The sequence below is a fragment of the Ranitomeya imitator genome, chromosome 1 (genome assembly GCF_032444005.1).
Source record: "Ranitomeya imitator isolate aRanImi1 chromosome 1, aRanImi1.pri, whole genome shotgun sequence".
NCBI classification, from domain to species: Eukaryota; Metazoa; Chordata; class Amphibia; order Anura; family Dendrobatidae; genus Ranitomeya; species Ranitomeya imitator.
The window spans coordinates 874899877-874971965 of record NC_091282.1 but is presented as its reverse complement, the minus strand read 5'-3'; positions in this window follow the sequence as shown (position 1 = coordinate 874971965).

The window sequence follows — 72089 nt, the reverse complement described above, 5'->3', positions numbered from 1 at the left end:
TGTGGGGGGTTTCTACTGTTTAGGTACATTAGGGGCTCTGCAAACGCAATGTGACACCTGCAGACCAATCCATCTAAGTCAGCATTCCAAATGATGCTCCTTCCCTTCCGAGCCCTCCCATGCGCCCAAACGGTGGTTCCCCCCCACATATCGGGTATCAGCGTACTCAGGACAAATTGGACAACAACATTTAGGGTCCAATTTCTCCTGCTACCCTTGGAAAAATACAAAACTGGGGGCTAAAATATAATTTTTGTGGAAAAAAAATATTTTTTATTTGCACGGCTCTGCGTTATAAACTGTAGTGAAATACTTGGAGGTTCAAAGCTCTCACAACACATCTAGATGAGTTCCTTAGGGGGTCTACTTTCCAAAATGGTGTCACTTGTGGGGGGTTTCTACTGTTTAGGTACATTAGGGGCTCTGCAAACGCAATGTGACGCCTGCAGACCATTCCATCTAAGTCTGCATTCCAAATGGCGCTCCTTCCCTTCCGAGCCCTCCCATGCGCCCCAACAGTGGTCCCCCCCCACATATGGGGTATCATCGTACTCAGGACAAATTGGACAACAACTTTTGGGGTCCAATTTCTCCTGTTACCCTAGGGAAAATACAAAACTGGGGGCTAAAAAATAATTTTTGTGGGAAAAAAATTTTGTTTTATTTTTATGGCTCTGCATTATAAACTTCTGTGAAGCCCTTGCATTGAAAAAGTAAAACAGTGCTCCTTCCCTTCCGAGCTCTCCCGTGTGCCCAAACAGGGGTTTACCCCAACATATCAGGTCTCAGCGTACTCAGGACAACAACTTTTGGGGTCCAATTTCTCCTGTTACCCTTGGGAACATACAAAACTGGGGGCTAAAAAATAATTTTTGTGGGAAAACAAAAAGATTTTTTATTTTCACGGCTCTGCGTTATAAACTGTAGTGAAACACTTGGGGTTCAAAGTGCTCACTACACATCCAGATAAGTTCCTTAGGGGGTCTACTTTCCAAAATGGTGTCACTTGTGGGGGGTTTCAATGTTTAGGCACATCAGTGGCTCTCCAAATGCAACATGGAGTCTCATCTCAATTCCTGTCAATTTTGCATTGAAAAGTCAAACGGCGCTCCTTCACTTCCGAGCTCTCCCATGCGCCCAAACAGTGGTTTACCCCCACATATGGGGTATCGGCGTACTCAGGACAAATTGTACAACAACTTTTGATGTCCAATTTCTTCTCTTACCCTTGGAAAAATAAAAAATTGGGGGCAAAAATATAATGTTTGTGAAAAAATATGATTTTTTATTTTTACGGTTCTGCATTATAAACTTCTGTGAAGCACTTGGTGGGTCAAAGTGCTCACCACACCTCTAGATAAGTTCCTTAGGGGGTATACTTTCCAAAATGGTGTCACTTGTGGGGGGTTTCAGTGTTTAGGCACATCAGTGGCTCTCCAAATGCAACATGGAGTCTCATCTCAATTCCTGTCAATTTTGCATTGAAAAGTCAAACGGCGCTCCTTCACTTCCGAGCTCTCCCATGCGCCCAAACAGTGGTTTACCCCCACATATGGGGTATCGGCGTACTCAGAACAAATTGTACAACAACTTTTGGGGTCCATTTTCTCCTGTTACCCTTGGAAAAATAAAACAAATTGGAGCTGAAGTAAATTTTTTGTGAAAAAAAGTTAAATGTTCATTTTTATTTAAACATTCCAAAAATTCCTATGAAACACCTGAAGGGTTAATAAACTTCTTGAATGTGGTTTTGAGCACCTTGAGGGGTGCAGTTTTTAGAATGGTGTCACACTTGGGTATTTTCTATCACATAGACCCCTCAAAATGACTTCAATTGAGATGTGGTCCCTAAAAAAAAAAATGGTGTTGTAAAAATGAGAAATTGCTGGTCAACTTTTAACCCTTATAACTCCCTAACAAAAAGAAATTTTGGTTCCAAAATTGTGCTGATGTAACTAGACATGTGGGAAATGTTACTTATTAAGTATTTTGTGTGACATATATCTGTGATTTAATTGCATAAAAATTCAAAGTTTGAAAATTGCGAAATTTTCAAAATTTTCGCCAAATTTCCATTTTTTTCACAAATAAACGCAGGTATTATCAAAGAAATTTTACCAATATCATGAAGTACAATATGTCACGAGAAAACCAGAATCACCAGGATCCGTTGAAGCGTTCCAGAGTTATAACCTCATAAAGGGACAGTGGTCAGAATTGTAAAAAGTGGCCCAGTCATTGACGTGCAAACCACCCTTGGGGTTAAAGGGGTTAAAGTGCCTACAGCCTAATTTTGTTATATTAGGCCTACTACGCCTGTCTGCGGTCCCTCCTTCCAATACTCCTCCACTGACCACACCACTGCTGCCCGTGGACCCCTGGAACCTATTTTTAATTGCCTGGAGCATCCTTTTTTTAATAGTAGGCGTACAAAGTCTGTCTGCGGTCCATAATTGAAATTGTCCTCCACTGACCAGACCAATGCTGCCTGTGTACCCCTGTAACCTTTTTTAAACTGCATTGAGCCACATTTTTGGTTTAAGGCCTACTACCTGTGTCTGTCTGCGCGACTCAATACAGCTGTCCTCCTTTGAAAAAAGCTGAGCGTCAATAGTCTTGTTTTCAGCCTCTAGGAATTTGAAAACTGCATTGGGGCTACTACTTCGGTAGGGCCTACTAACGGTGTCTGCCGCTCCAAGGTGTTCCCCAGGTTTCCTCGCCATTGCTTCGATCTTCTGACTCTCGTTTAGTAGTTGTTGAAAACTACACTGCATTAGGCCTACAAATTGGGTATGGGGTGTAGAGACGGTGTGTTCCACTCCAAGGTGTTCCCCAGGTTTCCTCTCCATTGCTTCAATCTTCCGACTCTCGTTTAGTAGTTGTTGAAAACTACACTGCATTAGGCCTGCAAATTGGGTATGGGGTGTAGAGACGGTGTGTTCCACTCCAAGGTGTTCCCCTGGTTTCCTCTCCATTGCTTTGATCTTCTGACTCTCGTTTAGTAGTTGTTGAAAACTACTCTGCATTAGGCCTACAAATTGGGTATGGGGTGTAGAGACAGTGTGTTCCACTCCAAGGTGTTCCCCAGGTTTCCTCTCCATTGCTTCGATCTTCTGACTCTCGTTTAGTAGTTGTTGAAAACTACACTGCATTAGGCCTACAAATTGGGTATGGGGTGTAGAGACGGTGTGTTCCACTCCAAGGTGTTCCCCAGGTTTCCTCTCCATTGCTTCGATCTTCCGACTCTCGTTTAGTAGTTGTTGAAAACTACACTGCATTAGGCCTACAAATTGGGTATGGGGTGTAGAGACGGTGTGTTCCACTCCAAGGTGTTCCCCAGGTTTCCTCTCCATTGCTTCGATCTTCTGACTCTCGTTTAGTAGTTGTTGAAAACTACACTGCATTAGGCCTACAAATTGGGTATGGGGTGTAGAGACGGTGTGTTCCACTCCAAGGTGTTCCCCAGGTTTCCTCGCCATTGCTTCGATCTTCTGACTCTCGTTTAGTAGTTGTTGAAAACTACACTGCATTAGGCCTACAAATTGGGTATGGGGTGTAGAGACGGTGTGTTCCACTCCAAGGTGTTCCCCAGGTTTCCTCTCCATTGCTTTGATCTTCTGACTCTCGTTTAGGATCGAGCAGCTTAGTATACATTTTTTGCAAAAAACGTATCAACCAAATACCCTGTTTTTTACATCTTTTACTAGCACTTGCGGATTACTGCAACATTTTTTCAAACTGAGTGTTTTTGGTTTTACTATTCTCTTTTGTGTCTTCAGGTTTCTTGGTGGTGTGTGAACATGATCATACAGACTTGTTCACTGTGCAAGTAGCCCATGTGTTCCTGTTTCCATAATTGTTCTCTTGTGTCTACAAGACTGGGGAGTTCCACCACTCCTCTTGGGCTATCTGCACAATAGCTGTTCTACCCTGTATGCACACATGGATTTTTCCTCTCTGAACCCTGTTCACACAGGTTATATACAGATGATCAGGTTTTTAAATACATCAGATAGGGATTGCATACATTAGTTAGGACTGCTCTGATAAGGGTATACCGTGAAGATTGGTAGAGCAGCTTAGTATACATTTTTTGCAAAAAACGTATCAACCAAATACCCTGTTTTTTACATCTTTTACTAGCACTTGCGGATTACTGCAACATTTTTTCAAACTGAGTGTTTTTGGTTTTACTATTCTCTTTTGTGTCTTCAGGTTTCTTGGTGGTGTGTGAACATGATCATACAGACTTGTTCACTGTGCAAGTAGCCCATGTGTTCCTGTTTCCATAATTGTTCTCTTGTGTCTACAAGACTGGGGAGTTCCACCACTCCTCTTGGGCTATCTGCACAATAGCTGTTCTACCCTGTATGCACACATGGATTTTTCCTCTCTGAACCCTGTTCACACAGGTTATATACAGATGATCAGGTTTTTAAATACATCAGATAGGGATTGCATACATTAGTTAGGACTGCTCTGATAAGGGTATACCGTGAAGATTGGTAGAGCAGCTTAGTATACATTTTTTGCAAAAAACGTATCAACCAAATACCCTGTTTTTTACATCTTTTACTAGCACTTGCGGATTACTGCAACATTTTTTCAAACTGAGTGTTTTTGGTTTTACTATTCTCTTTTGTGTCTTCAGGTTTCTTGGTGGTGTGTGAACATGATCATACAGACTTGTTCACTGTGCAAGTAGCCCATGTGTTCCTGTTTCCATAATTGTTCTCTTGTGTCTACAAGACTGGGGAGTTCCACCACTCCTCTTGGGCTATCTGCACAATAGCTGTTCTACCCTGTATGCACACATGGATTTTTCCTCTCTGAACCCTGTTCACACAGGTTATATACAGATGATCAGGTTTTTAAATACATCAGATAGGGATTGCATACATTAGTTAGGACTGCTCTGATAAGGGTATACCGTGAAGATTGGTAGAGCAGCTTAGTATACATTTTTTGCAAAAAACGTATCAACCAAATACCCTGTTTTTTACATCTTTTACTAGCACTTGCGGATTACTGCAACATTTTTTCAAACTGAGTGTTTTTGGTTTTACTATTCTCTTTTGTGTCTTCTTGACTCTCGTTTAGTAGTTGTTGAAAACTACACTGCATTAGGCCTACAAATTGGATATGGGGTGTAGAGACGGTGTGTTCCACTCCAAGGTGTTCCCCAGGTTTCCTCTCCATTGCTTCGATCTTCCGACTCTCGTTTAGTAGTTGTTGAAAACTACACTGCATTAGGCCTACTAGTTGGGTTGGGGCCTTCTATCTGTGTCTGCCGCTCCTTGCTGTTCTCGTACAGTGAACAAAGCTGTGCCGCCGGTTTACTACTGTTGCCAATTTTGAACTGCATTTAGAATACTTACTGATTTGGGCCTACTCTCTGTGTCAGCCTCATTCCAGTTGTCCTCCACTGAACAAAGCAATGCCCCCTGGTTAGTCCTGTTACCAATTTTGAACTGCATTTAGCCCACTTTATTGTTTGGGCCCATATCTGTTTCCCCCTCATCCTGCCCATTGCCCAGCCAGTGATAGATGAGTCTGCTGGTACATTGACCCATAACGCAACATTCCCCGTGCACGCTACACTGCAAGATTGTGACCCTGCTGAAAGTCAGGTCCCCCTTCCCGCATACCATACCACATTACACGGGGACAAAGAGGAAGGTGCAGATGAAGGTTCAGGTTCCTTCATCAGGTGGGGGGAGGAATACTCGTTGGCGACGTCACTGGCACAGGGCCTCTCATAGTACGCAAAAGTGTTGTTGCTGGTGGGAGGCGCCCCCGCCGTGCAAACACACCGCTGTACTTTGAGGGGCCCTGTGCCAGTGCCAATGCCAACGAGTGGGCCCCCCCTGCTTGCTCAGGATCACAGCACTTGCAAAGTTGAAATACTTACCTCTCCCTGCTCCACGTGGTCCAGATGCCCTTGGCCCACTAATTGCTTGAACCAGCCCTACCCCCCACAACTTTAGCCAAATGACCCCCAATTTCAAATGCCTTACAATTATTATAAGCTAAATTACGATTGACAAGCTTCAGTAGGAAGAACGGATGTTTTTCCCAATACAATGGGCTCTGTACATGATTTCCTGGCCTCTACTCACTGCCTAGTATGCTCCCCCATTGACTTGCATTGGGGTTCGTGTTTCGGTCGATCCCCGACTTTTCGCGATAATTGGCCGATTCCACTCGACTCGACTTTTGAGATACTCGGGTTTCGCGAAACCCGGCTCGACTCTAAAAAGGTCAAGGTCGCTCAACTCTACACGTAACTGCACCATTATCTGGGTGATCACCGACCATTTTTCCAAAATTGTGCACTTGGTGCCTCTTCCACAGCTACTTTCTGCACGGGCGCTGGCTGTGTTGTTCATCAAACATTTCTTTCGCCTACACGGTATGCCAGACAAAATTGTTAGTGACCGGGGTCCCCAGTTTGCGTCTCGATTCTGGAGAGAGCTTTGTCGTCTACTCAGTATTGAGTTGAATCTCTCTTCGGCATATCATCCCGAGACGAATGGGTTGGTAGAGAGGGCCAACCTGACTCTGGTCACATATTTACGACATTTTGTTTCTGCCAGGCAGGATGACTGGGCATCCTTGCAACCGTGGGCAGAGTTTGCGCTTAACAACGCCGTAGCCAACTCCATCGGTCAGACTCCATTCCTCCTAAATTACGGCCAGCATCCACGTGTCCCTGTGCCCATGCCCGTGTCTTCCGCCGACTCCAGGGTGGCAGACTTGGCTGTGGAGGCACGGGACATTTGGGACCGCACTCAGGATGCCATTTGGGCCTCCAAGGAGAGAATGAGGTCCTCCGCCGATGCTCATCGGCGCCCCGCTCTGACCTTTGCTCCTGGCAAATTAATGTGGCTCTCCGCCCATAACATCAGGCTGCGAGTTGAGTCCACTAAGTTTGCATCTCGCTACTTGGGTCCCTTCAAGGTCCTCGAACAGGTTAACCCTGTGGTCTACCGTCTGGCCTTTCCTCCACGCTTGGGTATCACCGACACCTTTCATGTGTCCCTCTTGAAACCCGTATACATGTCCCGGTTTTCCAAGTCATCTGCAGGGACATGGGGTTCGTCTACGGATGATTGCGAGGTGAACGCTATTTTGGGGTGCAAGGTGGTACGTGGCAAAAAATTCTATTTGGTGGATTGGAAGGGTTGTGGCCCAGAGGACATGTCCTGGGAGCCTGCTGAACACATTCAAGCTCCACAGCTCATTGCTGTCTTCGAGCGTAGCGAGGTCCAAGGGGGGGGAATCTCGAACCATCTCTGCTGTGGTCTCCCATTCTTCTCCAGCCACAGTGGAGTCTGCTCAGCGGAGACGTCGGTCCCAGCATCTTGCTCAGTCTCACTCTGTGCATAGGGTTACTGCTGCTTTTCCAGCTTCTGCCAGTGAAGCCAGTGCTGAGCAGCGGTGAGCGGACACTTTTGGGACTAAGTCCTGCTTTTCCCCTTCTGAGCATGCCCAGGGCAAGACCTCCCATTAGAGATCGAGGGTCACATGCTCAGATACTGCAGCAGATTCCATTGGTCCTCCAGGAAGGTCCTGAAGGTGCTCAACTTCTGTGGCAGCCTCCCATTGGTCCTTCTGGGAAGGTCATGTACATGCTGCAGCTATATAAGGTTCGCATGACCGCACGGCCATGCGCTAGTGTACATTTGTAAACGTGTGTGTGTTGTGAGTGAAAGTCGTTCTTTAAAATCCCCTCCCTATTGGATGACTGCTCACAGAAGTTGGATGATTGCTATCTAGCGCCCGACTTGCCATCAGCACGTAACACACCATGCAGCGTCTAATTGCTGTGATCGCCAGTGTGGCGCCTTTCACAGCGCTTTCCTGACCCAAGTCTTGGTGGTTAGTGGCGTCCGCCAGTGCGGCTCTTGTGTGCGGTACCGCGGCCCTGTACCCTGAACAGGGTTCGCTTCCTTCACACAGGGTGAAGTTAACCCGTGTGTGTATTCACATTGTACCGCCATATAGTCCGTCATTACTTGGCAGCAGGTTCCGTCTCTGCACGGTGGACCCCGGGCTGCAAATGCACCATTGTTATGGCTGGCAATCAGGCAACACAGCGTGCAGTAATCAGCGCACATACAGAGATCTGGCAATAACCAAAAACAATAGGACGAGCTCTGAGACGTGGAATCTCTGTAGACTGCAGTACCTGATCTATCCTCACACAACTATAAGCAGCAGTGGATTGCGCCTATCACTACCTATGCAACTCGGCACTGCCTGAGGAGCTGACTAGCCTGAAGATAGAAATACAAGCCTGACTTACCTCAGAGAAATACCCCAAAGGAATAGGCAGCCCCCCACATATAATGACTGTTAGCAAGATGAAAAGACAAACGTAGGAATGAAACAGATTCAGCAAAGTGAGGCCCGATATTCTAGACAGAGCGAGGATAGCAAAGAGAACTATGCAGTCTACAAAAAACCCTAAAACGAAAACCACGCAAAGGGGCAAAAAGACCCACCGTGCCGAACTAACAGCACGGCGGTGCACCCCTTTGCTTCTCAGAGCTTCCAGCAAAAGTTAATAGCAAGCTGGACAGAAAAAACAGAAAACAAACTAGAAGCACTTATCTAGCAGAGCAGCAGGCCCAAGGAAAGATGCAGTAGCTCAGATCCAACACTGGAACATTGACAAGGAGCAAGGAAGACAGACTCAGGTGGAGCTAAATAGCAAGGCAGCCAACGAGCTCACCAAAACACCTGAGGGAGGAAGCCCAGAGACTGCAATACCACTTGTGACCACAGAAGTGAACTCAGCCACAGAATTCACAACAGTACCCCCCCCTTGAGGAGGGGTCACCGAACCCTCACCAGAACCCCCAGGCCGACCAGGATGAGCCACATGAAAGGCACGAACAAGATCTGGGGCATGGACATCAGAGGCAAAAACCCAGGAATTATCTTCCTGAGCATAACCCTTCCATTTGACCAGATACTGGAGTTTCCGTCTAGAGACACGAGAATCCAAAATCTTCTCCACAATATACTCCAATTCCCCCTCCACCAAAACAGGGGCAGGAGGCTCCACAGATGGAACCATAGGTGCCACGTATCTCCTCAACAACGACCTATGGAATACATTATGTATGGAAAAGGAGTCTGGAAGGGTCAGACGAAAAGACACCGGATTGAGAATCTCAGAAATCCTATACGGACCAATAAAACGAGGTTTAAATTTAGGAGAGGAAACCTTCATAGGAATATGACGAGAAGATAACCAAACCAGATCCCCAACACGAAGTCGGGGTCCCACACGGCGTCTGCGATTAGCGAAAAGCTGAGCCTTCTCCTGGGACAAGGTCAAATTGTCCACTACCTGAGTCCAGATCTGCTGCAACCTGTCCACCACAGAATCCACACCAGGACAGTCCGAAGACTCAACCTGTCCTGAAGAGAAACGAGGATGGAACCCAGAATTGCAGAAAAATGGAGAGACCAAGGTAGCCGAGCTGGCCCGATTATTAAGGGCGAACTCAGCCAACGGCAAAAATGACACCCAATCATCCTGGTCAGCGGAAACAAAACATCTCAGATATGTTTCCAAGGTCTGATTGGTTCGTTCGGTCTGGCCATTAGTCTGAGGATGGAAGGCCGAGAAGAAAGATAGGTCAATGCCCATCCTACCACAAAAGGCTCGCCAGAACCTCGAGACAAGCTGGGAACCTCTGTCAGAAACAATATTCTCAGGAATGCCATGTAAACGAACCACATGCTGGAAGAACAAAGGCACCAAATCAGAGGAGGAAGGCAATTTAACCAAGGGCACCAGATGGACCATTTTAGAAAAGCGATCACAGACCACCTAAATGACCGACATTTTTTGAGAAACGGGAAGGTCAGAAATGAAATCCATCGAAATATGTGTCCAAGGCCTCTTCGGGACCGGCAAGGGCAAAAGCAACCCACTGGCACGTGAACAGCAGGGCTTAGCCCTAGCACAAATTCCACAGGACTGCACAAAAGCACGCACATCCCGTGACAGAGATGGCCACCAGAAGGATCTAGCAACCAACTCCCTGGTACCAAAGATTCCTGGATGACCGGCCAGCACCGAACAATGAAGTTCAGAGATAACTTTACTAGTCCACCTATCAGGGACGAACAGTTTCTCGGCCGGACAACGATCAGGTTTATTAGCCTGAAATTTCTGCAACACTCTCCGCAAATCAGGGGAGATGGCAGACACAATGACTCCTTCCTTGAGGATACTCGCCGGCTCAGATAACCCCGGAGAGTCGGCCACAAAACTCCTAGACAGAGCATCCGCCTTCACATTTTTAGAGCCCGGAAGGTATGAAATCACAAAATCAAAACGAGCAAAAAATAACGACCAACGGGCCTGTCTAGGATTCAAGCGCTTGGCAGACTCAAGATAAGTAAGGTTCTTATGATCAGTCAATACCACCACGCGATGCTTAGCACCCTCAAGCCAATGACGCCACTCCTCGAATGCCCACTTCATGGCCAGCAACTCTCGGTTGCCCACATCATAATTACGCTCAGCAGCAGAAAATTTCCTGGAAAAGAAAGCACATGGTTTGAACACTGAGCAACCAGAACCTCTCTGTGACAAAACCGCCCCTGCACCAATCTCAGAAGCATCAACCTCGACCTGGAACGGAAGAGAAACATCAGGTTGACACAACACAGGGGCACAGCAAAAACGACGCTTCAACTCCTGAAAAGCTTCCACGGCAGCAGAAGACCAATTAACCAAATCAGCACCCTTCTTGGTCAAATCGGTCAATGGTCTGGCAATGCTAGAAAAATTACAGATGAAGCGACGATAAAAATTAGCAAAGCCCAGGAATTTCTGCAGACTTTTTAGAGATGTCGGCTGAGTCCAATCCTGGATGGCCTGAACCTTAACCGGATCCATCTCGATAGTAGAAGGGGAAAAGATGAACCCCAAAAATGAAACTTTCTGCACACCGAAGAGACACTTTGATCCCTTCACGAACAAGGAATTAGCACGCAGTACCTGGAAAACCATTCTGACTTGCTTCACATGAGACTCCCAATCATCTGAGAAGATCAAAATGTCATCCAAGTAAACAATCAAGAATTTATCCAGATACTCACGAAAAATGTCATGCATAAAAGACTGAAAAACAGATGGAGCATTGGCAAGTCCGAACGGCATCACCAGATACTCAAAATGACCCTCGGGCGTATTAAATGCCGTTTTCCATTCATCTCCCTGCCTGATTCTCACCAGATTATACGCACCACGAAGATCAATCTTAGTAAACCAACTAGCCCCCTTAATCTGAGCAAACAAGTCAGAAATCAATGGCAAGGGATACTGAAACTTAACAGTGATCTTATTAAGAAGGCGGTAATCAATACACGGTCTTAGCGAACCATCCTTCTTGGCTACAAAAAAGAACCCTGCTCCCAATGGTGACGACGATGGGCGAATATGTCCCTTCTCCAGGGACTCCTTCACATAACTGCGCATAGCGGTGTGTTCAGGTACGGACAAATTAAATAAACGACCCTTAGGGAATTTACTACCAGGAATCAAATCGATAGCACAATCACAATTCCTATGCGGAGGTAGGGCATCAGACTTGGACTCTTCAAATACATCCTGAAAGTCAGACAAGAACTCTGGGATGTCAGAAGGAATGGATGACGAAATAGACAAAAATGGAACATCACCATGTACTCCCTGACAACCCCAGCTGGTTACCGACATAGAGTTCCAATCCAATACTGGATTATGGGTTTGTAGCCATGGCAACCCCAACACGACCACATCATGCAAATTATGCAGTACCAGAAAGCGAATAACTTCCTGATGTGCAGGAGCCATGCACATGGTCAGCTGGGCCCAGTACTGAGGCTTATTCTTGGCCAAAGGTGTAGCATCAATTCCTCTCAACGGAATAGGACACCGCAAAGGCTCCAAGAAAAATCCACAACGTTTAGCATAATCCAAATCCATCAGATTCAGGGCAGCGCCTGAATCCACAAACGCCATGACAGAATACGAAGACAAAGAGCACATTAAGGTAATGGACAAAAGGAATTTGGACTGTACAGTACCAATAACGGCAGAGCTATCGAACCGCCTAGTGCGTTTAGGACAATTAGAAATAGCATGAGTAGAATCACCACAATAGAAACACAGTCTGTTCAGACGTCTGTGTTCTTGCCGTTCTACTTTAGTCATAGTCCTGTCGCACTGCATAGGCTCAGGTTTACTCTCAGACAATACCGCCAGATGGTGCACAGATTTACGCTCGCGCAAGCGACGACCGATCTGAATGGCCAAGGACATAGACTCATTCAAACCAGCAGGCATAGGAAATCCCACCATTACATCCTTAAGAGCTTCAGAGAGACCCTTTCTGAACAAAGCCGCTAGTGCAGATTCATTCCACAGAGTGAGTACTGACCACTTCCTAAATTTCTGACAATATACTTCTACATCATCCTGACCCTGGCATAAAGCCAGCAGATTTTTCTCAGCCTGATCCACTGAATTAGGCTCATCGTAAAGCAATCCCAGCGCCTGGAAAAATGCATCAACATTACTCAATGCAGAATCTCCTGGTGCAAGAGAAAACGCCCAGTCCTGTGGGTCGCCGCGCAAAAAAGAAATAATAATCAAAACCTGTTGAATAGGATTACCAGAAGAATGAGGTTTCAAGGCCAAAAATAGCTTACAATCAGGAATCGGAATTCTTGGTTCTAGCATCGATTTCTGATCAATAGTATCTTGAATCTTTTGTACATTTACAACGAGATTATCCATTGAGGAGCACAGAGCCTGAATATCCATGTCTATAGCTGTGTCCTGAAGCACTCTAATGTCTAGGGGAAAAAAAAGACTGAAGACAGAGCTAAGAAAAAAAAATGATGTCAGGATTTCTTTTTTCCCTCTATTGGGAATCATTGGTGTGGCTCCTTGTACTGTTATGGCTGGCAATCAGGCAACACAGCGTGCAGTAATCAGCGCACATACAGAGATCTGGCAATAACCAAAAACAATAGGACAAGCTCTGAGACGTGGAATCTCTGTAGACTGCAGTACCTGATCTATCCTCACACAACTATAAGCAGCAGTGGATTGCGCCTATCACTACCTATGCAACTCGGCACTGCCTGAGGAGCTGACTAGCCTGAAGATAGAAATACAAGCCTGACTTACCTCAGAGAAATACCCCAAAGGAATAGGCAGCCCCCCACATATAATGACTGTTAGCAAGATGAAAAGACAAACGTAGGAATGAAACAGATTCAGCAAAGTGAGGCCCGATATTCTAGACAGAGCGAGGATAGCAAAAGAACTATGCAGTCTACAAAAAACCCTAAAACGAAAACCACGCAAAGGGGCAAAAAGACCCACCGTGCCGAACTAACAGCACGGCGGTGCACCCCTTTGCTTCTCAGAGCTTCCAGCAAAAGTTAATAGCAAGCTGGACAGAAAAAACAGAAAACAAACTAGAAGCACTTATCTAGCAGAGCAGCAGGCCCAAGGAAAGATGCAGTAGCTCAGATCCAACACTGGAACATTGACAAGGAGCAAGGAAGACAGACTCAGGTGGAGCTAAATAGCAAGGCAGCCAACGAGCTCACCAAAACACCTGAGGGAGGAAGCCCAGAGACTGCAATACCACTTGTGACCACAGAAGTGAACTCAGCCACAGAATTCACAACACACCATATTCTATCTTTCTTAATATTTGGTGCGTTCCGCTAGCCCTAACAGGGTATCAGAACAAAAACTGGAATGTATGGCTGAAAAGCCAAGATTAAAAGACCACACATAGACCAGACGTGTGACTGAGATAACAGACTGTTTCAATATGTGGGATGTATTTTTTAAATTTCAAAAAATACAAAATACTGTAGACAACAAGGGTATCAGACCAAAACCTGGAATTTATGGCTGAAAAGTCAAGATTTGAAGACCACACATAGACCAGACGTGCGACTGAGATAACAGACTGTTTCAATATGTGTGATTTATTTTTTAAAATTTAAAAAGCACAAAATACTGTATACACCAAGGGTAGCAGTCTAGCAGACCCAAAAATGCAATGTATGCCTGCAAAGGAAGGATTTGGACAATACAGATACACCGTGCGTCTGATTGAGATAACAGAGTGATCAAACTGTGTTCATGGTTTTTTTTGGCCCACCAAAATTGTGTCCGTAAGTAGGCAATGCCACTAAAATAAATCATTTGGAGTACTAAAATTGTCCAAACATTTCTTCATGGGGGTACATTTTTGAAAAATCTTTTATGGACATCATAGACACCCGTGGCAAAAATTGGACTGGCTGTAGCAGTACAAAACCCGTTAACCCTGGTGATCTAGTGGTGGAGAATGAGGAGGCATAAGATAAATCATGGCGAACACAGGTTCATAAATATCAAGCCAGAATATGTCCAACAAGATATGTTTGTCCCTAGCAACAGCTCAGAGACAGGGCTATAAATAAAAATATAATATAAAAATCTATGAATAATTATCTATTGTAGAGGTATAAATAACTACCTCATTGTCCAGAGCTATTAAAAATTGAAAATATAAGAATAAATGGGAAGAAGATACATGCATCTCCTTTTTACGAAATTCTCCCCTGGGGGAGTAACATTTCTTTTCGTTTCAAATTGGTAACGGGCATCATATAGACACTTTTGCCAAAAATTGCACTGGTGTAGCAGCACAGAACACGTTAAACCTGGTGATCTTGTGGCGGAGAATGAGGAGACATTGATGAGGACCTCAGTAAAAACTAGGCCCAATGTCAAGGAGTGGGTCTCCTAGACTTGTAATGCACATACATGAAGTGCATGGGCTGCAAAACATTTCCCCATTGGGGTCCAATTTTTTAAAAATATTTTATTGGCATCATAGACACCCTTGCCAAAAATTGCAGTGGTGTAGCAGCACAGAACACTTTAAACCTGGTGATCTAGAGGCAGAAAATGAGGAGACATAAGATAAATCATACTGAAATAAAAGAAATAAATAAAACATGTGAATCCTCCTATGAAAGAAAATAACAAAAGGGAGGGGTGAACACAGGCTCATAAATATGAAGCCAGAATGTTTCCAACGACAATTGTTTGTCCCTAGCAACAGCTCAGAGACAGGGATCTAAGTAAAAATATAATATAAAAGTATTTGAATAACTTTCTATTGTAGAGATATACACTATTTCATTAGAGGACTGTCCAGAGATAGGAAAACTGGAAAATATAAGAATAACTGGGAAGAATAGACGTACATCTAATTTTTATGACATTTCCCCCTGGGAAAGTAACATTTGTTTTGGTTTCCAATTAGTGACGGGCTCATAAAAACACCCTTGCACAAAAAAATGAGTGACTTTTTCATCATGGAGTCCCTTCACCCTTGTGTTCTACTGGTTGTGGATAATGAGGATGAGGATAAGGAAGAGGATAACACAAAATAGATCAAATCTGGAAGCGTATACCCATGTGTGGTTGTGAAGAGGTGCATGAGAATACACCTCCCCAAAAAAGAGAATGTATTAGAGGTAATGTTTCTCTGATTTCTCTTGGTGGTGTACAGAAGTCTTGCCCAATCCAGCCCCATTTTTATAAGGGTCAGCCTGTCAGCATTTTCAGCTGACAGGCGGATGCACTTATCTGTTATAATTCCACCAGCAGCACTAAAAACCCGCTCTGACAGAACGCTAGCAGCCAGGCAGGCCAGGACCTCCAAGGTGTAGAGAGCCAGTTCATGCCATGCGTTCAGCTTGGATACCCAATAATTAAAAGGCACAGAGGAATCCCGGAGGATGTTTGTGCGATCTGCAAGGTAATCCCTCAGCATCTTCCCAAACTTTGCACTTCTTGTGACAGCACCCCTTGCCTCTGTGCCGTCACGGTGGGAGAGTCTGATAACACTGTCCCAGAACTTTGCCATTGTTCCCCTGCCTGAGCTGGATTGTACTTCTGTATCTCTCGCTTGGACTCCTTGGTTGTACAACAAACTCTGACGTCTGCTGCCAGCGTTTTCACATGGGAATTTTTTAAGTAATTCTACTACAAGGGCCCTTTGGTACTGCAACATTTTAGTACACCTCTCTGCCTCTGGCAGAAGAGACTGAAAGTTCTCCTTGTAGCATGGGTCTAGAAGTGTCACCAACCAGTAATGAGTGTCACCAAAAATTTTTATAATGCGAGGGTCACATGAAACGCAGCGCAACATAAAGTCAGCCATGCATGCCAGACAGCTAACAGGCAAGATTTCCATGTCCTCACCAACAGGACGACTGACCATGCGGTCCTCCTCCTCCTTCTCATCCTCCCTGTCCTAAGGCCATCCCCGCTGAACAGATGGTATGACAGCGGTGCTTGTAGTACAGTCTATAGTGCATGAAAGTAGCTCCTGTTCTTCCTCCTCCTCATTGACTACCAATCCACATTGGTGTAATCCCCTATATGGTTCCTTACTCTATGTCTTCGTGCTCTGCAAGCAATGCATCCTCTTTAATTGTGAGCAGAGAGGTTTTCAGAATGCAGAGAAGCGGGATGGTGATGCTAATTATGGCGTCATCGCTGCTCACCATCTTGGTGCAGTCCTCAAAGTTTTGGAGGATGGTACATATGTCGGACATCCATGTCCACTCCTGAGGTCTTGAATTGAATTTCGATGGCATTGTTGATGTTGATAGTCAACAACTGCCCTCTTCTGCTCACAAATCCTTTCCAAGATAGGCAGTGTAGAGTTCCAATGCGTGGGGACATCACACATCAGTCGGTGAGCCAGGAGCTGCAAATGCTGCTGAAGCACGGCAAGGGCTTCTGAAGCTGTAGCTGACTTTCTAAAATGGGCAGACAGATGGCGTATTTTCACTAGCAGATTCGGCAGCTCCGGGTAGCTTTATAGAAAACGCTGAACCATAAGGTTAAGCACATGGGCCAGGCAAGGTATGTGTGTGAGCTCACCTTGCCTCAGAGCCACCACCAGGTTACAGCCATTGTCACACATGACCATACCTGGCTGTAGGTTCAGCGATATCATCCAAATATCTGACTGATCTTTCAGCGCTTTCCACAACTCTTCAGCATTGTGCAGTTTTTCATCTAAGCAGATTAGCTTCAGCACAGCCTGTTGCCACTTGGTTGAGGCAGTGCTGCAGTGCTTCTAGCTCCTGACTGATGTGCTCATTTCAAAGATGGAGGCTGAAGAGGAGGAGGAGGATGAGGAGGAGGTGCAGGAGCTGTAGACTGTGGGGGCAGCCCTGATTGACGTAGGGCCCGCAATCCTCGGCATGGGGAGGATGTGTTCCATTCCAAGGCCCGACTGAGTCCCGGCTTCCACTATTTATGGCAGTGTGCCATCAGTGAGAAGTACCGTCCCTGCCCACAAGCACTTGTCCACGTGTCTGTGGTTAGGTGGACTTTCCCAGTAACAGAATTGTTGAGGGCACGGTTAATGTTGTGGGACACATGCTGATGTAATGCCGGTACAGCACACAGGGAGAAATAGTGGCGACTGGGGACCGATTACCTTGGGACGGACGCCGCCATCAGTTTGCGGGAAGATTCCATCTCAACTAGCCTAAAAGGCAACATTTCGAGCGCAAGCAGACGAGAATTGTTAGAATTTAGTACGGTGGCCTTTGGGGCGTTGGCTGAGTGTTTCCGCTTCCTTTCCAATGACTGTGGTATAGACAACTGAAGTCTGTGCTGGGACAAGGATGTGGACGGGCTTGATGATGGTGCTGCTTGACTGTGGGCAACAACAGGTGCAGGGCCAGAGGCATCTTCACATGCACGGTGGACTTGGGATTGGCTTATACGCAAAACAGTGGAAGAAGCAGTGGTGTCACCTGCAGACAATGTTCCTGGAGCCTGGGGTTTGGCCCACAAAGTCGTGTCCTTTTATGCCATGTGCCTGATCATGCTGGTGGTGGTCAGGCTCGAAGTTTTGCTACCCCTGCTGATACGGACATGGGAGGTGCTGCAAATGGCCTGTTTGGGGTGATCGGCAGAGTCTTTAAAAAACAACCGGACTCGGGAAGACCTAAGGCCGGCATCACACTAGCGAGTTTTACAGACGTATGAGAGGTGCAGAAAATACGGATTGCACACGGTACAATGATTCTCTATGGCCCAGCTCCTATCTGCCGTATTTTACTGATCCGTATTATACGGTCTTCTACGGCCATAGAAAATCGCAGCATGCGGCGTTTGTCAGCGTATTGCGCAAAAAAATTGCCAATGTAAGTTTATGGGGGTGAGAAAAATACGGATTACACACGTACCAACAGTGTGACTTGCGAGAAATACGCAGCGGTGTTCTATAGAAAAGCTGGCAATTCAGTGCGGTGTACAGTAAAATCACACTGACAGGTTAGAATAGAATAACTAAAATAAATGTCTACACATAGTATAGGGGTATATACAGTATATATATATATATATATATATATATCAGTGAGACACACATATATATATATATATATATATATATATTAATATTTCATACAGCGCTAGATAGCAGAAAAGACGATAATTCAATTGCCGGCTTTTCCTATCTCCTTCTCAAACCCGACATGATATGAGACTTGGTTTACATACAGTAAACCATCTCATATCTCTTCTTTTATTACATATTCCTCTTTAGTAATGTAAGAAGTGTCTTGGTGTAGAATTTGGGGGCTCTAGCTATTAAATTAAAGGGTTAAATCGCGGAAAAAAATTGGCGTGGGCTCCCGCGCAATTTTCTCTGCCAGAGTGGGAAAACCAGTGACTGAGGACAGATATTAATAGCCTGGAGAGGGTCCATGGTTATTGGCCCCCCTGGCTAAAAACATCTGCCCCCAGCCACCCCAGAAATGGCACATCTGGAAGATGCACCTATTCTGGCACTTAGCCTCTCTCTTCCCACTCCCGTGTAGCAGTGGGATATGGGGTAATGAAGGGTTAATGTCACCTTGCTATTGTAAGGTGACATTAAGCCAGATTAATAATGGAGAGGCGTCAATTATGACACCTATCCATTATTAATCCAATAGTACGAAATGGTTAATAAAACACCCACACATTATTACAAAGTATTTTAATGAAATAAAGACACAGGGTGTTTTAATATTTTATTATACTTTTAATCCACCTGAAGACCCTTGTCACCTGGAACAAAGTTAAAAAAAACAAACAACAATATTCCATACCTTCCGTCATTTAGTCTTGTCTCATGCTGTAAATCCATCTGAAGGGGATAAATCATTTTGCACCCAGGAGCTCTGCTAATGCAGCTGTGCTCGTGGCTGTAAAAACTGGGGGAATGAATGGAATGCAGGGGAATGACCTGTAGTTACCTCGAGTCGCGGTGATGCGCCCTCCGCTGGATGTCCTCATATGAACTCGAGCCTGGGAACTTTTCAGAATATTTTCCCACGCTCTAACAATGCTAGCAGATAGAATAAAGACTGTATAAAAAAATTTTTGGGTTTTTGCTGATTTTTTAAAAAAAAAAATAAACATGAGTTGTACTTGCGTGTGCCTTGTTTTACTCATGTTTATTGTACTTGTCTATATTTGCCCCGTTCACATGTAAAGCACCATGGAATAAATGGCGCTATAGAAATGTATAATAATAATAATAATAATAATAATAATAATAACAAGGCTGGCAGACAGAACTATGTAACTTATGCCTGTGAAGCTACGATTTTTCTACCACAGATACATCAGGCCTCAGCCTTACATAACAGACTGTATTAAATTTTTTTTTGGTTTTTGCTGATTTTTTGAAAAAAAATAAATATGAGTTGAACAAGGCTGGCAGACAGAACTATACAACTTATGCCTGTGAAACTACGATTTTTCCACCACAGATACACCAGGCCTCAGCCTCACATAAAAAACTGTATAATTTTTTTTGTTTGTTTTTGCTGATTTTTTTTTTTAAAAATACCAATGAGTTGAACAAGGCTGGCAGACAGAACTATGCAACTTATACCTGAGAAGCTACGATTTTTCCACCACAGATACACCAGCCGTCAGCCTGAGATAAAAGACTGATATAAATGTGCCCTTTATTTTTGGGGGCACAACTGAATTGTGTCAACAAGTTGGTTATGACACACAAAAAAAAGAATTTTTGGCGCACTCACATCTGATGCCTGGGACAAAAAAAATTATTAGATTTGCATGCTCTTCGATTAGAATGACCTGGCTGTAGTCTCTAGGGTGACCAAGCAAATAAATGTAGAAATAAGGGGCTATGGATTGCTTTAGAATAAAAGGAGCAGGTATAAGGTGAAGAAATATTTTTTTTTTTAATTGCCACAGATAACTGCAGCTAGGTATATATTAAATAAGCATCAGCAGCAGACAGTAATGGAGCTTTTGGAGGTATGCAGTGACAGCTATGTACTCACATACAGAGCCTGCAAGCCTTGAACTGATGTGGATATGTGCACATAGACTCCCCTGCCTACATAGCGCCGCAATCTCTGAATCCCCGAATTAGCCCTTAAAAGGACTGCTGGTTTCTCCGGAGTTGTGGACTGAACAGTTGCAGACCTACACTAACTATTAAAAGGACGATTGTGACCCTTTCTCAGCAGCAGCTCTCCCTACACTCGCTAAGTCTGGAGCAGAATGCGGCGAGCAGGGCGGCACCAGGTCTCTTATACACCTGTTGACGCTGTGCGGCCAGCCAATCACTGTAATACCACAACAAAGATGGCTGCGGCATTACAGTGCATGGCAGACAATCCCTGCATTGTCATTGGCGCTCTGAAGAGCCCCAGAATTGCAGGTCAGAAACCCGAGCTCCCGCCGAATAATCCCGGACATACTCGGTGCTCGCCGAGTACACCGAGCACCGAGCATAGTGATACTCGGGCAAGTACCGAGAAGTGGGGAGCACGTTTGCTCATCACTAATAAGCATGTGTTACTCAATATCAGACGTGCTCTGGCCAACGCAGTCACAGGGAAGGCCCTCCTAATCACAGACACATGGACAAGTTCTTGTGGACAGGGACGATACATTTCCCTGATGGCACACTGGGTTAACTTGGTGGAGTCTGGGACAGAGTCAGAGACTTAAACATCACACATTTTACGCACAGCAAGAATAGCTGGCCCAACTTCCATCAGGGATTCAGTCTCCTCGTATTCCACTTCCTGGCTCTCCTCCTTCTCCTTCTCCTCCTCATCCTCAGCAGAACTAGCCTCCCCATCACTCCCCAGCTGGGAATTCTGCAGCATTGCCTTGGTGAAGCGGCAGCATGCTCTCCTGAAGTTCATCTGTTCTGGTTATAAAGCTCACAACGCCAAAAAGCTGTTGAAAGGGATAAAAGAACAGACCGATCAGTGTCTCTTCTGTTGTGAATTCTGTGGTCAAGCTCCCTCCTGTGGTCATGAGTGGTACTTCGGCTGGTTCTGTCTATGAGCTTCCTCTGGTGGATGTGAGTGGGGCTGCGGCTTCTGAGTTTCCTTCCTCAGGTGACGAGGTTAAGTCGTTAGGTGCTGCTCTATTTAACTCCACCTAGTTCTTTGTTCCTTGCCTCCAGTCAATGTTCCAGTATTGGTCTTGCTCTCTCCTGGATCGTTCTTGTGGCCTGTCTGCCCTGCATAAGCTAAGTTTTGCTTGTGTTACTTTCGTTTGCTATATTTTCTGTCCAGCTTGCTATATTGGTTTTTCTTGCTTGCTGGAAGCTCTGAGACGCAGAGGGAGCACCTCCGTATCGTTAGTCGGTGTGGAGGGTCTTTTTGCGCCCTCTGCGTGGTTGTTTGTAGGTTTTTGTGCTGACCGCAAAGCTATCTTTCCTATTCTCGGTCTATTCAGTAAGTAGGGCCTCACTTTGCTAAAATCTATTTCATCTCTGTGTTTGTATTCTCATCTTTACTCACAGTCATTATATGTGGGGGGCTGCCTTTTCCTTTGGGGAATTTCTCTGAGGCAAGGTAGGCTTATTTTTCTATCTTCAGGGCTAGCTAGTTTCTCAGGCTGTGCCCGAGGCGCCTAGGTCTGGTCAGGAGCGCTCCACGGCTACCTCTAGTGTGGTATGATAGGATTAGGGATTGCGGTCAGCAGAGTTCCCACGTCTCAGAGCTCGTCCTATGTTATTAGTAACTATCAGGTCACTTTGTGTGCTCTTAACCACTAGGTCCATTGTGGTTCTGAATCACCAGTTCATAGCAGTACTGGAGGCCAAAAGTACTAATGCTTCTCAATAGAGGGAAAAGAGAAGTTCTGAGACCATTTTTTTTCTCTGCACTGTGTTTTGTCTTTCTTTTCCCCTAGACATTTGGGTGGTTCAGGACACAGGTGTAGTGATGGACATTAAAGGTCTATCTTCTTGTGTGGATCATCTCACTGCAAGAGTACAAAATATTCAAGACTTTGTGGTTCAGAATTCTACGTTAGAACCATGAATTCCTATTCCTGATTTGTTTTCTGGAGATAGAGCTAAGTTTCTGAGTTTTAAAAATAATTGTAAACTGTTTCTGGCTTTGAAACCCCGCTCCTCTGGTGACCCAGTTCAACAAGTTAAGATTATTATTTCTTTATTACGTGGCGACCCTCAAGACTGGGCATTTTCCCTTGCGCCAGGAGATCCTGCATTATGTAATATTGATGCGTTTTTTCTGGTGCTCGGATTGCTTTATGATGAACCTAATTCAGTGGATCAGGCAGAGAAAAATTTGCTGGCTGTGTGTCAGGGTCAGGATGAGGTAGAGATATATTGTCAGAAGTTTAGGAAGTGGTCTGTGCTCACTCAATGGAATGAATGTGCGCTGGCAGCAATTTTCAGAAAGGGTCTCTCTGAAGCCCTTAAGGATGTTATGGTGGGATTTCCTATGCCTGCTGGTCTGAATGAGTCTATGTCTTTGGCCATTCAGATCGGTCGACGCTTGCGTGAGCGTAAAACTGTGCACCATTTGGCGGTATTATCTGAGCATAAACCTGAGCCTATGCAGTGCGATAGGACTTTGACCAGAGCTGAACGGCAAGAACACAGACGTCAGAATGGGCTGTGTTTCTACTGTGGTGATTCCACTCATGCTATCTCCGGTTGTCCTAAGCGCACTAAGCGGTTCGCTAGGTCTGCCACCATTGGTACGGTACAGTCGAAATCTCTTTTGTCCGTTACTTTGATCTGCTCTTTGTCATCCTATTCTGTCATGGCATTTGTGGATTCAGGCGCTGCCCTGAATTTGATGGACTTGGAGTATGCTAGGCACTGTGGGTTTTTCTTGGAGCCCTTGCAGTATCCTATTCCATTGAGAGGAATTGATGCTACGCCTTTGGCCAAGAATAAGCCTCAGTACTGGACCCAGCTGACCATGTGCATGGCTCCTGCGCATCAGGAGGATATTCGCTTTTTGGTGTTGCATAATCTGCATGATGTGGTCGTGTTGGGGTTGCCATGGCTACAAGTCCATAACCCAGTATTGGATTGGAAATCAATGTCTGTGTCCAGCTGGGGTTGTCAGGGGGTACATGGTGATGTTCCATTTCTGTCTATTTCATCATCCACCCCTTCTGAGGTCCCAGAGTTCTTGTCGGATTACCGGGATGTATTTGATGAGCCCAAGTCCAGTGCCCTACCTCCGCATAGGGATTGCGATTGTGCTATCGATTTGATTCCTGGTAGTAAGTTTCCTAAAGGTCGACTGTTTAATTTGTCTGTGCCTGAGCACGCCGCTATGCGGAGTTACGTAAAGGAATCCTTGGAGAAGGGTCATATTCGCCCGTCGTCGTCGCCATTGGGAGCAGGGTTCTTTTTTGTGGCCAAGAAGGATGGTTCGCTGAGACCTTGTATTGACTACTGCCTTCTAAATAAAATCACAGTCAAATTTCAGTACCCCTTGCCGCTGCTGTCTGATTTGTTTGCTCGGATTAAGGGGGCTAGTTGGTTCACCAAGATAGATCTTCGTGGTGCGTATAATCTTGTGCGTATTAAACAGGGCGATGAATGGAAAACAGCATTTAATACGCCCGAGGGCCATTTTGAGTACCTGGTTATGCCATTCGGGCTTTCTAATGCTCCATCAGTGTTTCAGTCCTTTATGCATGACATCTTCCGAGAGTACCTGGATAAATTCCTGATTGTATACTTGGATGATATTTTGGTCTTCTCGGATGATTGGGAGTCTCACGTGAAGCAGGTCAGAATGGTGTTCCAGGTCCTGCGTGCGAATTCTTTGTTTGTGAAGGGGTCAAAGTGTTTCTTTGGTGTTCAGAAGGTTTCATTTTTGGGTTTCATTTTTTCCCCTTCTACTATCGAGATGGACCCTGTTAAAGTTCAGGCCATTTATGATTGGACTCAGTCAACATCTCTGAAGAGTCTGCAAAAGTTCCTGGGCTTTGCTAATTTTTATCGTCGCTTCATCAATAATTTTTCTAGTATTGCTAAACCGTTGACTGATTTAACCAAGAAGGGTGCTGATGTGGTCAATTGGTCTTCTGCTGCTGTGGAAGCTTTTCAAGAGTTGAAGCATCGTTTTTCTTCTGCCCCTGTGTTGTGCCAACCAGATGTTTCACTCCCGTTCCAGGTCGAGGTTGATGCTTCTGAGATTGGAGCAGGGGCTGTTTTGTCGCAAAGAAGTTCTGATGGCTCGGTGATGAAACCATGCGCCTTCTTTTCCAGGAAGTTTTCGCCTGCTGAGCGTAATTATGATGTTGGCAATCGAGAGTTGCTGGCCATGAAGTGGGCATTCGAGGAGTGGCGTCATTGGCTTGAAGGAGCTAAGCATCGCGTGGTTGTCTTGACTGATCACAAGAACTTGACTTATCTCGAGTCTGCCAAACGGTTGAATACTAGACAGGCTCGTTGGTCGCTGTTTTTCTCCCGTTTTGACTTTGTGGTTTTGTACCTTCCGGGCTCTAAAAATGTGAAGGCGGATGCCCTGTCTAGGAGTTTTGTGCCCGACTCTCTGGGTTTGCCTGAGCCGGCGGGTATTCTCAAAGAGGGGGTAATTTTGTCTGCCATCTCCCCTGATTTGCGGCGGGTGCTGCAAAAAATTCAGGCTAATAGACCTGACCGTTGCCCAGCGGAGAAACTGTTTGTCCCTGATAAATGGACGAGTAGAGTTATCTCTGAGGTTTATTGTTCGGTGTTGGCTGGTCAACCTGGAATCTTTGGTACCAGAGATTTGGTGGCTAGATCCTTTTGGTGGCCGTCTCTGTCGCGGGATGTGCGTTCGTTTGTGCAGTCCTGTGGGATTTGTGCTCGGGCTAAGCCCTGCTGTTCTCATGCCAGTGGGTTGCTTTTGCCCTTGCCAGTCCCCAAGAGGCCCTGGACACATATCTCTATGGATTTTATTTCGGATCTCCCCGTCTCTCAAAAAATGTCGGTCATTTGGGTGGTTTGTGATCGCTTCTCTAAGATGGTCCATTTGGTACCCTTGTCTAAATTGCCTTCCTCCTCTGATTTGGTGCCATTGTTTTTCCAGCATGTGGTTCGTTTACATGGCATTCCGGAGAACATCGTTTCTGACAGAGGTTTCCAGTTTGTTTCGAGGTTTTGGCGAGCCTTTTGTGCTAGGATGGGCATTGATTTGTCTTTTTCCTCGGCTTTCCATCCTCAGACAAATGGCCAGACTGAACGAACCAATCAGACCTTGGAAACATATCTGAGATGTTTTGTTTCTGCTGATCAGGATGATTGGGTGTCCTTTTTGCCTTTGGCTGAGTTCGCCCTTAATAATCGGGCCAGCTTGGCTACTTTGGTTTCGCCGTTTTTCTGCAATTCAGGTTTCCATCCTCGTTTCTCTTCAGGGCAGGTTGAGTCTTCAGACTGTCTTGGTGTGGATACTGTGGTGGATAGGTTGCAGCAGATTTGGACTCATGTAGTGGACAATTTGACATTCTCCCAGGAGAAGGCTCAACGTTTCGCTAACCGCAGGCGCTGTGTGGGTCCCCGACTTCGTGTTGGGGATTTGGTTTGGTTGTCATCTCGTTATATTCCTATGAAAGTTTCCTCTCCTAAGTTTAAGCCTCGTTTCATTGGTCCATATAGGATTTCTGAGGTTCTTAATCCTGTGTCTTTTCGTTTGACCCTTCCAGCTTCTTTTTCCATCCATAACGTATTCCATAGGTCATTGTTGCGGAGATACGTGGCACCTGTGGTTCCATCCGTTGATCCTCCTGCCCCGGTTTTGGTTGAGGGGGAGTTGGAGTATATAGTGGAGAAGATTTTGGATTCTCGTATTTCGAGACGGAAACTCCAGTACCTGGTTAAGTGGAAGGGTTATGGTCAGGAAGATAATTCCTGGGTCTTTGCCTCTGATGTTCATGCTGCCGATCTGGTTCGTGCCTTTCATTTGGCTCATCCTGGTTGGCCTGGGGGCTCTGGTGAGGGTTCGGTGACCCCTCCTCAAAGGGGGGGTACTGTTGTGAATTCTGTGGTCAAGCTCCCTCCTGTGGTCATGAGTGGTACTTCGGCTGGTTCTGTCTATGAGCTTCCTCTGGTGGATGTGAGTGGGGCTGCGGCTTCTGAGTTTCCTTCCTCAGGTGACGAGGTTAAGTCGTTAGGTGCTGCTCTATTTAACTCCACCTAGTTCTTTGTTCCTTGCCTCCAGTCAATGTTCCAGTATTGGTCTTGCTCTCTCCTGGATCGTTCTTGTGGCCTGTCTGCCCTGCATAAGCTAAGTTTTGCTTGTGTTACTTTCGTTTGCTATATTTTCTGTCCAGCTTGCTATATTGGTTTTTCTTGCTTGCTGGAAGCTCTGAGACGCAGAGGGAGCACCTCCGTACCGTTAGTCGGTGCGGAGGGTCTTTTTGCGCCCTCTGCGTGGTTGTTTGTAGGTTTTTGTGCTGACCGCAAAGCTATCTTTCCTATCCTCGGTCTATTCAGTAAGTCGGGCCTCACTTTGCTAAAATCTATTTCATCTCTGTGTTTGTATTTTCATCTTTACTCACAGTCATTATATGTGGGGGGCTGCTTTTTCCTTTGGGGAATTTCTCTGAGGCAAGGTAGGCTTATTTTTCTATCTTCAGGGCTAGCTAGTTTCTCAGGCTGTGCCCGAGGCGCCTAGGTCTGGTCAGGAGCGCTCCACAGCTACCTCTAGTGTGGTATGATAGGATTAGGGATTGCGGTCAGCAGAGTTCCCACGTCTCAGAGCTCGTCCTATGTTATTAGTAACTATCAGGTCACTTTGTGTGCTCTTAACCACTAGGTCCATTGTGGTTCTGAATCACCAGTTCATAACACTCTTCCCACTGAACCTCCAACCAAGTCTGGTTGTGTGCAATAATAGGCATCACTTGATGGCGGCTTTAAAGCTCTACACGCAGGTAAACGTTCCATGCATGGCCCGCGTACTGAACTTGGTTGTACAGCGCTATTTAAAAACATACCCTGACCTACTTGCCAAGGTACGCTGTGTCAGCGCACGTTTCCAAAAGTAATCTCAGGCTTCGTCAGTCTAGCGTCGCTGCAGCAACACTTTAATTTGCCTAGTCACAGACTGATTTGTGACATGCCTACTTGCTGGAATTTGACCTTCCATATGTTGGCAAAGCTTAGTGAGCAGCAGAGGGCAGTCTCTGCAATCCAGCTTCTCAATGCCCGTCAGAGTAACACACAGCCCCCACTCATAACAACTGCCAAGTGGGTGTGGATCACTGACCTATGTGAGGTTCTTCAAATCTTTGAGTAGTGCACCATGATGGTGTTATGAGCCTAACCATTCCACTGCTCTAGCTATAAAAATGTTCGCTGCAGAATCTGAAAAAGGAAACTTTGAATGCCGAGCAGGTGGCTATGGAGCAGGATTGAACAGTGGCTGATTCCACACAGCCCAGCCTCACACAGTATTCTCAGGCCACATTGGGTGATGATGAGAAACAGGAGGAGGAGGATGAGGAGGAACAGGATTTATTTCTCTTGCCTACAGAGGGGACACCCAATCCCAGCTTCATGCCTGTCCAGCATGGATGGCCTGAAGAGGAAGAGTGGGGAAGGTATGCATCGTGAGGAGGAGAGGATGGTTAGTGTTCTTCAAGATGAGGACACTGAACGTCTAACTCTTTATAGTCTGCCACACATGGCAGAGTTCATGTCCAGATGCCTTTTCCAATAGTCTCGCGTGAAAGACATTTTGTCCACAATGAAACACTGGCTGTGCACCTTTCTTGACTCATGGTACAAGGAGAAATTTGCCTCTCTGTCAGAGGCAGACTTACCATTTTCAGTGCATGCATGCCAGAGGGCCGTAGTGGAAGACTTGCTCAAAATATTACCCTCAGACAACGCTGGTGGCAGAGGTACCGGCTCTTTTCACATACAAGGATTACAGGGGAGGGCCACATACACCAGGTGCAACTTAGGGGGGATGTTCACCAACTGGGCCATTTTCATGATGCTGTCCCATCAGCAAGGGCTATCTGTGAGTGTAACTATGACATGGAGGGAGAAGTTGACGAAGATGGTGAAGGACTACTTAAGTGACCATACCATCATCCTTCCTGATCCTTCAGTGCCCTTTAACTATTGGTTGTCCAAGCTGCACACTTGGCATGACCTCTTCTTGTACGTCTTGGAGGTGCTGCCATGCCCTGCCTCAATTGTGTTATCTGAGCGGGTTTTTAGTTTGGCTTGTGCAATCATAACTGATAGGCGCTCACGGCTGTCAATGATGAATGCAGAAAGGCTAACTCTTCTAAAATTGAACAAGGCCTGGATTTACTCCGACTTTGTAAGCCCTATGGATGACAGGAACGTTATGTAAATGCAGGCCAAATTTTTTTTTTAAAGTTGTCTTAATGTCCTTACCTTACCATCCAAACCATTTTGTTCAGGAAATCAATTCCTCCTCCTCCCTCTCCTCCTCCTGCTTCTAAAACAAGTACTTAGTGTACTTGAACTTATTGAACTTTTGCTCTCTTGTACTTTGTTTCCTCTTGTAATAATAACTGCTAAGTGTATTGTGACATCTCCATCACGGCGACTTTCAGCTAGTCTGAGAGAGACCCCTTGGCTAATTTTTTGAAACCTTTGCATATTCTGCAATGGTGAAACTTGTACTCCCTACCTCTTGTAATAACTGCTAAGTGTATTGTGATGGCCCCATCATGGCATCTTTCAGCTGGTCTTAAGAGAGACCTTTTGGCAAATTTTTTGAAACCTTTGCATATTGTGCAATGGTGAAACTGGTACTCTATATCTCTACCTCTTGTAATAACTGCTAAGTGTTTTATGATGTCCCCATCACTGTGTTTTTCACTGTGTATGATACAGACACCTTTGGTAATTTTTGAGAACTTTGCTCATTGTACAATGATGAAACTTGTACTGTCTATCTCTATCTCTTGTAATAACTGCTAAGTGTATTTTGATGTCCTCATCAGGGTGTCTTTCAGCGTGTATGATACAGATGTCATGGGTAATTTTTGGAAAACTTTGCACACTGTGCAATGGTGAAACTTGTATTCTTTATCTCTACCTCTTGTAATAACTGCTAAGTGTATTGTGATGTCCCCATCACTGTCTCTTTCAGCGTTTATGATACAGCCTCCTTGAGGTAATTTTTGGAAACCTTTGTAAATTGTGCAATGGTCAAATTGCTACTCTCAGGCCACATGCAAACATTGCGGAAAGTGGTGCGGATTTATCCAGACTGATTTTGGTAAATCTGCAGGTAAACTGCACTATGGATTACCTCTGGAATTACTGCAATTTTTTTGCGAATCCGCAGCAAAATCCGCAACGTGTGCACATACCCTCAATCTCTATATATTCAATTATTATACTTTTTTTTATTGTTTTGCCCTTCTCACGGTCTCTTTAAGCATGTATCTGAAAGTATAATAAAATGAGAACAAAGGAAGCTCATTTAACGGCAAGCTTTGGTGAACTAAATTTGCCGATGGTGTGTAGAAGTGCAAGTAGTTCCCCTGCAACCAAAGAGCCAGACAAGGTAGTCACATATGGAGAGTTGGAGATACCCAAATATAAGGAAAAAAAAGAAGAAAAAGCCGACCATGATGTCCAAAATATAAGGTGATAAAGACAATTATTTTATTAGTAATAAACAGGAAAATAGTAACAGAAGAACATCACAATGTACAAAAATAAAGTTAAAAACAAGGCCACACAACCAAGTGATCATAAACAGTGTAATAAATCCAAGCAAAGAATATCAAGTGCCAATCAAGATATGTAAACACAGAGTAAAATTGTATTAGTCACAATTATTGAGACACAAGTATATCGTTAATAAAGTGCATATATGGAGTAATGCGACATATATTTTAGTAAATAAAGTGCAAGTGCATTACAACTCAAAAAGAGATGTCACTGAGTCTGCGTAATGTAAATATATATAATGCTGGAAAGGATGAACAGGCACAAAGGAATATAAATAGCTATGGATATGAAAGAGAGACCAAAAGAAACATGCGTTTCGTTGGGGAGGGCACCATCTAGGAAAGAGAGACCTGTACTTTTCTGGTGAATATTATTCTCTCCACTATGGAATTTACTTTACATTTATTTATTTTGGTCTCTCTTTCATATGAAGAGTCAGAAAGGCACGCAGGCATCTTCTCCATGCTGTTCCCATTTAGTTTTAGCTCTTTCTCATTAATATCAGCTTTTTTACCATGCCCCCAGACCTGTTTGTTGAGTCAAGCAGAAAAATATTCGGCTTTCCCATTGACTTGCATTGAATTTGTTATTCGATATGAATACACGGATATTAGAAATTATTCGGGACAATTTTCATGAATCCGAATAGTTCACTATTCGATCATCACTACACATAATGCCTCATTTGTATATGAATTGTAAAGTGCTGATTTTACAGAAGCCTTGCAACAAATAGAATATAAAAAGGTGTCATTGGATTAAGCATTCAAAGACCTGCATACCCATAGATGCAGGGTGGCGCGTTGATCATACTGAGAAATTCTCTTTAAGTCACAGGAAATAAGGAAAGTATGATGCTAGGCACTACTCATGGACAAGTTTTTAGTCTGGTTAGTCAAGAAGGCTGGTGTCCGGTACTAAGAGGGCTTATCATAAACAAAGGGGTAAGACAAATATGTAGTTAGGTCAAAGTCCAAGGTCTGAATTTCAGGAAGGTAGTGGATCAAGACAATGGGGTTAGGCAAATGAATAGTCAGAGTCAAGGACAGGCAGCAGTAAATCAGAGACAGTGAAGAACAAGACAAACATACACCAATAAGATAATGCTACAACTGGCAGTAATCAGAGGCAGCCAGCCAGCTAAATAGCCAGGGAATCACAAGTCACTCAGAAAAGAAGATACCAGTTGGAAACACATCATGCCCTGGCCCTGATTTGGCGAATGGACTGTCACTCGCAACTGACAGCTCAGCACCCCCCAGCCTCAGTTTGGACAGCTGAATTGTCTATCCCAATACTGACAGCTCTGCAAGCCCATGCCCCAGATTGGATGGCTGAGCTGCCACTTACCACAGTGAGTGGAGGACTCGTGACAGAAGGCATGGCTGACATACTGAAAATGACTCAGCAGACACTAAAGAGAAAAGGAAGGCTTGGATGAATGATAATTGCGATACAGTATGTGGAAGATATTATAACCAGCAGTTCTAATAGTTGACCAGGAACAGTCATCATTTTATGTACCTGCTGACAATGATAAATTCTATATGACCATAGAAAGCTGCTTCTGACACAGCCTGTAAAATTCTTCCAAAGATTTGTCTCTATTACAGTTGTGGAACCTTCTGGCCCATACACTCCTAATCCATATATACTATTATGAGACCCATTGATCCACCATTTCCAGTACTTTCCATTTCATCTGTCTAAGTAGATGCTAGAGGCACTAGAAGTTATATGAAGAGGGAGGACTGGTATCCAGATGTCATTACAAACACATAAATGTCTAGTATGAGACTTGCTCTCCCTTCTATACACACAATATACAGTATGTATATTTTTATTTTACTACCCATGAAGTAACTCATGAAGTTATGGACATATGTCTCCTACATTGACTGTCAGGTACCACTGCTTCAAGTCCCTTAGTGACATTTACAGCAGTGAAGGCAGCAGAGAAGACATCTTGGGCCAAGTTCCCACGATGATTATATGCTTCTTACTAGATGGTGACCCGATTCTAATGCATCGTGTATTCTAGAATATGTATGTAGTTTATTTATTATTATTATTATTAATATTTATTGTTATAGCGCCATTTATTCCATGGCGCTTTACATGTAAGAAGGGGTATACATAATAAAAACAAGTACAATAATCTTAAACAATACAAGTCATAACTGGTACAGGAGGAGAGAGGACCCTGCCCGCAAAGGCTCACACTCTACAAGGGATGGCTGAGAATACAGTAGGCAAGGGTAGAGCTGGTCATGCAGCGGTTTGGTCGATCGGTGGTTACTGCAGCTTATAGGCTTGTCAGAAGAGGTGGGTCTTCAGGCTCTTTTTGAAGGTTTCGATGGTAGGTGAGAGTCTAATGTGTTGTGGAAGAGGGTTCCAGAGTAGGGGTGATACGCGAGAGAAATCTTGTATACGATTGTGGGAAGAGGAGATAAGAGGGGAGTAGAGAAGGAGGTCTTGTGAGGATCGGAGTTTGCATGTAGGTAAGTACTGGGAGACGAGGTTACAGATGTATGGAGGAGACAGGCTGTGGATGGCTTTGAACGTCACGTTTAGGGTTTTGTACTGGAGTCTCTGGGCAATGGGGATCCAGTGAAGGGATTGACAGAGGGGAGAAGCTGGGGAATAGTGGGGGAACAGGTGGATTAGTCGGGCAGCAGAGTTTAGAATAGATTGGAGGGGTGCGAGAGTGTTAGAGGGGAGGCCACAGAGCAGGAGGTTGCAGTAGTCAAGGCGAGAGATGATGAGGGCATGGACTAGGGTTTTTGCAGATTCTTGGTTTAGTAATGTATGGATCCATGAAATATTTTTGAGTTGAAGGTGGCAGGAAGTGGAAATAGCTTGGATAAGTGGTTTGAAGGAGAGATCAGCGTCAAGGATTACCCCGAGGCAGCAAGCTTGTGGGACTGGGGAGAGTGGGCAGCCATTTACTGTAATGGATAGGTTCATTGGGGGGTCACGTGAGATGGGGAAAGATGATGAATTCTGTTTTGTCCATGTTAAGTTTCAGAAATCTAGCGGATAAGAAGAATGAAATAGTGGACAGACATTGTGGAATTCTGGTTAGTACGGAGGTGATATCTGGTCCAGATATGTAGATCTGTGTGTCATCAGCATAGAGATGATAGTAAAAGCCATGAGATTCTATGAGCTCTCAGGCCAAAAGTGTAAATGGAGAAGAGCAGGGGCCCTAGGACTGAACCTTGCGGGACTCCGACAGATAGGGGGCGAGGTGAGGAGGTGGTGTGTGAGTAGGAGACGCTGAATGTTTGGTCTGTTAGATGTGATGAAATCCAGGATAGGGCCAAGTCTGTGATGCCAAGGCATGAGAGGGTCTGTAAAAATAGGGAATGGTCCACTGTGTCAAAGGCAGCCGACAGGTCCAGGAGGAGGAAGACAGAGTAGTGTCGCTTGCTCTTGGCAGTTAAGAGGTCATTGGTGACCTTAGTTAGGGCAGTTTCAGTGGAGTGGTGTGACCAGAAGCCAGATTGTAAGCGGGAGCAAGAAGAGAGATGGGAGGACAGTTCAAGGTAGACGTGTTGTTCCAGTAGCTTGGAGGCATAGGGGAGAAGTGATGTAGGGCGATAGCTAGATACAGAGGATGGATCAAGAGAGGGGTTTTTGAGGATAGGTGTGGTGGAGGCATGTTTAAAGCTTGAGGGGAAAACACCAGTTGTTATTGATAGGTTGAAGAGATGGGTTAGGGTTGGGATGAAGACTGTGGTGAGGTTTGGGATGAAGTGGGATGGGATCGGGTCAAGAGCACAGGTGGTGAGATGTGATCTTAAGAGTAGAGTGGAGAGTCAATCTTCTGCAATGGTGGAGAAGTTGGTTTTGGAGGTGGAGGGCTGGGAATTTGGGAGGAAGTGCTCTGGGGGTTGTTGAACAAAACTGTCTCTGATGTCATCAATCTTTTGCTTGAAAAATGAGGCAAAGTCTTCAGCTGAGATGAGTGGGGAGGGAGGAGGTGCTGGGGGACGTAGGAGAGAATTGAAGGTGTTGAATAACTGTTTAGGGATGTGAGACAGGGAGGATATGAGAGATGAGAAGTAGGTTTGTTTAGCTGTGGAGAGTGTGGTCTTGAAAGTAGTGAGGGACTGTTTGAATGCAATGAAGTGCTCGCTGGAGTGGGATCTTTTCCATCTGCGCTCAGCAGCCCTGGAAGCTCGCCTCAGTTCTTTGGTCAGGCTGGTGTGCCAGGGCTGTCTGTTGATTTTGCGAGCTTTGGTATGTGTAAGTGGGGCAGCAGATTCCAAAGCTACAGCTATTGTGGTGTTATATAGAGCGGCAGCGTCATCCACATTGTGTAAGGAACTTATTTCTGTGAGAGGGAGGAGGGATTCAGAGAATGAGTGTAGGTCAAGGTGTTTAAGATTTCTGCGAGGGTGTGAAAGTTTGTGGGGTGGGGATTGTAGATATGGAGTGGAGAGGGAAGAGAATGTGAGAAGGCTGTGGTCAGAGAGAGGAAGAGGTGAGTTAGAGAGGTTAGATAGGGAGCGGAGACAGGTAAAGATGAGGTCCAGTGTGTGGCCATCTTTGTGCGGGATATCTTACCTGGGCCTCCTCTGAGTGTGATTCCGCCTCCGCAGCTCGAGCTTGTCTCCGGGTGGTCACAGGATATGTCTCAGCCAGAGGGGCAACCGAGAAGGCAGACTACATGGGCCCCAAGTCATTTCCCAGCAAGATGTCTGCAGGCAAATCCTCCATCAAGCCGACCTCAACAAGGCCATCCCTGACTCCACAGTTCAGGTGAATCCTGGAAGTGGGCAGTCGATGTATAGCTCCCCCTGCTACACGGACTGCCACTGTCCGGTCCGTCTTCTCTTGGTCCCAGACGAGATAAGGCTTCACAAGGGTCAAAGTTGCCCTGGAATCTCTTAGTCCCTGCATACGTTTCCCATTAACCCACACGACCTGTCGATGCTGTTGTCGATTATCTGCCTGGGATGCCTGCACGGGGTCTACTTCATGCAGCACTTCCTCCATCTCTTCCACCCCTTGGTTAGTCGTAGCCCCCAATGCCAAGTCAGCTTCACCTTGGTAGCAGTGTACAGCAGCCTGGCTGAAGGTAGCTGTTCCTGCCTTTGGCCACTGGGTATGCTGAGTCCGGTTGGGATATTGTCTTTGCAGGTGGCCCAGCTGAAGGCAGGTGTGGCATCGTGCCCCAGGGGGACTGTGGTATGCCGGGTTTCTAGCTGGTCCCCCTACAATCTTCGGTGGTTTGGGGCCCTCCAGGTCCATGGGCGGACCCCTAGTGACCATCTTTGATCCAGACAACTGAGGCCTCCTGGCATCATGATGTTCATCGGCCAGACAAGCGGCTTCCTCAAGAGTCATTGGCCGCCTGTCCTGAAGCCATTCCTGTGTCTCGGGGGTTAGTCCATTAAAGAATCGTTCTAACAAGAAGAGCTGGAGGACGTCCTCCTTAGTGGTTGCTTGGCTCCCTTGTACCCACTGTAGCAGTGACCGCCGTAATTTACAGGCCCATTCAGCGTGGGTATCAGTTACGCGTTTTATAAGTCCGCTGAACTTTTGGCGGTATACCTATGGTGTCAGCGCATACCGGGCAAAGATCACTTCTTTGATCCGCTCGTAGTCCATACAGTCTTCATCAGGTACTGTACGATAGGCGTCCGCTGCCTGGCCTGTCAGCTTGCTGGCCAGAATCTGAACCCATTCCTTCACTTGATGAAGGGCACACTGCCACTCAAAGTCCTGCAGAAAGCCATCAATGTTTTCCTCTGCCTCCCCCAACTGTCGGAAGGCATTATACTGGATCTTTTGTGGCTTACGGTTGAAGGTACCTGGTCAAAGGCCAGAGCTCCCCCTGCTCGCTGACTCTCCTCTCTCCGCTCTGCCATCTCCATCTTGACCAGCTCCACTTTGGTCCGCTCTGCCATCTCCATCTTGGCTAGCTCTATCCTGGTCCGCTCGGCCATCTTTTCTTTCAGATCAGTACGCACATCAGCCATCACCTCTCGTATGATCTCTACTGCAGGGTTTGGGCCATAGAACGCCAGTCTGTTCTTTACCTCCCTCTGGAATTCAGTCTCCTCCACGTTCACATTGGGGGGCGCTGCACTGTCGTGTTCCATGATGGCTGCTATCAAATCCGCTTTTGTTTTGTTGCTGGCGATCAACCCTCGGGATCTATTAATGTAGTCCTCTTTAACTTCTGAATTAAATACCACAGGATCTCACAATTAAATATCACTTTAACTCTAAATACACTATAACACCATAACCCCTATTGTATATTAATCAATGAGGTGAAGAGTTTTTTCAAAAATATCAATATTTTATTATATATAGACAAAATTCACTTACATGGAAGTAGAGTACCACAAACCAAACAGGTTTACAGGGGAATAGAACCAGGTATTTTACAAATAACAATTTATACCATCAAAATTTAATAAATCATTGTTATATAAACATAAATGCCAAGACCATAAAAGGGTTTCATATATATCCATACCAAATTTTATGCAAAGTTGCTGTGAGCCATAAGAAACCAAAAAATGTGTATGGCCCTTAAAAGGGAAGTAAGTAAGAGTGAACAAGGACACTTGCGTATATAAAATTACATTTATCCTAAAAGCTAACTACAGCTAATAGGAGATCGAAAGATAATCTGCCAGTGCAGTATAATATAATCCCGCTATGAGTGCTAACAAAACTCCAAGTTCCAAGTATATCAAACTATAACTTACTTCCAAAATGGAGACCTGGACCCTGACCTGGCGCCCTGACGCATGTTTCGCTGTTCTTCCTCAGGTTGGTTGTCCAAATTGTATAATGGTATAAATGGTATAAATTGTCATACAATAGGTGTAATGGTGTTATACTCTTTAACTTCTGGTAGTTGTTTTCCAGTCATTCCTTTCCTGCTGTAGAAGGGGTATCATATCGCGCTGTCTGCCACCAGTGTAATGGGGTCTACCAAGCTGGGGTACCTCTTTCAGTACCACCCCGTGTTTCAGGAGGTCCACTCTGATTTGGCTGGAGTCTGAATGAGGGACGCTGGCTGGAATTGCTTGGTTACATGGGCGCATATAAAAGATCACTGCTTCTCCACGTATTTCCAGTCTAACAACACTTTACTCACAGGACACAGAATATATCACACAGATACAGAGGGCAGGCCAATAGAAAAGCAGCAGGCCAGACATACATTACAATAGCCGCAGGTGGCCGAAGCCTGCCAATATTTACTGTGGGAATTACAAAGGTGGGGGAGGACAAAAGGGGAATATCGTGTCCCCTCTGCCCAGGGCGCAGCCTGTGGGCTGATGCATTAGGAACATGCATCTCACATGTAACCTATTATACATACATATAACTGCACAACAGATTCTGGGTGCTGAGTGGTTCCGTAACACATAACAGTGACCCTTAGACAATTATATAGTAGATTTTCACTATACAAAAAATGCAGTGTTAAGGTACCTTCACACTAAACGATATCGCTAGCAATCCGTGACGTTGCAGCGTCCTCGCTAGCGATATCGTTTAGTTTGACACGCAGCAGCGATCCGAATCCTGCTGTGATGTCGTTGGTCGGGGCTAGAGGGCCAGACCTTTCTTTGGTCGCTGGCTCTCCCGCTGACATCGCTGAATCGGCGTGTGTGACACCGATTCAGCGATGTCTTCGCTGGTAACCAGGGTAAACATCGGGTTACTAAGCGCAGGGCCGCGCTTAGTAACCCGATGTTTACCCTGGTTACCATCCTAAAAGTAAAAAAAACAAACGCTACATACTTACCTACCACTGTCTGTCCCCGGCGCTGTGCTTCTCTGCACTCCTGTACTGGCTGTGAGCACAGCGGCCGGAAAGCAGAGCGGTGACGTCACCGCTCTGCTTTCCGGCTGCCCGGCGCTCACAGCCAGTACAGGAGGAGTGCAGAGAAGCTGAGCGCCGGGGACAGACAGCAGTAGGTAAGTATGTAGCGTTTGTTTTTTTTACTTTTAGGATGGTAACCAGGGTAAACATCGGGTTACTAAGCGCGGCCCTGCGCTTAGTAACCCGATGTTTACCCTGGTTACCGGCATCGTTGGTCGCTGGAGAGCGGTCTGTGTGACAGCTCTCCAGCGACCAAACAGCGACGCTGCAGCGATCCGGATCGTTGTCTGGATCGCTGCAGCGTCGTTTAGTGTGAAGGTACCTTTAAGCTAAGGTCCCACAATGGGTATTTATTGAGTTTTTGATAACGTTAATTACCTATTAGATAAATTAGATTACTGATATTTTTATTGTGTTTTTTAGTCTTTTTTCGTTGCATTTTATCACATTTTTAAGGATTTGATATTTGTAACTTTTTGGTGTGTCATGTTTTAAATAAAGCTGCTTTGTTTATGATACTTCCTTGTATTTAACTTTGACAAAACTTTATTGCTACACTCATGTGTGGTTCTAATAGGTTTGCATAGGTGTTTTTTACTTGTGGATTCTCCACGTCTAATGCAGTTCTATGGGGAAATCTACATATTAAACATGCATCGCAGGTCAGTTTATGATGGATAAAAAAGTAAAGTGGGCTTGCATACAATTGTATGAAGATGTGTTTGTCATTTTTTCATGCAGTGTTATAAGCTCACTAAAAACTCATCGTGGGAACATTACCTTACAGTTCTAACAAAGTTGAATGGATTTATAATAATAATTAATAATGATATTAATCCCTTCCCGCCGCGGCCCTTTTTCATTTTTTGCGTTTTTGTTTTTCGCTCCCATCATTTCCAGAGCCATAACTTTTTTAATTTCCGTCAATATGGTCATGTGAGGGCTTATTTTCTATGGGACGAGTTGTACTTTTGAAAGACACCATTGGTTTTATCATGTCTTGTACAAGAAAACAGCAAAAAGATTCCAAGTGTGGTGAAATTGCAAAAAAAGTGCAATCCCACACTTGTTTTTTGTTTGGCTTTTTTGCTACGTTCACTAAATGCTAAAACTGACGTGATATTATGATTCTCCAGGTCATTACGAGTTCACAGATTCCTAAAATGTCTAGGTTATTTTTTATCTAAGTGATGAAAAAAAATTCAAAACTTTGCTTAAAAAAAGAAAAAAAGTGCCATTTTCCGATACCCGTAGCGTTTCCATTTTTCGTAATCTGGGGTCAGCTGAGGGTTTATTTTTTGCGTGCCGAGCTGATGTTTTTAATGATGCTACCTTTGTGCACATACATTCTTTTGATCACCCGTTATTGCATTTTAATGCAATGTCGCGGCGACCAAAAAAACTTAATTTTGGCGTTTCGAATTTTTTTCTCGCTACGCCGTTTTGCAATCAGGTTATTGCATTTTTAATTGATAGTTTGGGCGATTTTGAATGCGGCGATACCAAATATATGTAGGTTTGATTTTTTTATTGTTTTATTTTGGATAAATAAACGACTTTATTGTGGGCTCACCGCCGGAGCCCACATCAAAGGGGGAGACTTGACATGCGCCATACTAGTACGGGGCATGTTGTGAAGGGGTTAATAATAATTATATTCTGCAGCACTTTACATTTTAGAGGGAATTGTAGAAACAATAAAAGAGTTAGGGGTGTGCCAGGGTTAGGGGTGTGGTTAGGGTTACCACTGGGATTATGTTTAGGGGTGTGTTTGGATTAGGGTTTCAGTTATAACTGGGGGGTTTCCACTGTTTAGGCACATCAGGGGCTCTCCAAACGTGACATGGCATCCGATTGCAATTCCAGCCAATTCTGCATTGAAAAAGTAAAACAGTGCTCCTTCCCTTCCGAGCTCTACTGTGCGCCCAAACAGGGGTTTAATCCAACATATGGGGTATCAGCGTACTCGGGACACATTGGACAACAACTTTTGGGGTCAAATTTCTCCTGTTACCCTTGGAAAAATACAAAACTGGGGGCTAAAAAATAATTTTTGTGGAAAAAAAAAAGATTTTTTATTTTCACGGCTCTGCGTGTAGTGAAACACTTGGGGGTTCAAAGCTCTCACAACACATCTAGATGAGTTCCTTAGGGGTCTACTTTCCAAAATGGTGTCACTTGTGGGGGGTTTCAATGTTTAGGCAAAACAGTGGCTCTCTAATCGCAACTTGGCATCCCATTTCAATTCCAGTCAATTTTGCATTGAAAAGTCAAATGGCGCTCCTTCCCTTCCGAGCTCTGCCATGCGCTTAAACAGTGGTTTACCCCAACATAAAGGGTATCAGCATACTCAGGACAAATTTGACAACAACTTTTGGGGTCCAATTTCTTCTCTTACCCCTGGGGAAAATAAAAAATTGGGGGCGAAAAGATCATTTTTGTGAAAAAATATTTTTTATTTTTACGGCTCTGAATTATAAACTTCTGTGAAGCACTTGGTGGGTCAACGAGCTCACCACACATCTAGATAAGCTCCTTAGGGGGTCTACTTTCCAAAATGGTGTCACTTGTTGGGGGTTTCAATGTTTAGGAACATCAGTGGCTCTCCAAATGCAACATGGCGTCCCATCTCAATTCCTGTCAATTTTGCATTGAAAAGTCAAACGGAGCTTCTTCCCTTCCGAGCTCTCCCATGCGCGCAAACAGTGGTTTACCCCACATATGAGGTATCAGAGTACTCAGGACAAATTGTACAACAACTTTTGGGGTCCAATTTCTTCTCTTTCACTTGGGAAAATAAAAAATTGGGGGCGAAAAATCATGTTTGCGAAAAAATATGATTTTTTATTTTTACGGCTTTGCATTATAAATGTCACAATCCATGTTTTGGATCTGTGGCAGATTTAAATCAGATTTAAACTTTTTTCCTTTTCTGGTTATTGGGGGTTAATGCAGTTTTCTCCCCCCGGTGGCCGCTGGTGTTATTGCATTTCATTGCATTGCTCATAGCTCAGCTGAAGTTTATGGTGACCACTCCCTCCATCCTTTAAAAGGTCACCTGGTTCATCAGCTGACTGTCGGTGTTAGTTCATTCTGCAGTGACCAAGCCAGGAGTAGGAGCTAGCTGTGAGCTGATGTTCTACTACTGTGTTCGTCTCATCTGGTGTTTCTTCCTGCTGTGCTTTGCAGCATAAAGCTAAGTTTGGTTTTTCTTTTCCATTTCTGTTTTGGTGTTATTTTTAATCTGGTGCAGTACACCTCTCTTGGGGGAGAGGGGGTCACTTATAGGGTCTGCACAGGAGACAGGGATACGCTGGCGGCTCGGACCTCCTAACCTTCATAGGTACCCCCGAGATAAGGGAAAGTCAGGGTCCCTTTTAGTGGCAGGGACAGGTGCAGGTTCCAATACGCCGTCCTGCCCCTTTATCGCCATATCGGCGTGACAATAAACTTCTGTGAATCACTTAATGGGTCAAAGTGCTCACCACACATCTAGATAAGTTCCTTAGGGGGTCTACTTTCCAAAAAGCTGTCACTTGTAGGGGGTTTCAATGTGTAGGCACATCAGGCACTCTCCAAACGCAACAAGGCGTCACATCTCAATTCCAGTTAATTTTGCATTGAAAAGTCAAATGGCGCTCCTTCGCTTCCGAGCTCTGCCATGCGCCCAAACAGTGGGTTACCCCCACATATCAGGTATCGGCATACTCAGGACAAATTGTACAACAACTTTTGGGGTCCATTTTCTCCTGTTACCCTTGGTAAAAATAAAACAAATTGGAGCTGAAGTAAATTTTTTGTGAAAAAAAGTTAAATGTTCATTTTTATTTAAACATTCTAAAAAATCCTGTGAAACACCTGAAGGGTTAATAAACTTCTTAAATGTGGTTTTGAGCACCTTGTGGGGTGCAATTTTTAGAAACTTGGTTATTTTATATCATATAGACCCCTCAAAATGACTTCAAATGAGATGTGGTCCCTAAAAAAAATTGTGTTGTAAAAATGAGAAATTGCTGGTCAACTTTTAACTCTTATAACTCCCTAACAAAAAAAAAATGTGGTTCCAAAATTGTGCTTATGTGAAGTAGACATGTGGGAAATGTTACTTATTAAGTATTTTGTGTGACATATCTCTGTGATTTAATTGCATAAAAATTCAAAGTTAGAAAATTGCAATATTTTCAAAATGTTTGCAAAAAAATTTCCACTTTTTCACAAATAAATGCAGGTAATATGAAGGAAATTTTTAACACTATCAAGAAGTACAATATGTCAGGAGAAAATAGTGTCAGAATCATTGGGATCCGCTGAAGGGTTCCAGAGTTGTAACCTCATAAAGGGACAGAGGTCAGAATTTTAAAAATTGGCCTGGTCATTAACGTGCAAACCACCCTTGGGGGTAAAGGGGTTAATATGTTTGGAAGTTGGAAAGGGTTTTTTTTAGATTTGGCTATCTTAGGAGGATATCTGTTTGTACAGGTAACTATTACTGTGCAGAATTATTAGACAACTTAATAAAAATCAAATATATTCCCATCAGACTTTTATTTTCACCAGGTAAACCAATATAACTGCACAACATTTAGAAATAAACATTTCTGACATGCAAAAACAAACCCCCCCAAATTAGTGACCAATATAGCCACCTTTCTTTATGATGACACTCAGCTGCCTTCCATCCATAGATTCTGTGAGTTGCTTGATCAACATTGTGTGCAGCAGCCACCACAGCCTCCCAGACATTGTTCCGATAGGTGTACTGTTTTGCCTCCCTGTAGATTTTATGAGGGACCACAGGTTCTCTATGGGCCTTAGATCAGGTGTCCACGGGGCCATGTCATTATTTTTTCTTCTTTGAGACATTTACTGGCCAGCCACCCCGTGGAGTAGTTGGAGGCATGTGATGGAGCATTCTCCTGCATGAAAATCATGTTTTTCTTGAACGATACCGACTTCCTCCTGTACCACTGCTCGAAGAAGTTGTCCAGGAACTGGCAGTAGGTCTGGAAGTTGAGCTTCACTCCATTCTCAACACGAAAAGATTGCACAAGTTCATCTTTGATGATACCAGCCCATACCAGTACCCCACCTCCACCTTGCTGGCGTCTGAGTCGGAGTGGAGCTCTCTGCCCTTTACTGATCCAGCCTCTGGCCCATCCAGAGTCACTCTCATTTCATCAGTCCATAAAACCTTTGAAAAGTCAGTCTTAAGGTATTTCTTGGCCCAGTCTTGACGTTTTATCTTATGTTTCTTGTACAAAGGTGGTCGTTTTTCAGCCTTCCTTACCGTGGCCATGTCCCTGAGTATCGCACACCTTTTGCTTTTTGTTACTCCAGTAGCATTGCAGCTCTGAAATATGGCAACACTGGTGGCAAATGGCATCTTGGCAGCTTCACGCTTGATTTTCCTCAATTCATGGGCAGTTATTTTGCGCCTTCTTGTGACCCTGTTGGCTATTTGCCATGAAACGCTTGATTGTTCGGTGATCACGCTTCAAAAGTTTGGCAATTTCAAGACTGCTGCATCCCTCTGCAAGACATCTCACAATTTTGGACTTTTCAGAGCCCGTCAAATCTCTCTTCTGACCCATTTTGCCAAAGGAAAGGAAGTTACCTAATAATTAAGCACACCTTATATAGGGTTTTGATATCATTAGACAACACCCCTCCCCATTACAGAGATGCACATCACCTGATTTACTTAATTGGTAGTTGGCTCTCAAGCCTGAACATCTTGGAGTAGGGCAACATGTATAAAAAGTATCATGTGATCAAAATACAACTTGCCTAATAATTCTGCACACAGTGTGCAGAATGTGTTTTTTTTAATGATTATTATAACATTACCCCACATGTGAATGTATTACATACATTTTGCAGTCATCTTCTTTAAACAAAAAATTAAATCTAAACAACCTGAAATTTCTAGAAGAACACTCTAAAGTATCTGTTCAGTAAGATCTTTAGGCATGAGAGAATCTATAGCAAAAATCCAATATGCCTCTCTTTGAAGAAGGTAATGACTAGGACCGAAATTCAGTCCTAGCATTTGAAATCATACAGGCGAATGCTGTCCGCGTCCCCAAAGCACCATATGGAATATATTACTAATTTTACCCTGGATGGAGGAAAGCAAGATTTACTACAAGACCAATATTGCTAATGATTCCCATGGCCTCCTGGGGTAAGTGATAGAGTCAGCGACTTTGTGCTCCATCACAACTCTTAACAGTATGAGTGTCTTGAGAACTCTGATTCTGTTAATAGCATAGCAGACAAGAAGGCCACGAATGGACAGGTCCTTCTGGCATTTGCCAGAATTTCCAGATGTCCAGTCCAGACCTGCTTTGATGTACCGTAACTGTATTTTAGCCTTTTCTTTATTATGTCCTTCAATTTCCTCTAACACCAACCATCTGAGGTCAGATACTACATGTCTCTGTTCGAAAAAATGTTTAGCCACCCCACTTCAACTCATTTTCCTCATTTCATTATACTGTTTTTCTCATCTTTTCTTCAAATTTCCATAAAGCTGAACATTTTTTGTTGAGTCTCACCTAAATGTTTGTTGTAGTCTATCCAATATACACCACGCAACAAGTCCATTTTAGCATTATAAATAAACATTTTTGGGAGGTTCAATATCTGTTCTAATCAAATAGCCAATGATCTACTCAGGGCCAGCTCCCGGTTTTCGTGGGCCTCAGATGAAAGAGTCTCATTGGGTGCCTTTAGCATATTCCATAATTCGTGATGCACAGATACTGCAGAGAAATATAGGTATAGTACAATGCCAAAGATTTCACTTACTTCTTACATTACATGAGTGATATCTATAGCTCTAAAGCTGGACAGTATAGTCCTCCATACAGTATTATAGGCATCACATAGTGCTCCATACAGAATAATGAGCCCCATATATTGCTCCATAAAGAATAAGAATAATGGGCCTCATATATTGCTCCATACAGTATATAATAGGCCCCATATATTGCTCCTTACTGTATAGTGGGCCCCATATATTGCTCCATATACAATAATAGGCCCCATATATTGCTTCATACTGTATAATTGGGCCCATATATTGCTCCATAAAGAATGAGCCCCATATATTGCTCGATACATAAGGGTTCCATACAGTACATGATGGGCCCCATATATTGCTCCATATATAATGGGCCCCATATTATGCTCCACATGGTATAGGATGGGCCCCATAGAGTATAGTGAGGCCTATAGATTGCTCCATACAGTATAATGAGTCCCATATAATGATCCATACAGTATATGATGGGCCCCATATATTGTTCCATACAGAATGGCCCCATATAATGCTCCATATATAATGGGCTCCATTATATATGATGCTACATTATATGATGGGCCCCATATGATGCTACAGTATATGATGGGCCCCATATATGATTCTCTAGTGTATGATGGGCCCATATAATACTCCATATATAATGGGCCCCATATATGATACTCCAGTATATGATGGGCCCATATAATGCTCCATACAGTATATGATGCTCCATTGTATAATGAGCACCATAAATGATGTTCCAGTATATGATGGGCCCATATAATGCTCCATACAGTATATGATGCTCCAGTGTATAATGAGCACCATAAATGATGTTCCAGTGTATGATGGGCCCATATAATGCTCCATACAGTATATGATGCTCCAGTGTATAATGAGCACCATAAATGATGTTCCAGTGTATAATGGGCCCCATATAAGATGCTACAGTGTATGATGGGCCCATATATGATGCTCCAGTCTATGATGGGCCCATAAAATGCTCCATATATAATGGGCCCCATATATGATGCTCAAGTGTAAAATGGGTCAAATATATGATGCTCCAGTGTATGAGGGCCCATATATGATGCTCCTGTATATGATGGTCCCCATATATTGCTCCAAACATAAAAAAAACTCTGCACTCTGACTGTTCAGGCAGAGGGTGCACAAATGTGATGTCATCATGCCCTCTTATCTGAACGTCACAGTAAGGAGACACGGAAGACTCCGCAGGGGTGGAGCTGGGAGAGGTAAGTATCGCAAATGCCAGGGTCCTGATCAAGCAGGGGAGCTCACTCACAGGCACCGGCACAGGCACAGACACCGTGATCCCAAAGTGCATTGGTGTCCCCGACGTTAAGTGGGCCGCCCTGCCTGCTCATGGCCCCGACACTTGCCCGGGTGCGCCAGGTGTTAATGCCAGCCCTGGATCTATCTTTTGAAGTAATACATTTTGGAGGATCTTTGAAAACTGAAACATATTCATGATCACTTTTTATGTCCCAATATTTAAAAGTGGACTTTTTCCTTCAGGAAATCTTTTTTCTACAAATTATTATCTACCTCATATATGGTTAAGCTTTGAAGAAAAAGGCAGCCCAAATATTGTACTGTGAGGTTCTATTTTCACTGGAGGGTCACTTTAAGACTTCATAGCAATACTTTTTACTTTATTATCAGTAACGATGTGAGACAGAAAATCTGGCCTCTTGAAATGCCTGCCTCAAATTCTAAAGCCTTATAAAGTTTGAGAAGTATGTTCTACATACTCAAAAATATGGCAGTTGTAAGCAGTTTTCTTTTCTACCTTTCTTTTCAGTCTATAGATAATTGAAAATTATGAAAATGCATTCAAAACCTTTAGAAGATGGAGATTATTTTAGTTCTGCCATCTTTGTTTTCTTTTGTCCATTCAATTAGTTAATTTAGGTAACCCTATGCTTCAGCGAACACTAATTAATCATAATTGTGTCTAGCTGGTATAGTACAGATAAGAAGCATGATTTACATTTGTGCTAAATTTGAGTTTTGGCTTTAGCAGTTGAAATTAATGAGCTTTGGCAAGCACACATACCGTTTGTTGATATCCTCTTTTAACTTTGCTCCTGCTAATTAAGATGGTATTATTGTGCAAGATAGCCATATGTTTTCATGCACATATTGCAGCACGTACAAAGCAAAATTAAAAAAGAATAATGATATGACGCTATTTCTTCAAACACGCTCAACTTTTTTAGGTATATATCGTATAGCATAAGTTTTTTTAGCTGTTTAGAAAGCAGCTAAATTGTAACATGCCTTATGATATTTTACAACAATTAATCATATACACTAATCAAAAAATTAAGGGAACATGTCCATAACACAGTATAACCTCAAGGGAACTAAACTTCAGGGATGCACTGGAGAGGCAACAGCAAGACTACCCTCAGAAAGGAAATGGTTTTTCACACAGTAGATACAATGACTCTCTCTTTATCCTTCCTGATTGTTTTCTATTTTTTTGTTTCTCTAATAAACTTGTCACTACTGGAAGGATGACTGGTGCCTGCAGTTAATTCAAGTTGCACAGGTAGTCCAGCTAATCAAAGACAGCACATAATAATAATAAATAATAATAATAATCTTTATTTATATAGCGCTAACATATTACGCAGCGCTTTACAGTTTAACAGTTTCAAACACAACAGTCATAAATAACAACATTAACAATACAATAATGAAAGCAACATAAGACGACCCTGCTCGTGAAAGCTTACAATCTACAATGCGGTGGGGGAGAGAAAAAGTAGAGGTGTGTATTTACAATGATCTATTTACAATGAGGGTCCAGCCATCTTCAGGGAGTGGGGGATAGATGGAAGTAGTGAATTGGGCTACACACAAAATGACTTTGATTTGGGAACGTGATAGGCTGCTCTGAACAAATGTGTTTTGAGTGAGCGCCTAAAACTATGCAAATTGTGGATGGTCCTAATATCTTGGGGTAGAGCATTCCAGAGGATTGACGCAGCACGGGCGAAGTCTTGGAGTCGGGAGTGAGAGGTACGGATTAGTGCAGAGGTTAGTAGAAAGTCATTTGCAGAGCGCAGAGGTCGGTTAGGCCGATAAACAGAAATGAGGGAGGAGATGCAATGGTGTGCTGCATTGTGAAGAGCTTTGTGGGTGAGAACAAGTACTTTGAATTGGATTCTATAATGAATGGGCAGCCAGTGTAACGATTGGCGAAGAGCGGACGCGTCCGAGTAACGATTAGCTAGATAGACAACCCTAGCTGCTGCACTAAGGATAGACTGGAGAGGGGAAAGTCAAGTAAGGGGGAGGTCAATTAATATCGCATTGCAGTAGTCCAGGCAGGAGTAGATCAGGGTGACAGTGAGGGTTCTTGTTGTTTCCATAGTGAGAAAGGGGTGGATTCTAGAGATGTTCTTTAGGTGTAAGTGGCACGAGCGGGCAAGAGATTGTATATGGGATTTGAAGGAGAGATTGGAGTCAAAGGTAACACCCAGACAGCGCGCCTACTGCCAGGGTGTTATTATGGTGCCACCCATGGAGAGGGAAATGTCAGGTTTAGGGAGGTTAGAAGATGGTGGGAGCAGAAATTGTTCAGTTTTGGAGAGGTTGAGTTTCAGATAGAGAGCGGACATGATGTCGGAGACTGGGGACAGACGGTCACTGGTGTTCTGTAGTGCAGCGGGAGTAAGGCATAAAGATGGTACTGAAAGCCAAATCTGCTGATAATCTGTCCAGTTGGGGCCAAATAGAGAGAGAAGAGAAGGGGGCCAAGGACTGAGCCCTGAGGTACCCCAACGGTGAGAGGAAGAGGATACGAAGTGGAGCCAGAGAACAGAACACTGAAGGAGCGGTCAGAAAGATAGGCAGAGAACTAGGAGAGGGCAGTGTCCTTAATGCCTAGTGACTGGAGCCTAGAGAGTAGGAGGGGGTGGTCAACAGTGTCGAAAGCTGCAGAAAGATCAAGAAGAATGAGCAGAGAGTGGTCACCGTTACATTTTCCTGTCATAAATTTGTGTCATCACAAATAAGTCTGCTGTCTCGAAGCAGTCTCAAAAACATGGAACAGATATCAGGACATTGATAGTTACATTAGAATAGCTATACAGAGCCAGAGAATGGCATCAATTCAACAGCAAGATCGATAACTGAACCTTTATGAGAGGAAGACCAAGAAAAACACTTCTATAGTCCTACAAAATGACCTTCAGCTGTTACTGGTATGTTTCTAACCAAACTGTGAGAAACTGACTCCATGAGGTGGACATGAAGGCAACATTTTCTACAGTGGAATCTGTACTCACAGCCCAGCAACATGTTGCTCTATTGCAATTCACCAGAGAACACAAGAATTGGAAGATCTATCGTTGATACCGATTTTTCTTCAAAGATGAGTGCTGATTCACATTGATCACATGTGAAAGACATAAAAAAATCTGAGGATACTTTGGTGACTCATATGCTGCCTGCAACTTCATCTATCATGACTGGTCTGGTGGTCTCTCAGTGTTGGTCTGAGGAGGCATATCCTAACCTTCACACGATAGCCAATGGTTTGTTGACTGCTGTTAGGTACCAAGATGAAATCCTCAGAGACATCACACAGTTGGATCTGGGTCTCTCCTGGTGGAAGACAATACCAGGCCTCAAGTGGTCAGAGTGTGTATTTGGATACTAGATGATGATGGCATTGATGTAATTTACTGGACCTAACATTTCCCAGACCTAAATCTAATTGAGAACCTCTGGTTCTAGTGCATTCAATTCTGCCAAGTAGAGCTACAGACTGAAATCTATAAACAAATATGGGATATGAAAAGTAGTGTTGAGCCACCTCCCTAGTGTTCAGGTTCGGTTCAGTTCGTCGAACAGGGACGTGTTCGACGAATGTTCGTCGAACGTTCGACGAACACCGTCAAACCCCATTGAAACCAATGGCAGGCAAACACAAACAATTACAAACACATAGAAAACACATAAAAAACACCTTAAGAGGTGTCCAAAAGCTGACAAACTGCTCAGAAGACACAACAAACACATGGAAAAGTCACAGCTACATATAGTCATGCGAAAAGAAAAGAGGTGGAGGAGTAAAAGGAGGAGGAGGCACAGATATAGGCATGTCATGCCCTTCTAAAATCAAGAAAGGCTGGAGTAAAAATCTAAAATCACTCTACCAACACCCAGACGTCTTGACAAAAAAAATAAAAAAATAAATATCTTTAGGTAGAATGGCGGCGGGTCCATTCAGAACACTTTCCTTAGAAGACGTAGTGGTACCCCTGTTGGGAGTTGTGCCAAAAAATGAACCCAATTCATTCAGACTAATCCACCATTTGTCATATCCAAGGGGCAGGTCAGTAAACGACAACATCGACGCGGAACCAAGTACAGTACTATGTACTGTACCTCCTTTGACGAGGCAATCAGGCGGGTCAAGAAGTTGGTAAGGGGCACCCTAATTGCCAAAACAGACATTGAGGGGGCGTTCCGGTTACTACCTGTGCCTCCAAATAGTGCCCTCACATTCGGCTGCTTCTGTGAAGGAGCATACTATATAGATCGCTGTTTGCCTATGGGGTGCTCCATATCCTGCTCACTATTTGAGGCGTTTAGTTGCTTCCTCGAATGTGTCATCAAGGAAGTTTGTAATGCGGCACACATTATCCATTACCTCGACGACTTCTTATGCCTGGGCCCAAACGATTCGCCACAGTGTGAAAACACGCGGTAGTCCACCTGTGAGGAGAGAGCTGGAGGGAGAGTGGACACCTCAGAGCGGAGAGGTTAGATTGAGAGTAGCTTGCTTCATGGGTAGCAGAAATTGCTACTAGGCCCAAAAGGATTTCCTGGACCAGATGCCGTTAAAAAAATAGTACTTAGGTAAACAGGCGGTGTAGCTTGCTTCCTGGGTGGGGTACGCTGCTGAGTAGCACTAAATTCTACTAGGCCCAAAAGTATTTCCTGGGCTAGATGCCATTAAAAAATAGTAGTTAGGTAAACAGGTGGTGTAGCTTGCTTCATGGGTGGGGTACTCTGCTGAGTAGCACAAAATGCTATTAGGTACAAAACGATTTCCTGGGCTAGATGCAGTTAAAAATTAGTAATGTGATCAACAGGCGGTGTTGGTTGCTTCATGTGTGGGGTACTCTGCTGAGTAGCACAAAATGCTATTAGGTGTTAAGGACCGGCGGAACGCACCAAGTATAGATAATAAGAAACTAGGTGCGTTCGCAGTCCGAGGTCCACCGTGCAGGTAAAAGACCCTGCTGCTAGTAAGACGGACTATATGGCAGTACTAAGTATACACACATGGGTTAACTTCACCCTGCGTGAAGGAAGCGATCGTGTTGCATCACAGGACCGCAGTACCGCACATAAAGCGCGAGCAAGAAGTCAGCGGACTCAACCCCTACACAGGATTGAAGTCCGATTAGACACTTGCTGGCACAACACCGCAACTGGGTGTGTCAGAGGAACATAAATAATAATATAATGGCACAAGAGTGCATGCGGTGCCGCACTGACGGACGCCACTAACCACCCAGGCTTGGGTCAGGAAAGCGCAGAGCAAGCGCACGGCGCCGTACTGGCGGACACAGCAACTGGTAGCTGTAATGTGTGTTTCGTGCTGTTGGATAAGTCGGGCGCTAGATAGCAAACATACACCTTCCGCGAACAGACATTCAAAAGGGAGGGTTATTTAAAGAGCGACTTTCACTCACAACACACACACATATTTACAAGACAATACTAGCGCATGGCCGTGCGGTCATGCGCAGTTTATATAGTAGCAGCACAGGAAGCAGCTCCAGAAGTTTTGCCCTTTCAGGACCTGCCAAGAGGACCAATGGGATGTGCTGCAATACCTGAGCATGTGACCCTCGATCTCCAACGGGAGATCCTGCCCTGGGCATGCTCAGACAGAGAAAAGCAGGACTTAGATCCAGAAACGTCCACTCGCCGCTGCCCAGCACTGGCTTCAATGGCAGAAGCAGGAAAAGCAGCAGTAACTCTTCGCACAGAGTCAGACTGAGCGAGACGCTGGGATCGACGTCCCTGCTGAGCAGACTCCACCGCGGCTGGAGAAGAATGGGAGACCGCAGCGGAGACGGATCGAGATTCCCCCAGTGCAGCAGAGGAAACTCGACTTCTAACAATTAGGTACAAAACAATTTCCTGGGCTAGATGCAGTTAAAACTTAGTAAATAGATCAACAGGCATGGTAGCTTGCTTCATGGGTGGGGTACGCTGCTGAGTAGCACCAAATTCTACTAGGCCCAAAAGGATTTCCTGGGCTAAATGCCATTACAAAATAGTAGTTAGGTAAACAGGCGGTGTAGCTTGCTTCATGGGTGGGGTATGCTGCTGAGTAGCACTAAATTCTACTAGGCCCAAAAGGATTTCCTGGGCTAGATGCCGTTACAAAATAGTACTTAGGTAAACAGGCGGTGTAGCTTGCTTCATGGGTGGGGTACGCTGCTGAGTAGCACTAAATTCTACTGTAATGTGCTGCTGCAGTGCAGTATAGAGCAACCTCCACCAGGGGGTGCTGTTTAAGGAAAGGAGGTTGTACACACAGCGCAGCAACACTGAACAACAAAACAGGTGTCACAGGTAATGAAAGGGGCGTGAGACAAGCCAAGGTCATGCACGGAGATAGCAGCGCGGTACAGAAGGGACGAGCAGAGAATAGTCGGGGACAAGCAAGACGTCAGAGCCTACCGGGAACGTGGTAACCAAAACATGAGACGTAAGACGGAGTCGGGGTACAGACCAAAGGTTGGAACAAGTCATAAACGGGTGCAGGCAGTCAGAGGCAAAGAGGAATGCTAGTACACGGATCCAGGTCAGGTGCTCAAACCGTGCAGCATGAACTATAGCTGACACTGGCTCACAGGCTGCAGAGGACTTAAATAGCTCAGCCAGCTTCAAAGTGAGGCATAGGGGATTAACACCCACATGACCAGTCCAGAGATAAAACAGCTGAACATAAACTCAGAACTGGATCATGACATCTACTAGGCCCAAAAGGATTTCCTGGGCTAGATGCCATTACAAAATAGTAGTTAGGTAAACGGGCGATGTAGCTTGCTTCATGGGTGGGGTACGCTGCTGAGTAGCACTAAATTCTACTAGGCCCATAAGGATTTCCTGAGCTGGATGCCATTACAAAATAGTAGTTAGGTAAACAGGCGGTGTAGCTTGCTTCATGGGTGAAGTACACTGCTGAGTAGCACTAAGTTCTACGAGACCTAAAAGGATTTCCTGGGCTAGATGCCGTTACAAAATAGTGGTTAGGTAAACAGGCGGTGTAGCTTGCTTCATGGGTGAAGTACGCTGCTGAGTAGCACCAAATTCTATTAGGCCCAAAAAGATTTCCTGGGCTCGATGCCGTTACAAAATAGTACTTAGGTAAACAGGCGGTGTAGCTTGCTTCATGGGTGGGGTACGCTGCTGAGTAGCACTAAATTCTACTAGGCCCAAAAGGATTTCCTGGGCAAGATGCCGTTACAAAATAGCAGATAGGTAAACAGGCGGTGTAGGTGGCTTCATGGGTGGGGTACGCTGCTGAGTAGCACTAAATTCTACTAGGCCCAAAAGGATTTCCTGGGCTAGATGCCGTTAGAAAATAGTGGTTAGGTAAACAGGTGGTGTAGCTTGCTTCATGGGTGAAGAACGCAGCTGAGTAGCACCAAATTCTACTAGGCCAAAAGGATATCCTAGGCAAGATGCCGTTACAAAATAGCAGATAGGTAAACAGGCGGTGTAGCTTGCTTCATGGGTGGGGTACGCTGCTGAGTAGCACTAAATTCTACTAGGCCCAAAAGGATTTCCTGGGCTAGATGTCGTTACAAAATAGTAGTTAGGTAAACAAGCAATGGAGCTTGCTCCATGGGTGGGGTACGCTGCTGAGTAGCACTAAATTCTACTAGGCCCAAAAGGATTTCCTGGGCTAGATGCCGTTACAAAACAGTACTTAGGTAAACAGGCGGTGTAGCTTGCTTCATGGGTGGGGTACGCTGCTGAGTAGCACTAAATTCTACTAGGCCCAAAAGGATTTCCTGGGCTAGATGCCGTTACAAAACAGTACTTAGGTAAACAGGCGGTGTAGCTTGCTTCATGGGTGGGGTACGCTGCTGAGTAGCACTAAATTCTACTAGGTCCAAAATCATTTCCTGGGTTACATGCCGTTACAATATAGTAGTTAGGTAACCAGGCGGTGTAGCTTGCTTCATGTGTGGGGTACACTGCTGAGTAGCTCTAAATTCTACTAGGTCCAAAATCATTTCCTGGGTTACATGCCATTACAAAATAGTATTTAGTTAAACAGGCGGTGTAGCTTGCTTCATGGGTGGGGTACGCTGCTGAGTAGCACCAAATTCTACTAGGCCCAAAAGGATTTCCTGGGCTAGATGCCGTTACAAAATAGTACTTAGGTAAACAGGCGGTGGATGGCTGGGCTACTCTGCTGACTAGCAGACACTGAAGCTTTGGAGCAGACCTCTGAATCCCAGGCCACAGCATGAGTAAACAACTCTGCAGATGACCCCACCCACCTGGAATTGAAAATGGCAGCATCATGTAAAACTCAGCAAGGGGACTAAATAAAGAGTCTCCATTTTTTCCAAAAATTCAGCCAGAGACACCACTTAAGTGCTTGAAAAAGACCCTTGTGGTTGAAACGTTGCACGTGGCAAATAAAGAAATTTGATTTGGATATTTCACCTGGACTGGATTATGTCCTTCATTGCTTTTTTGGTATGTAAGCTTTCCATGGGGGTCCAGTGGAACTAGGACTTGCATCAATGTGTCTGATGTGCTGTCGACTATTTGCTATTTTTTTTACCACTTAAGTGGCATCAATTTCGCCAGAGTTTTTTAAAACGGTTGGTGAGGTGATTTTCAAAAATCATCAAGCTTTTAGTCTCCCCAAGATGACACAGGGGTAGAAAAGTCCTTGCGGATCCAGGATTTGTTAATCTTGATGAACATTAGTCTGTCTATATTGACACTGGACAGCCGCGTGCGCTTATCTGTCAGCACACCACCAGCAGCTCTGAACACACGTTCAGAGAGAACGTTGGCTGCGGGGCACGACAAGATCTCCAAGGCGTGAGTGGCAAGCTCAGGCCATTTTTCAAGATTGGAAGCCCAAAATGAGCAAGGGTCCAGTTCCACAGTCATGACATCGATGTTAACTTGGAGATACTCTTGTACCATCCTCTCTAGGCGTTGGCTGTGAATCAGACTTCTTGTCTCCTGTGGCCTTGCAAAGGATGGTCTAAAAAAAATCTTGAAACGATTGGAAAAAATTGCTGTTACCACCAGATACGATATTACTGTTACGGTTTGAGTGATGACTCGATAGTCCCATGGTTGGCAAGTTAGAACTCAGAGATTCACTACGTGCACCACTGGTGTTTTGTAGAAAAGCAGATGTTAGATTCTGTAACAGTCTCTGCTGATACTCCTGTATGCGTGAATCCCTTTCTATGGCATGAATTATTTCGCCAAATTTGCTTTTGTACCGGGTATCTAAGTGTGTGGCAACCCAGTAGTTGGCATTACTTCGGATTCTGACAATCCGAGGGTCATGTTGCAGGTAGTGCAGCAAGAAGGCACTCATGTGTCTTGCACATCCAGGAGGACCAAGTCCTTGTCTTGGTGGTGGCGAGGTGAGAATCATGCTTCCTTCGTCTGCCCTCTCCCCCCCAACTCACACAACAGAAATTTGATCAAGGTCTCCCTCATCTGATGAGTCTTCCATGCCCAGCGCCAGTTCGTCCTCCACTTCTTCCTCACCTCCTGCACCTTCCTCAACAGCTTGGCTGCTACCATGCGCCCTCGGTAATCCCTCTCACCCAGCCTCCAATGCCAGCCGCCTTGGTGCTGCCAACCGTCTTGACCTTGGAGATATTATCCCTTCCGCAAACAACTCCTCCTTTTCCTCCTCCCCCTCTTGTTCCACCACCTGACTCCGAACACTGTGTAAGGTGTGCTCCAGCATGTAAATCACCGGAATTGTCATGCTGATAATGGCATCGTCAGCACTAAACATCTTCGTTGCTATTTCAAAACTGTGCAGAAGGGTGCATAGGTCCCTGATCTGAGACCACTCCTGCAGCTTGATTTGCCCCACCTCTTGATCTCGTTGTCCCAGGCTATACGTCATAACGTATTGCACCAGGGCTCGTCGGTGCTGCCACAGTCGCTGCAACATGTGCAGAGTTGAATTCCACCATGTGGGCACATCGCATTTCAGCCGGTGAACTGGCAGGCCCAACGACTTCTGTAGAGATGTAAGTCGTTGAGCTGCAGGATGCGAACAGCGAAAGTGAGCACACAGCGACCGTGCCCTCTGCAGAAGCCCATCTAGTCCGGGATAGTGGGATAAAAATTGTTGGATAACCAGGTTCAAAACGTGAGCCATACATGGCATGTGTGTAACATTGCCCCGGCGAAGGGCCGCACCCAGGTTTGCAGCATTGTCGCACACAGCCTTCCCTGGCTGCAGGTTGAGTGGAGACAACCATTAATGGAACTTGGTCTCCAGAGCTGACCACAACTCCTCAGCTGTGTGACTAACATTTCCCAGACATTTCAATGTAAACACTGCCTGATGCCGTTGAGCCCTGGTGACAGCATAGTGAGGAGGTGTGCAGGATTCCTTCTGCGCAGTTACAACGCGGGTGGCATTACCAGACAGGCTTTGGGTGCAGGTGGAGGACCGAGAGGAGGTTGAGGAGGCAGAAGCAGTGGAGGAACCTCTAGATACAGAGGATCGACGAGCAACTCGTGGGGACGGCAAGACATGGACAGCAGCCCCTTCTCCTGATGTCACCGTACTTACCCAGTGCCCTGTCACCAACATGTAATGCCCCTGTCCATGTCTACTTGTCCAATTATCTGTGATGAAATGCACCCTGTCACACACAGAGTTTCTCAAGGAAGCGGTGATGTTGTGTGCGACATGCTGGTGTAGCACAGGCACAGCTTTCTTTGAGAAGTAGTGGCGACTGGGCATCTGGTACTGGGGCACTGCGATGGACATAAGGTCTCAAAAATCCTTTGTGTCCACCAGGCGGAAAGGCAGCATTTCTATAGCCAACAGCTTGCAGATGGAGAAATTCAACCTCTTAGCTTTGTCATGGCTAGGAGGAAATGGTCTTTTACTTGTCCACATCTGAGGGACTGAGGGCTGGCTGCTGTGCTTAGACGGAGTTGAGTAGGGTGTCCCCGGCAAACTGCTGGTCTGTGAGGAAGGTTCAGGCGGAGATATTATGTTGCCACTTGCAAATGTCCTGACGACCTGCCAATCACACTGGCTGTTGCAGTTAAAAAGGTGTAAAGTCTGCGTCCAAAACCATGTGCGACTGCTGTCCCCACAGTCAAAAAGGATGAAGAGGACGTGGATGCACTTGATGGGGTAGACGGTGGTTAACCCGGCCCACTAGGTCGCATTGTAGCACATTGAGCTTCCCACTGCAACTTATGCCTCATATCCATGTGACGGTTCATGCATGAAGTACTCAAGCTAGTCATTTTTTGTCCTCTACTGAGATTTTGTTGACAAATCTTACAGACAACATGAGTTGGGTCATCCTTTGCAAAAAAAATGCCCAGGCTATTCAAGGCTTAGAGCCCATGCGACCTGAAGAGCCACCACAACTTCTGGTCTGAGGCACAGTTGGGGTTGAGGATGCAGTTGTTGATGTGCTTCCAGTACTCCGTCTCTGTCCAGGAAGGCGCAATGTTACCTCGTCGTCAGACTCATCACTAGCATCCTCCTCCACCTCCTCTGCTGACCTCATAGACTGGCAGACTGGGGGTTGAAAGTAAGTGGGGTCTACAACCTCGTCATCATCATCCTGTGTGTTCTCACACCCGTCATCCTCAGAGCCAAACTCTTCCTGCCCTGACCGAAAACTCAAGTTTTCGTTCCAATCAGGTATCTCAGTCTCATCATCATCTTCCTCATTGTGTCCACTGTTGTGAATTCAGTGGCAGAGCTCCCTCCTGTGGTCACAAGTGGTACTTCGGCTGATTCTCAATGTGAGCTTCTGTTGGTGGAGGGAAGTGGTACTGCGGCTTCTGAGTTTCCTCCCTCAGGTGATCTGGTGAGGTCGTTAGGTGCTTCTCTACTTAACTCCACCTAATGCTTTGATCCTGGCTTCCTGTCAATGTTCCAGTGTTGGACTTGCTTTTCCCTGGATCATTCCTGTGGCCTGCTGCTCTGCATAGCTAAGTTCTTCTTTGCTATTTGTTTGCTATTTTTTCTGTCCAGCTTGTCTAAATTTGTTGCTGGAAGCTCTGGGACGCAAAGGGTGTACCTCCGTGCCGTTAGTTCGGTACGGAGGGTCTTTTTGCCCCCTTTGCGTGGTTTTCTTTAGGGTTTTGTGTAGACCGCAAAGTTACCTTTTCTATCCTCGATCTGTTAAGAAAGTCGGGCCTCACTTTGCTGAATCTATTTCATCTCTACGTTTGTCTTTTCATCTTAACTCACAGTCATTATATGTGGGGGGCTGCCTTTTCCTTTGGGGTATTTCTCTGAGGCAAGGTAGGCTTATTTTCTATCTTCAGGCTAGTTAGTTTCTCAGGCTGTGCCGAGTTGCATAGGCAGAGTTAGGCGCAATCCACGGCTGCCTCTAGTGTTGTTTGGAGAGGATTAGGGATTGCGGTCTGCAGAGTTCCCACGTCTCAGAGCTCGTTCTATGATTTTTGGTTATTGTCAGATCACTGTATGTGCTCTGACCGCTATGTCCATTGTTGTACTGAATTGCCTCTGATAACAGTCCACCAGCAGGAGTCACAGTTTGGGAACGAGGGTCTACATTATGCTCAGAACCTTCTTCATCTGGGCCTGGATCCGACTCACAAAGATTCTGGGCATCAGTGCAGATCATTTCCTCGTCTGGATTCACAGAAGCTTATGCGTAAATAGCTCTACAGACTCAACGATGTGTGTTACCCCATGCTCAGACGGGCGGCTGGAGACTTGGGTGATGTGAGGAAGCAAGTGCGATTGGGGTGACAGCTCTGAGGACTGGAGTAGTTGTGATGTTGAAGTTGACATGGAGGAGAGCCCACTTGAATGAGCACTTGATATCCATTCAAGCACCTGCTGTTTTTGTGCCTCATCTGGAATTTTTGTCGATGCTTGTAGCGATGGTAGTAAGAAAGGAATCATATCAGATTGTCCACGAAAAGAAGTAGGCTGGAAGAAGGTCTTTCTTCTGCAGATGTTACTGTTGCTTTACCACCTACCCCATGGACACAACCTTTTTTTCCCTTTCCAACACGTCTATTCCCCTTTCCACCAGCAGCAGGCCTTTTGCCACTCATTTTAGTGCTTAACTAATTGGCAACTCTTTATCTGTAGTTGTTGGCACAACAACCGATGGATGAAAACCGAGCAGAACTGAGTGGCCGAGCTGTGGTACTAGGCACAAAACTAGGGTTGAGCGAAACGGGTCGGCTACATTCAGAAGTCGCCGACTTTTGGCAAAGTCGGGCTTCATGAAACGCGACCCGAACCCTGTGTGGGGTCGGCCATGAGGTCGGCGATCTTCTGATCTGGAATCGGAATTCCGATACCGAGTTCCGATATGTTTAAGATATCGGGAATCAGTATCGGAATTCATATTTAAGTGTAAAATAAAGAATAAAAATAAAAAAAGATTGATATACTCACCCTCGGACGCACCCTGGTTCTCACCGGCAGCTTTCCTTCCTAAGAATGAGCGCCTTAAGGACCTTCGATGACGTCGCGGCTTGTGATTGGTCGCGTGAGCGGTCACATGGGCGGTCACGCGACCAATCACAAGCCGCGACGTCATCTAAGGTCCTTCAGGCGCTAATTCTTAGGAAGGAAGCATCCGAGGGCGCATCCGAGGGTGAGTATATTCCTAATAGGTATATACTCACCCTCGGACGCGCCCTGGTTCTAACCCGCAGCCTTCCTTCCTAAGAATCAGCGCCTGAAGGACCTTAGATGATGTCGGGGCTTGTGATTGGTCGCGTGACGTCCATGTGACCGCTCGCGCGTCCAATCATAAGCCGCGACGTCATCGAAGGTTTTTCAGGCGCTGATTCTTAGGAAGGAAGGCTGCTGGTGAGAACCAGGGCGCGTCCGAGGGTAAGTATATCAATATTTTTTATTTTGATTCTTTATTTTACACTTAAATATGGATCCCAGGGCCTGAAGGAGAGTTTCTTCTCCTTCAGACCCTGGGAACCATTAGAAACCCAATGCACTGCATTGGATTTCGTGTTTCGGCCGACCCCGACCCCGACTTTTCTATAGGATCGGCCGATTTCACTCGACCCGACTTTTGAAAAAGTCGGGTTTCGTGAAACCCGACCCGATCCTATAAAAAGAAAAGTCGCTCAACCCTACCCAAAACTATTAACTGGGTTAGATGCAGTAAAAATTTAGATACACAGGTGGTGCAGTTAGTTTCACAGGCGGGCTACTCTGCTGACATGCAGACACTGCTCCTAGGCCCAAAACTATTAACTGGATTACATGCAGTAAAAATAGAGATACACAGGCGGTATAGTTAGTTTCACAGGCGGGCTACTTTGCTGACGTGCAGACACAGCTCCTAGGCCCAAAACTATTAACTGGATTAGATGCAGTAAAAATTGAGATACACAGGCGGTGTAGTTAGTTTCACAGGCGGGCTACTCTGCTGACATGCAGACACTGCTCTTAGACCCTAAACTATTAACTGGATTAGATGCAGTAAAAATTGTGATACACAGGCGGTATAGTTAGTTTTACAGGCGGGCTACTCTGCTGACGTACAGACACTGCTCCTATGCTCAAAACTATTAACTAGATTACATGCAGTAAAAATGTAGATAAACAGGCGGTATAGTTAATTTCACAGGCGGGCTACCCTGCTGACGTGCAGACACTGCTCCTAGGCCCAAAACTATTAACTGGATTAGTTGCAGTAAAAATTGAGATACACAAGCGGTAAAGTTAGCTTCACAGGCGGGCTACTCTGCTGACGTGCAGACACTGCTCCTAGGCCCAAAACTATTAACTGGATTAGATGCAGTAAAAATTGAGATACACAGGCGGTATAGTTAGTTTCACAGGCGGGCTGCTCTGCTGACATGCAGACACAGCTCCTAGGCCCAAAACTATTAACTGGATTACATGCAGTAAAAATTGAGATACACAGGCGGTATAGTTAGTTTCACAGGCGGGCTACTCTGCTGTTGGGCAGACACAGCTCCTAGGCCCAAAACTATTAACTGGATTAGATGCAGTAAAAATTGAGATACACAGGCGGTGTAGTTAGTTTCACAGGCGGGCTACTGTGCTGATGTGCAGACACTGCTCCTAGGCCCAAAAATATTAACTGGATTAGATGCAGTGAAAATTGAGATACACAGGCGGTATAGTTAGTTTCACAGGCGGGTTATCCTGCTAATGTGCAGACACTGCTCCTAGGCCCAAAAATATTAACTGGATTAGTTGCAGTAAAAATTGAGATACATAGGTGGTGTAGTTAGTTTCACAGGCGGGCTACTCTGCTGACGTGCAGACACAGCTCCTAGGCCCAAAACTATTAACTGGTTTAGATGCAGTAAAAATTTAGATACACAGGCGGTATAGTTAATTTCACAGGCGGGCTACTCTGCTGACATGCAGATACTGCTCCTAGGCCCAAAACTATTAACTGGATTAGATGTAGCAAAAATTGAGATACACAGGCGGTGTAGTTAGTTTCACAGGTGGGCTACTCTGCTGATGTGCAGACACTGCTCCTAGGCCCAAAAATATTAACTGGATTAGATGCAGTAAAAATTGAGATACACAGGCGGTGTAGTTAGTTTCACATCCAAGCTACTCTGCTGACGTGCAGACACTGCTCCTAGGCCCCAAAATATTAACTGGATTAGATGCAGTAAAAATTTAGACACACAGGCGGTATAGCTAGTTTCACAGGCAGGCTACTCTGCTGACGTGCAGACACTGCTCCTAGGCCCAAAACTATTAACTGGATTAGATGCAGTAAAAATTGAGATACAAATGCTACATAGTTAGTTTCACAGGCGGGCTACTCTGCTGACGTGCAGAAAGTGCTCCTAGGCCCAAACTATTAACTGGTTTAGATTAAGTAAAAATTGAGAAACACAGGCGGTGTAGTTAGTTTCACAGGCGGGCTACTTTGCTGATGTGCAGACACTGCTCCTAGGCCAAAAATATTAACTGGATTAGATGCAGTAAAAATTTAGATACACAGGCGGTATAGTTAGTATCACAGGCGGGCTATCCTGCTAATGTGCAGACACTGCTCCTAGGCCCAAAAATATTAACTGGATTAGTTGCAGTAAAAATTGAGATACACAGGTGGTGTAGTTAGTTTCACTGGCGGGCTACTCTGCTGTCGTGCAGACACAGCTCCTAGGCCCAAAACTATTAACTGGTTTAGATGCAGTAAAAATTGAGATACACAGGCGGTATAGTTAATTTCACAGGCGGGCTACTCTGCTGACATGCAGATACTGCTCCTAGGCCCAAAACTATTAAATGGATTAGATGCAGTAAAAATTGACATACACAGGCGGTGTAGTTAGTTTCACAGGCGGGCTGCTCTGCTGACATGCAGACACTGCTCCTAGGCCCAAAAATATTAACTGGATTAGATGCAGTAAAAATTTAGATACACAGGCGGTATAGCTAGTTTCACAGGCAGGCTACTCTGCTGACGTGCAGACACTGCTCCTAGGCCCAAAACTATTAACTGGATTACATGCAGTAAAAATTGAGATACACAGGCTATATAGTTAGTTTCACAGGCGGGCTACTCTGCTGACGTGCAGAAAGTGCTCCTAGGCCCAAAATATTAACTGGTTTAGATGAAGTAAAAATTGAGAAACATAGGCCGTGTAGTTAGTTTCACAGGCGGGCTACTCTACTGACGTGCAGACACTGCTCCTAGGCCCAAAAATATTAACTGGATTAGATACAGTAAAAATTTAGATACACAGGCGGTGTAGTTAGTTTCACAGGCGGGCTACTCTGCTGACGTGCAGACACACCTCCTAGGCCCAAAACTATTAACTGGATTAGATGCAGTAAAAATTGAGATACACAGGCGGTATAGTTAGTTTTAAAGACAGGCTACTCTGCTGACGTGCAGACAGTGCTCCTAGGCCCAAAACATCTAACAGGGTTAGATGCAGTAAAAATTGAGATACACAGGCAGTGTGGTTAGTTTCACAGGCGGGCTACTCTGCTGATGTGCAGACACTGCTCCTAGGCCCAAAACTATTAACTGGATTACATGCAGTAAAAATAGAGATACACAGGCGGTATAGTTAGTTTCACAGGCGGGCTACTCTGCTGACGTACAGACACAGCTCCTAGGCCCAAAACTGTTAACTGGATTAGATGCAGTAAAAATTGAGATACACAGGCGGTGTAGTTAGTTTCACAGGCGGGCTACTCTGCTGACATGCAGACACTGCTCCTAGGCCCTAAACTATTAACTGGATTAGATGCAGTAAAAATTGTGATACACAGGCGGTATAGTTAGTTTTACAGGCGGGCTACTCTGCTGACGTACAGACATTGCTCCTATGCTCAAAACTATTAACTAGATTACATGCAGTAAAAATGTAGATAAACAGGCAGTATAGTTAATTTCACAGGCGGGCTACCCTGCTGACGCGCAGACACTGCTCCTAGGCCCAAAACTATTAACTGGATTAGTTGCAGTAAAAATTGAGATACACAAGCGGTAAAGTTAGTTTCACAGGCGGGCTACTCTGCTTACGTGCAGACACTGCTCCTAGGCCCAAAACTATTAACTGGATTAGATGCAGTAAAAATTGAGATACACAGGCGGTATAGTTAGTTTTACAGGCGGGCTACTCTGCTGACATGCAGACACTGCTCCTATGCCCAAAACTATTAACTAGATTACATGCAGTAAAAATTTAGATAAACAGGCGGTATAGTTAATTTCACAGGCGGCTACCCTGCTGATGTGCAGATACTGCTCCTAGACCCAAAACTATTAAATGGATTAGATGCAGTAAAAATTGAGATACACAAGCGGTAAAGTTAGTTTAACAGGCGGGCTGCTCTGCTGACGTGCAGACACTGCTCCTAGGCCCAAAACTATTAACTGGATTAGATGCAGTAAAAATTGAGATACACAGGCGGTGTAGTTAGTTTCACAGGCAGGCTACTTTGCTGATGTGCAGACACTGCTCCTAGGCCCAAAACTATTAACTGGATTAGATGCAGTGAAAATTGAGATACACGGGCGGTATAGTTAGTTTCACAGGCGGGCTAACCTGCTAATGTGCAGACACTGCTCCTAGGCCCAATAATATTAACTGGATTAGTTGCAGTAAAAATTGAGATATATAGGTGGTGTAGTTAGTTTCACAGGCGGGCTACTCTGCTGACATGCAGACACTGCTCCTAGGCCCAAAACTATTAACTGGATTACATGCAGTAAAAATAGAGATACACAGGCGGTATAGTTAGCTTCACAGGCGGGCTACTGTGCTGACGTGCAGACACAGCTCCTAGGCCCAAAACTATTAACTGGATTAGATGCAGTAAAAATTGAGATACACCGGCGGTGTAGTTAGTTTCACAGGCGGGCTACTCTGCTGACATGCAGACACTGCTCCTAGGCCCAAAACTATTAACTGGATTACATGCAGTAAAAATAGAGATACACAGGCGGTATAGTTAATTTCACAGGCGGGCTACTCTGCTGACATGCAGACACTGCTCCTAGGCCCAAAACTATCAACTGGATTACATGCAGTAAAAATAGAGATACACAGGCGGTATAGTTAGTTTCTCAGGCGGGCTACTCTGCTGACGTGCAGACACAGCTCCTAGGCCCAAAACTATTAACTAGATTACATGCTGTAAAAATTTAGATAAACAGGCGGTATAGTTAATTTCACAGGCGGGCTACCCTGCTGATGTGCAGATACTGCTCCTAGACCCAAAACTATTAACTGGATTAGATGCAGTAAAAATTGAGATACACAAGCGGTAAAGTTAGTTTCACAGGCGGGCTGCCCTGCTGACGTGCAGACACTGCTCCTAGGCCCAAAACTATTAACTGGATTAGATGCAGTAAAAATTGAGATACACAGGCGGTTTAGTTAGTTTCACAGGCGGGCTACCCTGCTGACATGCAGACACTGCTCCTAGGCCCAAAACTATTAACTGGATTAGATGCAGTAAAAATTGAGATACACAGGCGGTGTAGTTAGTTTCACAGGCGGGCTACTCTGCTGACATGCAGACACTGCTCCTAGGCCCAAAACTATTAACTGGATTACATGCAGTAAAAATTGTGATACACATGCGGTATAGTTAGTTTCACAGGCAGGCTACTCTGCTGACGTGCAGACACAGCTCCTAGGCCCAAAACTATTAACTGGATTAGATGCAGTAAAAATTGAGATACACAGGCGGTGTAGTTAGTTTCACAGGCGGGCTACTCTGCTGACATGCAGACACTGCTCCTAGGCCCAAAACTATTAACTGGATTACATGCAGTAAAAATAGAGATACACAGGCGGTATAGTTAATTTCACAGGCGGGCTACTCTGCTGACATGCAGACACTGCTCCTAGGCCCAAAACTATCAACTGGATTACATGCAGTAAAAATAGAGATACACAGGCGGTATAGTTAGTTTCTCAGGCGGGCTACTCTGCTGACGTGCAGACACAGCTCCTAGGCCCAAAACTATTAACTGGATTAGATGCAGTAAAAATTGAGATACACAGGCGGTGTAGTTAGTTTCACAGGCGGGCTACTTTGCTGACATGCAGACACTGCTCCTATGCTCAAAATTATCAACTAGATTACATGCAGTAAAAATGTAGATAAACAGGCTGTATAGTTAATTTCACAGGCGGGCTACCCTGCTGACGTGCAGACACTGCTCCTATGCCCAAAACTATTAACTAGATTACATGCAGTAAAAATTTAGATAAACAGGCGGTATAGTTAATTTCACAGGCGGGCTACCCTGCTGATGTGCAGATACTGCTCCTAGACCCAAAACTATTAACTGGATTAGATGCAGTAAAAATTGAGATACACAAGCGGTAAAGTTAGTTTCACAGGCGGGCTGCCCTGCTGACGTGCAGACACTGCTCCTAGGCCCAAAACTATTAACTGGATTAGATGCAGTGAAAATTGAGATACACAGGCAGTATAGTTAGTTTCACAGGCGGGCTATCCTGCTAATGTGCAGACACTGCTCCTAGGCCCAAAAATATTAACTGGATTATTTGCAGTAAAAATTGAGATACATAGGTGGTGTAGTTAGTTTCACAGGCGGGCTACTCTGCTGACGTGCAGACACATCTCCAGGCCCAAAACTATTAACTGGTTTAGATGCAGTAAAAATTTAGATACACAGGCGGTCTAGTTAGTTTCACAGGTGGGCTACTCTGCTGATGTGCAGACACTGCTCCTAGGCCCAAAAATATTAACTGGATTAGATGCAGTAAAAATTGACATACACAGGCGGTGTAGTTAGTTTCACAGGCGAGCTACTCTGCTGACGTGCAGACACTGCTCCTAGGCCCAAAACTATTAACTGGGTTAGATGCAGTAAAAATTTAGATACACAGGCGGTATAGCTAGTTTCACAGGCAGGCTACTCTGCTGACGTGCAGACACTGCTCCTAGGCCCAAAACTTTTAACTGGATTAGATGCAGTAAAAATTGAGATACACAGGCTACATAGTTAGTTTCACAGGCGGGCTACTCTGCTGACGTGCAGAAAGTGCTCCTAGGCCCAAACTATTAACTGGTTTAGATGAAGTAAAAATTTAGAAACACAGGCGGTGTAGTTAGTTTCACAGGCGGGCTACTTTGCTGATGTGCAGACACAGCTCCTAGGCTAAAAATATTAACTGGATTAGATGCAGTAAAAATTTAGATACACAGGCGGTATAGTTAGTTTCACAGGCGGGCTATCCTGCTAATGTGCAGACACTGCTCCTAGGCCCAAAAATATTAACTGGATTAGTTGCAGTAAAAATTGAGATACACAGGTGGTGTAGTTAGTTGCACAGGCGGGCTACTCTGCTGACGTGCAGACACAGCTCCTAGGCCCAAAACTATTAACTGGTTTAGATGCAGTAAAAGTTGAGATACACAGGCAGTGTAGTTTCACAGGCGGACTACTCTGTTGACATGCAGGCACAGCTCCTAGGCCCAAAACTATTAACTGGATTAGATGCAGTAAAAATTGAGATACACAGGTGATGTAGTTAGTTTCACAGGCGGGCTACTCTGCTGACGTGCAGACACTGCTCCTAGGCCCAAAACTATTAACTGGATTAGATGCAGTAAAAATAGAGATACACAGGCGGTGTAGTTAGTTTCACAGGCGGGCTACTCTGCTGACATGCAGACACTACTCCTAGGCCCAAAAATATTAACTGGATTAGATGCAGTAAAAATAAAGATACACAGGCGGTGTTGTTAGTTTCACAGGCGGGCTACTCTGCTGACGTGCAGACACTGCTCCTAGGCCCAAAAATGTTAACTGGATTAGATGCAGTAAAAATAGAGATACACAGGCGGTGTTGTTAGTTTCAAAGGCGGGCTACTCTGCTGACGTGCAGACACTGCTCCTAGGCCCATAAATATTAACTGGATTAGATAAAGTAAAAATTTAGATACACAGGCGGTGTAGTTAGTTTCACAGGCGGGCTACTCTGCTGACGTGCAGACACTGCTCCTAGGCCCAAAACATTAACTGGATTAGATGCAGTAAAAATTTAGATACACAGGCGGTATAGTTTGTTTCACAGGCTGGCTACTCTGCTGACGTGCAGACACTGCTCCTAGGCCCAAAAATATTAACTGGATTAGATGCAGCAAAAATTGAGATACACAGGCGGTATAGTTAGTTTCACAGGCGGGCTACTTTGCTGACATGCAGACACTGCTCCTATGCTCAAAATTATCAACTAGATTACATGCAGTAAAAATGTAGATAAACAGGCGGTATAGTTAATTTCACAGGCGGGCTACCCTGCTGACGTGCAGACACTGCTCCTATGCCCAAAACTATTAACTAGATTACATGCAGTAAAAATTTAGATAAACAGGTGGTATAGTTAATTTCACAGGCGGGCTACCCTGCTGATGTGCAGATACTGCTCCTAGACCCAAAACTATTAACTGGATTAGATGCAGTAAAAATTGAGATACACAAGCGGTAAAGTTAGTTTCACAGGCGGGCTGCCCTGCTGACGTGCAGACACTGCTCCTAGGCCCAAAACTATTAACTGGATTAGATGCAGTAAAAATTGAGATACACAGGCGGTGTAGTTAGTTTCACAGGCGGGCTACTTTGCTGATGTGCAGACACTGCTCCTAGGCCCGAAACTATTAACTGGATTAGATGCAGTGAAAATTGAGATACACAGGCAGTATAGTTAGTTTCACAGGCGGGCTATCCTGCTAATGTGCAGACACTGCTCCTAGGCCCAAAAATATTAACTGGATTAGTTGCAGTAAAAATTGAGATACATAGGTGGTGTAGTTAGTTTCACAGGCGGGCTACTCTGCTGACGTGCAGACACATCTCCAGGCCCAAAACTATTAACTGGTTTAGATGCAGTAAAAATTTAGATACACAGGCGGTATAGTTAATTTCACAGGCGGGCTACCCCGCTGACATGCAGATACTGCTCCTAGGCCCAAAATTATTAACTGGATTAGATGCAGTAAAAATTGAGATACACAGGCGGTCTAGTTAGTTTCACAGGTGGGCTACTCTGCTGATGTGCAGACACTGCTCCTAGGCCCAAAAATATTAACTGGATTAGATGCAGTAAAAATTGACATACACAGGCGGGGTAGTTAGTTTCACAGGCGAGCTACTCTGCTGACGTGCAGACACTGCTCCTAGGCCCAAAACTATTAACTGGGTTAGATGCAGTAAAAATTTAGATACACAGGCGGTATAGCTAGTTTCACAGGCAGGCTACTCTGCTGACGTGCAGACACTGCTCCTAGGCCCAAAACTTTTAACTGGATTAGATGCAGTAAAAATTTAAATACACAGGCTACATAGTTAGTTTCACAGGTGGGCTACTCTGCTGACGTGCAGAAAGTGCTCCTAGGCCCAAACTATTAACTGGTTTAGATGAAGTAAAAATTGAGAAACACAGGCGGTGTAGTTAGTTTCACAGGCGGGCTACTTTGCTGATGTGCAGACACAGCTCCTAGGCCAAAAATATTAACTGGATTAGATGCAGTAAAAATTTAGATACACAGGCGGTATAGTTAGTTTCACAGGCGGGCTATCCTGCTAATGTGCAGACACTGCTCCTAGGCCCAAAAATATTAACTGGATTAGTTGCAGTAAAAATTGAGATACACAGGTGATGTAGTTAGTTGCACAGGCGGGCTACTCTGCTGACGTGCAGACACAGCTCCTAGGCCCAAAACTATTAACTGGTTTAGATGCAGTAAAAGTTGAGATACACAGGCGGTCTAGTTAGGTTCACAGGTGGGCTACTCTGCTGATGTGCAGACACTGCTCCAGGGCCCAAAAATATTAACTGGACTAGATGCAGTAAAAATTGACATACACAGGCGGTGTAGTTAGTTTCACAGGCGGGCTGCTCTGCTGACATGCAGACACTGCTCCTAGGCCCAAAAATATTAACTGGATTAGATGCAGTACAAATTTAGATACACAGGCGGCATAGCTAGTTTCACAGGCAGGCTACTCTGCTGACGTGCAGACACTGCTCCTAGGCCCAAAACTATTAACTGGATTAGATACAGTAAAAATTGAGATACACAGGCTATATAGTTAGTTTCACAGGCGGGCTACTCTGCTGACGTGCAGAAAGTGCTCCTAGGCCCAAAATATTAACTGGTTTAGATGAAGTAAAAATTGAGAAACATAGGCGGTGTAGTTAGTTTCACAGGCCGGCTACTCTGCTGACGTGCAGACACAGCTCCTAGGCCCAAAACTATTAACTGGATTAGATGCAGTAAAAATTGAGATACACAGGCGGTATAGTTAGTTTTACAGACAGGCTACTCTGCTGACATGCAGACAGTGCTCCTAGGCCCAAAACATCTAACAGGGTTAGATGCAGTAAAAATTGAGATACACAGGCAGTGTGGTTAGTTTCACAGGTGGGCTTCTCTGCTGATGTGCAGACACTGCTCCTAGGCCCAAAACTATTAACTGGATTAGATGCAGTAAAAATTTAGATACACAGGCGGTATAGTTAGTTTCACAGGCGGGCTACTCTGCTTACGTGCAGACACTGCTCCTAGGCCCAAAACTATTAACTGGATTAGATGCAGTAAAAATTTAGATACACAGGCAGTGTAGTTTCACAGGCGGACTACTCTGTTGACATGCAGGCACAGCTCCTAGGCCCAAAACTATTAACTGGATTAGATGCAGTAAAAATTGAGATACACAGGTGATGTAGTTAGTTTCACAGGCGGGCTACTCTGCTGACGTGCAGACACTGCTCCTAGGCCCAAAAATATTAACTGGATTAGATGCAGTAAAAATAGAGATACACAGGCGGTGTAGTTAGTTTCACAGGCGGGCTACTCTGCTGACATGCAGACACTACTCCTAGGCCCAAAAATATTAACTGGATTAGATGCAGTAAAAATAAAGATACACAGGCGGTGTTGTTAGTTTCACAGGCGGGCTACTCTGCTGACGTGCAGACACTGCTCCTAGGCCCAAAAATATTAACTGGATTAGATGCAGTAAAAATAGAGATACACAGGCGGTGTTGTTAGTTTCAAAGGCGGGCTACTCTGCTGACGTGCAGACACTGCTCCTAGGCCCATAAATATTAACTGGATTAGATAAAGTAAAAATTTAGATACACAGGCGGTGTAGTTAGCTTCACAGGTGGGCTACTCTGCTGACATGCAGACACTGCTCCTAGGCCCAAAACATTAACTGGATTAGATGCAGTAAAAATTTAGATACACAGGCGGTATAGTTTGTTTCACAGGCTGGCTACTCTGCTGACGTGCAGACACTGCTCCTAGGCCCAAAAATATTAACTGGATTAGATGCAGCAAAAATTGAGATACACAGGTGATGTAGTTAGTTTCACAGGCGGGCTACTCTGCTGACATGCAGACACTGCTCCTAGGCCCAAAAATATTAACTGGATTAGATGCAGTAAAAATTGAGATACACAGGCGGTGTAGCTAGCTTCATAGGCAGGCTACTCAGATGACTATCAGACAATGCTACTAGCACAAAAGGATTGGCTGAGCTAGATTACACCAAATGCTGTGACAAACACTTGCACAGCACTGGCACAGACCTGCCTGGCAAACAGTGCTATGAACTGCTGTAACCTACCCTGAAAAGGGCTGATATTACAACTAGTCCCGACTCCTCGCAACTCCCTAAACTTATCTCTCTGAAAATTCGCTCCAAAAAACACTGTTAGACTGTATAGCTTCTAACACTAAGCTGCAGCAGTGAGGAAATGGTGGCGACGGGGCAAATGGCTGGTTCTTATAGGGCAATGACATGTGACATACACAGCCAATGACACATGTTAATACAAGAGAAGATAGTATTCTGCTACAGATGGATCTGGATAAGTTGGAAACTTGGGCTGAAAGGTGGCAGATGAGGTTTAACAATGATAAATGTAAGGTTATACACATGGGAAGAAGGAATCAATGTCACCATTACACACTGAATGGGAAACCACTGGGTAAATCTGACAGGGAGAAGGACTTGGGGATCCTAGTTAATGATAAACTTACCTGGAGCAGCCAGTGCCAGGCAGCAGCTGCCAAGGCAAACAGGATCATGGGGTGCATTAAAAGAGGTCTGGATACACATGATGAGAGCATTATACTGCCTCTGTACAAATCCCTAGTTAGACCGCACATGGAGTACTGTGTCCAGTTTTGGGCACCGGTGCTCAGGAAGGATATAATGGAACTAGAGAGAGTACAAAGGAGGGCAACAAAATTAATAAAGGGGATGGGAGAACTACAATACCCAGATAGATTAGCGAAATTAGGATTATTTAGTCTAGAAAAAAGACGACTGAGGGGCGATCTAATAACCATGTATAAGTATATAAGGGGACAATACAAATATCTCGCTGAGGATCTGTTTATACCAAGGAAGGTGACGGGCACAAGGGGGCATTCTTTGCGTCTGGAGGAAAGAAGGTTTTTCCACCAACATAGAAGAGGATTCTTTACTGTTAGGGCAGTGAGAATCTGGAATTGCTTGCCTAAGGAGGTGGT